Source organism: Salmo salar, chromosome 02 (assembly GCF_965601325.2).
Source record: "Salmo salar chromosome 02, fSalSal1, whole genome shotgun sequence".
NCBI lineage: Eukaryota > Metazoa > Chordata > Actinopteri > Salmoniformes > Salmonidae > Salmo > Salmo salar.
Genome location: NC_138292.1, coordinates 58,653,673 through 58,724,601, shown reverse-complemented (window position 1 = coordinate 58,724,601; position 70,929 = coordinate 58,653,673). Strand labels below are relative to the sequence as shown.

Sequence of the window (70,929 nt, the reverse complement as noted above, 5' to 3'; positions counted from 1 at the left end):
GAAAGTCAATCAGTGATTTATTGACTAGTACTGAAGTTGAACTGCTAAACCCCCACATTTGTGGTTGCATTCTATGACATTTGATGATAATTCTATATCTCTAAAGTGACTATGAAAGTTACCCTCATTAGACATAATTATATTGTGGTTACAATGAAGATTCAAAACACATTCAAATGAAATGCAATAAAAGTTTACTGAAAACCAAAATAGATTGGTTCGGGGTGGGGGGTTCAGGTTGGGATGGGGGGGGGGGGGGGGGGGGGGGGGTTGGAGTGTGAAGAAGGATGAAGAAAGGAGACGAGAAACAGAAGCATCGTTGTGGGTGACGTCAGCAGTGAGGCTCTCAACCACCTGGATGTCCTCCATAATTCATTTCATTTAACAATTATCAGATTTCAGAAAAAACAGGGAATATATTGAAAGTTTCAGGAATTTTACAACCCAAGTTGCACCATTGTTCTGCCCTTCTGGCAGCTTTATGGGCCTTGCACAGCTGGTGAGCAATCAAACCTTGATTACTCACCAACTCCCAATCAGCCCCAATTAGTCCTGGCCAGAGAACCCGTCGAGATCTGGCACGTCCAGCAGATGGAGCCATCGCCTCGGGATGTATACACCGTCTGTCACCAGGCTTCGACAAGTCTCCCCCTGGTGGCTGATCTTCTGTATGCCACACGACATAACCTGAAAGGCAGCTCGGCAAGGAAGAAGCCACTGCTCCGAAACCGCCATAAAACTGCACATGGGGACAAAGATCGTACTTTTTTGGAGAAATGTCCTATGGTCTGATGAAACAAAAATAGAACTGTTTGGCCATAATGACCATCGTTATGTTTGGAGGAAATAGGGGGAGGCTTGCAAGCCAAAGAAACACCATCCCAACCGTGAAGCACAGGGAGCATCATGTTGTGGGGGTCCTTTGCTGCAGGAGGGACTGGTGCACTTCACAAAATAGATGGCATCACAAGGAAGGAAAATGATGTGGATATACTGAAGCAACAATCTCAAGACATCAGTCAGGAAGTTAAAGCTTGGTCGCAAATGGGTCTTCCAAATGGACAATGACCCCAAGCAAAATGGCTTAAGCACAACAAAGTCAAGGTATTGGAGTGGCCATCACAAAGCCCTGACCTCAATCCCATAGAACATTTGTGGGCAGAACTGAAAAAGCGTGTGCGAGCAAAGAGGCCTACAAACCCGATTCAGTTACATTAGCTCTGTCAGGAGGAATGGGCCAAAATTCACCCAACTTATTGTGGGAAGCATATGGAAGGCTACCCGAAACGTTTGACCCAAGTTGAACAATTTAAAGGCAATGTTACCAAATACTAATTGAGTGTATGTCAACTTCTGACCCACTGGGAATGTGATGAAAGAAATAAAAGCTGAAATAAATCATTTTCTCTACTATTATTCTGACATTTCACATTCTTAAAATAAAGTGGTGATCCTAACTGACCTAAGACAGGGAATTTTTACTAGGATTAAATGTCAGGAATTGTTAAATACTGAGTTTAAATGTATTTGGCTAAGGTGTATGTAAACCTCCGACTTCAACTGTATCTTAGAGTGATGGACTGTCCCATCCTGTGGCCTCAGAAATTGATTAGTCCACTGAGACAGGCGCGAATCACATGGGTGTCTTGTGTACCATGAAAAGAAAAATACAGTACCAGTCAAATGTTTGGACACCTACTCATTCAAGGATTTTTCTTTATTTTTACTATTTTATACATTGTAGAATAATATTGAAGACATCAAAACTATAAAATAACACATACGGAATCATGTATTAACCAAAAAAGTGTTATAAAATATATTTTGATTTGTTTATGTGAGATTCTTCAAAGTAGCCAGCATTTGCCTTGATGACAGCTTTGCACAGTCTTGTTATTCTCTCAACCAGCTTACATATTACATTTACATTTAAGTCATTTAGCAGACGCTCTTATCCAGAGCGACTTACAAATTGGTGCATTCACCTTATGATATCCAGTGGAACAACCACTTTACAATAGTGCATCTAAATCTTTTAAGGGGGGGGGGGGTTAGAAGGATTACTTTATCCTATCCTAGGTATTCCTTAAAGAGGTGGGGTTTCAGGTGTCTCCGGAAGGTGGTGATTGACTCCGCTGTCCTGGCGTCGTGAGGGAGCTTGTTCCACCATTGGGGTGCCAGAGCAGCGAACAGTTTTGACTGGGCTGAGCGGGAACTGTGCTTCCTCAGAGGTAGGGGGGCCAGCAGGCCAGAGGTGGATGAACGCAGTGCCCTTGTTTGGGTGTAGGGCCTGATCAGAGCCTGAAGGTATGGAGGTGCCGTTCCCTTCACAGCTCCGTAGGCAATCACCATGGTCTTGTAGCGGATGCGAGCTTCAACTGGAAGCCAGTGGAGAGAGCGGAGGAGCGGGGTGACGTGAGAGAACTTGGGAAGGTTGAACACCAGACGGGCTGCGGCGTTCTGGATGAGTTGTAGGGGTTTAATGGCACAGGCAGGGAGCCCAGCCAATAGCGAGTTGCAGTAATCCAGACGGGAGAGGACAAGTGCCTGGATTAGGACCTGCGCCGCTTCCTGTGTGAGGCAGGGTCGTACTCTGCGAATGTTGTAGAGCACGAACCTACAGGATCGGGTCACCGCCTTGATGTTAGTGGAGAACGACAGGGTGTTGTCCAGGATCACGCCAAGGTTCTTAGCACTCTGGGAGGAGGACACAAGGGAGTTGTCAACCGTGATGGCGAGATCATGGAACGGGCAGTCCTTCCCGGGGAGGAAGAGCAGCTCCGTCTTGCCGAGGTTCAGCTTGAGCTGGTGATCCGTCATCCACACTGATATGTCTGACAGACATGCAGAGATGCGATTCACCGCCTGGTTATCCGAAGGGGGAAAGGAGAAGATTAATTGTGTGTCGTCTGCATAGCAATGATAGGAGAGACCATGTGAGGATATGACAGAGCCAAGTGACTTGGTGTATAGCGAGAATAGGAGAGGGCCTAGAACAGAGCCCTGGGGGACACCAGTGGTGAGAGCGCATGGTGCGGAGACAGATTCTCGCCACGCCACCTGGTAGGAGCGACCTGTCAGGTAGGACGCAATCCAAGCGTGGGCCGCGCCGGAGATGCCCAACTCGGAGAGGGTGGAGAGGAGGATCTGATGGTTCACAGTATCAAAGGCAGCAGATAGGTCTAGAAGGATGAGAGCAGATGAGAGAGAGTTAGCTTTAGCAGTGCGGAGAGCCTCCGTGACACAGAGAAGAGCAGTCTCAGTTGAATGCCCAGTCTTGAAACCTGACTGATTAGGATCAAGAAGGTCATTCTGAAAGAGATAGCAGGAGAGCTGGCCAAGGACGGCACGTTCAAGAGTTTTGGAGAGAAAAGAAAGAAGGGATACTGGTCTGTAGTTGTTGACATCGGAGGGATCGAGTGTAGGTTTTTTCAGAAGGGGTGCAACTCTCGCTCTCTTGAAGACGGAAGGGACGTAGCCAGCGGTCAAGGATGAGTTGATGAGCAAGGTGAGGAAGGGGAGAAGGTCTCCGGAAATGGTCTGGAGAAGAGAGGAGGGGATAGGGTCAAGTGGGCAGGTTGTTGGGCGGCCGGCCGTCACAAGACGCAAGATTTCATCTGGAGAGAGAGGGGAGAAAGAGGTCAAAGCACAGGGTAGGGCAGTGTGAGCAGGACCAGCGGTGTCGTTTGACTTAGCAAACGAGGATCGGATATCGTCAACCTTCTTTTCAAAATGGTTGACGAAGTCATCCGCAGAGAGGGAGGAGGGGGGGAGGGGGAGGAGGATTCAGGAGGGAGGAGAAGGTAGCAAAGAGCTTCCTAGGGTTAGAGGCAGATGCTTGGAATTTAGAGTGGTAGAAAGTGGCTTTAGCAGCAGAGACAGAAGAGGAGAATGTAGAGAGGAGGGAGTGAAAGGATGCCAGGTCCGCAGGGAGGCGAGTTTTCCTCCATTTCCGCTCGGCTGCCCGGAGCCCTGTTCTGTGAGCTCGTAGTGAGTCGTCGAGCCACGGAGCAGGAGGGGAGGACCGAGCCGGCCTGGAGGATAGGGGACAGAGAAAATCAAAGGATGCAGAAAGGGAGGAGAGGAGGGTTGAGGAGGCAGAATCAGGAGATAGGTTGGAGAAGGTTTGAGCAGAGGGAAGAGATGATAGGATGGAAGAGGAGAGAGTAGCGGGAGAGAGAGAGCGAAGGTTAGGACGGCGCAATACCATCCGAGTAGCTTCATGAGGTAGTCACCTGAAATGCATTTCAATTAACAGTTGTGCCTTGTTAAAAGTTCATTTGTGGAATTTCTTTCCTTCTCAATGCATTTGAGCCAATCAGTTGTGTTGTGACAAGGTAGGGAGTGGTATACACTTGATAGCCCTATTTGGCAAAAGACCAAGTCCATATTATGGCAAGAACAGCTCAAATAAGCAAAGAGAAACGACAGCATCATTACTTTAAGACAAGAAGGTCAGTCAATCTGGAAAATTTCAAGAACCTTGAACTGAGGCAGTCGCAAAAACCATCAAGCGCTTTGATGAAACTGGCTTTCATGAGGACTGCCACAGGAAAAGAAGACCCAGAGTTACCTCTGTGGGAGAGGATACGTTATTATAACTTCAAATCATTATAATAACTGCACCTCAGATTGCAGCCCAAATAAATGCTTCACAGAGTTCAAGTAACAGACACATCTCAACATCAACTGTTCAGAGGAGACTGAGTGAATCAGGCCTTTATGGTCGAAATGAGTGCTGCGTCAGATGACCTGGCCTCCACAATCACCCAACCTTTTTATTTCACCTTTATTTAACCAGGTAAGCTAGCAAAGCAGTGCGACACAAACAACAAAACAGACACATGGAATAAACAGCGTTGGTTTTACTAGCGTTTAAGAGCAGTTGGAGGCCACGGAAGGAGTGTTGTATGGCATTGAAGCTCGTTTGGAGGTTAGTTAACACAGTGTCCAAATAAGGGCCAGATGTATACAGAATGGTATCGTCTGCATAGAGGTGGATCAGGGAATCACCCGCAGCAAGAGCGACATCATTGATATATACAAAGAAAAGAGTCAGCCCGAGAATTGAACCCTGCGGTACCCCCATTGAGACTGCCAGAGGTCCGGACAACAGGCCCTCCAATTTGACACACTGAACTCTGTCTGCAAAGTAGTTGGTGACCCAGGCGAGACAGTCATTTGAGAAACCAAGGCTATTGAGTCTGCTGATAAGAATACGGTGATTGACAGAGTCAAAAGCCTTGGCCAGGTCGATGAAGACGGCTGCACAGTACTGTATTTTATCGATGGTGGTTATGATATCATTTAGGACCTTGAGCGTGGCCGAGGTGCACCCGTGACCAGCTCGAAAACCGGATTGCACAGCGGAGAAGGTACGATGGGATTGGAATGGTCAGTGATCTGTTTATTAACTTGGCTTTTGAAGACTTTAGAGAGGCAGGGCAGGATGGATATAGGTCTATAACAGTTTGGGATCTCTTTAGGGATCTCGGACGATACGAAAGAGAGGTTGAACAAACTGGTAATAGGGGTTGCAAAAATGGCAGCGGATAGTTTTAGAAAGAGAGGGTCCAGATTGTCTAGCCCAGCTGATTTGTACGGGTCCCGGTTTTGCAACTCTTTCAGAACATCTGCTATCTTGATTTGGGTGAAGGAGAAGCTGGGAGGGCTCGGGCAAGTAGCTGCGGGGGGGTGGAAAGCATGGCCAGCCGTAGAGAAATGCTTATTGAAATTTTCGATTATCAGTGCAGTGGGCAGCTGGGAGGAGGTGCTCTTGTTCTCCATGAACTTTACAGTGTCCCAAAACTTTTGGAGTTAGAGCTACAGGATGCAAATTTCTGTTAGAAAAAGCTACTCTTTGCTTTCCTGACTGACTGCGTGTATTGGTTCCTGACTTCCCTGAACAGTTGCATATCGCGGGGACTATTCAATGCTATTGCAGTCCGCCACAGGATGTTTTTGACCTCAACCCAATTGAGATGGTTTGGGATGAGTTGGACCGCAGCGTGAAGGAAAAGCAGCCAACAAGTGCTCAGCATATGTGGGAACTCCTTCAAGACTATTGGAAAAGCATTCACGGTGAAGCTGGTTGAGAGAATGCCAAGAATGTGCAAAGCTGTCATCAAGGCGAAGGGTGGCTACTTTGAAGAATCTAAATTCTAAAATATATTTAGATTTCTTTAACACTATTTTGGTTACTACATGATTCCATATGTGTTATTTCATAGTTTTGATGTCTTCACAATTATTCTACAATGTAAAAAAAATAAAAAAATTAAGAAAAACCCTTGAATGAGTAGGTGTGTCCAAACTTTTGACTGGTACTGTATATTTGAGACTTCTCAACTGCATGACATCAACTGTTCTACAAAAGTATTCTGAAGGGGCAAAGTCAATATCAACATTTATGAACACAGGGTCACTACAGTTATTGTTACTTGTGGTCATAAACATTCTTTTTAGTTCATACTATGATGGGGGAGGGTGTTAAATGTATTTTACAGTAGAAGGGGTGGGTCAAGTGAAGATATTTTTTATGTTGGGGAGGGGGGTACATTTTTTGTTATGACACCTTGAGTTAGATTTTACATATATGGCCACTCCTCCCCCTTCCTATAATCTGTCACATCTAAATACATTATAATAATTTACTTCAATGTCTTTATCAGAGACAGAACCATTTAACCATGTTTCCGAGAGAACCAGAATGTCAGGACACTAGTCTTGAACTCAAATGTCAATTGTGTCCATTTTTTAAATCATGCTTCGCACATTTAGGCCGCATTAGCCCAAGCCCCCTACGAGATTTAAAGTCAGAGGGCGTATTCAGCTTATTCCATAAGAGCTAACAGGCATAGGGTCATCTGCAGCTATTTGTTGAGTGAGCTGAGACTTTGCCAAGGCCCCTGGCAACCACGTGAGAGCAGAACAAACTGAGGATTTGGCAGTCGTCCCTCAAGTCACTACATGCAGCGGCTGGGCCGGGAACTGGGAGAGCAGTGTTGACAGAGCTCAGTCCACCCAGATGACGCTCCCACCAAAGGAGTGGAGCTGCTACAGAGGACTGGAGTGGCTGCCAGTGCTGCATTCTGGGTGTGCACACGAGGCCTTGGTGTGGCTCCTGTTGCAGGGTTGGGGCTTCCATGGGGGGCAGGAGTGTCTCAGGCCTGTCCTGAGGATGGGAGTAGGGAGGGTAACCAAAACTAGTCTGGGAGAGAAGTTGTAGTGGGAACAGATCAGGGTGTAACAGATGTGCTGTGGTGGGCCGGGTCTGGTTGAGCTGTGCTGAGGTGGGCCTGGTATGGTAGCATAGGAGGGGGGTTGTGTGGCTCCAAAATCTGCATTGGGCCTCTTTGACTGCGTACGGTTTGGGCATAGCTCAGTGTATCTGCATGCAGTTCCTGGGAGAGAAGTGATGGAGAGTGGTGTGGGGGGCAGTGTTGCTGGCTGTTCTCCAGTCTCTGTGAGGCACCACCGGATGCAGGTCTAAAGGAGCATTTGATTTGTCTCAGGGAGTTGGTGGCTGTTCTGTTGCTCTTGTGGACTGGCCATCCACAGCAACATCCTTAACATCCTGGCAAAGGTGGGGACTGGCTTTGTAATGGCAATTTTAATGTTAGTGCTTTTCTTATAACTCATTTCTGTGTTCTATTCATGTGCTGTTCTATAAACCAATTTCTGTGTTCATTCAAGTGACAGACTGAACGAATCCTCACTATCAGCAGCTGCAATTTGGCAGTACGCCCAGACCTTATTTTGAAAACAATACCTTGTGAGGTATTGGCCTGTCACATGAATGAAACGTTAATGATTAATGAATTATGTTATATGTGTATAGCCGTATATAAGATAACTGCTGGGACTGCCCCAGTAGAGCTCCTGATTGACATGTGTACTATGGTGCATTGAGTTGGTTGGAACCTCTCCAGCACGCTGACAATAAACAATGATTCATATTAAGACTGACTTTGAGTGTCCCTGTGTAAGAATTTCCACAACAGCCTCTTTGTACATCTATACATTGTCGTAAAGAAAGTAATGGCTACTGTAGTTATCACAGTGTCACAGGTATAATAACAACTTAAAGAATATTTTCCCTCTTGAGCCACAAGAGGTGCTCTATATGGACATAAATAATAACTCACTTTTCCTGGTATGTGCTATTGGCATATGTAACAATGACACAGAAAGGACATATAAAATAATTTAAATAACAGTAGGCTGCAATCAACACAAAGATAATAAATCACTGTATTATAAAATAACTGTGTTATACTTAAAACAAACTCTACTAGATACATTAAAGTATTGTATCGCACTCTCTCGCTTTCTATTTACAATGAGTGTACAAAATATTAGGAACACCCCTCAGAACAGCCTCAATTCATCGGGTCTTGGCCTCTACAAGGTATCAGGGATGCAGGCCCAACATGGCCCATGTTGACTTCCCACAGTTGTGTCAAGTTGGCTGGATGTCCTTTGGGTGGTGGACCATTCTTGATACACACGTAAAACTATTGAGCATGAAAAACCCAGCAGCGTTGCAGTTCTTGACACAAACTGGTGTGCCTGGCACCTACTACCATATCCTGTTCAAAGGCACTTCAATATTCTGTCTTACCCATTCACCCTCTGAATGGCACACATACACAATCCATGTCTCCATTGGCTTACAAATCCTTGTTTAACTTGTCTCCTCCCCTTCATCGACACTGATTGAAGTGGATTTAACAAGTGACATCAATGAGGGATCATAGCTTTCACCTGGTCAGTCTATGTCAAGGAAAGAGCAGGTGTCCTTAACGTTTTATACACAGTGTTTATACACATTAGTTAATAGAAAGTATATATTACATTCCCAATGTCCCCGACAATGCCATCAGTTCCCATCTCATAATAGGCAGTCCTGTCACTGGTTTGCAAGGTGCCCTGGATAATGGTGATTTGCAATGATTACCAGTGCTGGTCCACATTGGCAGCTCTTCAGTTCGTTTAGCCTCTTTAGCCTGAGTTCATTTAGCCTCTCCTCATTTTCCGATAAACATGACTCCATTGAAGAGTTCATTGATCACCTGTTGTGAGAAGCCTCCACCCTGCCACTGGTAGGCTCTCTGAAACAGGCAGCCAGCCCCACACATTGCCATTTCTTCCTGTAAATCGTGTTTTCCTTTCCTCAGGTTTTTACACCATTCATTTTTTCATCCTTCTCATGTTTGCCTCAGCTGAAATAACAAATAAAGACACATTTTCAATAATAAAAAAGAAACTTATTTCAGCTACTCAAAAGTATAATTTTCTGTCATTGACCACTTTAACAATAATCGTAAGTCTCATGCTGCTGGTATATTGTAAACATGGTGAACAGTGAATGGTCTTCTTACTGTTGTAGTGCTGTGGTAGCATAGGCTGGGAGATTACTAGTTTGAAGGCTTCTATCCACTCCCTCTGGTCCTGCTCCTGGTCACACAGGAAGACAAACTGCCTGTCTGGCGTCTCCAAGGTGACCGCGAACCTCCACCTGCCACTGCGGCTCCCCTTAGACTGGCCCTCCCTCACAGAGTAGCCATGGCCCTCTGTGCCGATGAAGACAGCTCCCAGTTCCAAGGCATCCTATGGACGGATACACAGCAATAGACACACACACACACACCGCAACATTCTTCTCCACAAATACAAATGTCTTATGCATATTCTCTGTTGTCATTACCAGTGAAGTTTTGAAGTAGGACAGCTTTCTGTCCGTTAAGTTTAAGATGAACCATCTCTTCTTGAATGGCTCCCATTGCTAAGAACAGACACAGAAGGCACAGAATCAGCCCTGGCTGAGCATCATACAGGTTGAGTTTCTGATGCTCTCGGTGTATATCACTTTAAAACTTCACTATGTTCAATGAATTTGCTGGATTACTAACCGTTGGGCCGGTTTTCTCCATGTAGCCTTCTTTAATGCTACTTCTGGTTATCAAAGGTACAAGCTGCACAAACAAAAACATAGAAAGGAGACAGATCTGTACAGAGGGAGTCCTTGAAAGGATGACGTCACCTGTGACATATCATGTCAATTACGGCGATACAAGACTTCTACTTTGAACTCACGTCACTGTCCTTGGCATTAGGGTCGACTTTCTTGAGGTAAGCAAACCGGGTGGCCCGTATCGCATTGAAACAGGACACAATTTCCTAGAAGTAGGAGAGAGAAATTTGACCCCAAGTCTTCAAATCTCTAGACGTCTTCATGACAACATTTCAATTGAGTTTTGTCATAGGTTATTACCTGGCTGTTGTCATGGTAAACAAACAGGTTTCTGGTCCGTTCTTCCTCCAGGTAGGAGATTTGCAGCCCGTGGGCGTGGCCTATCTTTTCCGGCTGGAACACGGCATTGAGGTCCTTCATAGAGATGACTGCTTTGGGCTTCTTGGACTAGGGTCAATAATACACAACAGGCAGCATTATAATGATCCCTTCTCAGGTATTTTATATTTAACATTTATTTAACCAGGTAAGTCAATTAACAGCATTCTTATTTACAATGACGGCCTAGCAAGAGGAAAAGGCCTCTTGCGGCGATGGGGGCTAGGATAAAAATTTTAAAAAGGACAAAACGAATCACGACAAATGAGACACCACAACACTACATAAAGAGACCTAAAACAACAACACAACATGGCAGCAACGCAGCATGACAACAACACGACATGGCAGCAACACAGCATGACAAAAACATAGCATGACAACAACATGGTAGCAACACAGCATGGCAGAAGCACAACAAGGTAGCAGCACAAATCATGACAACAACACAACATGGTAGAAACACAACATGGCAGCAGCATAACATGGTAACAGCACAAAACATGGCACAAACATTGTTAGGCACAGGCAACAGCACAAAGGGCGAAATGGTAGAGACTTCTTTTAAACACAAGAAGCAGCCACCAGTGTCAGTAAGACATTCTTCCTACCGAACCACATAACCTTTGTTTTGGAGGTGTTGAGAACAAGTTTAAGGGCAGAGAAAGATTGCTGGACACTAAGCTTTGTTGTAGAGCACGACACACAAAATCTGGGGAAGAGCCAGCTGAGTATTATAGGCTGACCACACCGCTCGCGTCGTGTGCGCAAGTGTTGCAAAATAAATTTAGAATCTATGTTATTCAATTATTGCACCCACACTGCTCGCACGCATCAACGAGCATCTGCGATGCCAAGGGCTAAAATAGAACTCCTTTCTTTTTCTGATGCAGATCGCGCTGCAAGTCCTGCCTCTCCCATCTCCTCATTGGTTTATAGAACAGGTACCCACGTGCCATCTCCTCATTGGTTATACCCACGTGGGTGATTGAAAGACGAACTGTGTTGCCGGTCGGTGTAGTAGTACTATGAAAGTTTAGATGCCAATCACCATATAAGTTCAAAGATGAAAAAGCCTGGAAGGAGGAGAGATGACTAGAAACGATTTGGTTGACTGTTTTATGTGTGGATTAATTGCAGGAGTAGAGGACCTTGTGCATTTCAGGTAAAATAACAACTCAATGTTTATGTCCCAGGACAATTTAGCTAGAAACAGCAAGCTAGCTAAATAGGACAAATTAGCTAGCAAGTGCAAGCTAACTAACTAAATTTCCATAAATGTTTAATGCTTTTCGACCTGTTCCCAAATTAATGTAATTGGTTCAGAGTTTGTTTTGATATTTTAATCTGCGTGTCGTGATCGCGTTTGTTGTAGGGGGACAAAATACATTATTGCACGATGGCGCACGCGCGCAGCCTGTTTGGGTTCCATGTAAGACTGTATCATCTGCATATAAGTGGATGCAGTGCATTCGGAAAGTATTCAGACCACTTCCCTTTTTCCACAATTTGTTACATGACAGCCTTATTCTAAAATTGATTAAATCCATTTTTTTTCATTATCAATCTACACACAATACCCCATAATGACAAAGCAAAAACAGGTTTTTAGACATTTTTGAAAATCTATAACTAAGACTCTTCCTAGAGCTGGCCGCCCAGCCAAACTGAGCAATCGGGGAGAAGGGCCTTGGTCAGGGAGGTGACCAAGAGCCCGATGGTCATTCTGACAGAGCTCCAGAGTTCATCTGTGGATATGGAAGAAACATCCAGAAGGACAACCATCTCTGCAGCACTCCACCAATCAGGCCTTTGTGGTAGAGTGGCCAGACAGAAGCCACTCCTCAGTAAAAGGCACATGACAGCCCACTTGGAGTTTGCCAAAAGGCACCTAAAGGACTCTCAGACCATGACAAACAAGATTCTCTGGTCTGATGAAACCAATCTGACAGAGTTTGAATGGCTCTGCAGAGAAGAATGGGAGAAACTCCCGAAATACAGGTGTGCCAAGTTTGTAACATCATACCCAAGAAGACTTGAGGCTGTAATCGCTGCCAAAGGTGCTTCAACAAAGTACTGAGTAAAGGGTCTGATTACTTATGTAAATGTGATATTCCATTTTTTATTTTATTTTTTTATAAATTTGAGCAAAAAAATATATATATATTTATTGCTTTGTCATTATGGGGTGTTGTGTGTAGATTGGTGGGGGGGGAATAATTGAATCCATTTTGGGATATGGCTGTAACGTAACAAAATGTTGAAAAAGTAAAGGGGTCTGAATACTTTCCGAATGCACTGTAAGTGGATAAGAGCCTATTGCCTGAGGTATGTTGTTGATGTAAATTGAGAAAAAGAGTGAGGCTTGGGATCGAGCATTGGGGTGACAGGTTTGCTGCAACAGCAGATGTTCTGACTTTACATATTGCACTCTTTGAAAGAGGTAGTTAGCAAACCAGACCAAATACCCCTCAGAGACACCAATACACCTTTGCCGACCCACAAGAATGGAATGGTCTACCGTATCGAAAGCTTTGGCCAAGTCAATAAAGATAGCAGTTTAACACTGCTTAGAGTTAAGAGCTGTGATGACATAATTTGGGACCTTTATGGTTGCAGTGACACATCCATAACCTGAGCGGAAAGCAGATTGCGTACCAGAGAGAATACTATAGCCATCCTGAAAGCCAGTCAGTTGATTAATGACAAGTTTTTCCAAAACTTTTGATAAACAGGGCAAGATACTGTAGAAATTGGCCTATAAGAGTTAGCATCAGCTTGATCTCCCCCTTTTAAATAAAGGTTTCAGCGTGGCTACCTTCCAAGCTCTGGGAACCTCCCCAGAGAGGAGAGACAGGCTAGGCAACGATAGGGTCTGCAACCTTAAAGAGAGAAAGGATGTAAACCATCTGACCAAGAAGTTTTTTTGGGGGTCAAGTTTAAGGAGCTCCTTTAGCACGTCAGACTTAGTGACCGCCTGCAGGGAGAAGCTGTGTAGCGAGGAAGGGGAAAAACAGGGAGGAGCATCAGGGCTAGTCACATTAGAAGGGCTGGGAGATGAGGAAGTGTTGGACGGGAAAGGAGGCGTGGCTGAGTCAAATAGGAATCCTGACTTAATTAAGTGATGATTAAAGATCTCAGCCATTCGCTCCTTGTCAGTAATAACCACATCATCCACATTAAGGGACATGGGCAGCTGTAAGGGGGAAGGTTTATTCTCCAGGTCTTTCACCATTTCCCAGAACTTCTTGGGGTTAGACCCACAGAGCGAGAACTGCTCCATAAAGTAACTGACTTTGGCCTTCCGTATAGCCTGAGTGCACTATTTCTCATTTGCCTGAACAACAGCCAGTCAGCCTGAGTATTTGTGTGCCGATCCTTTCGTCAAATAGTGTTCTTCAGGTGAAGTAACTCTGCCAGATCACAGTCGAACCAGGGGCTGAACCTGTTTTTTATTATTATTTTATTTATGGGGGCAGGCTTGTTAACAATACCACTGAAAATATTTTTTAAAAAGGTCCAAGCATCTTCGACAGAGGGGATGAAGCAGATTCTATGCTAATTTACAGAGGCCCGACCATTTTGTAAATGTTTTTATTTCACCTTTATTTAACCAGGTAGGCCAGTTGAGAACATGTTCTTATTTACAACTGTGACCTGGCCAAGATAAAGCAAAGCAGTGAGACAAAAACAACACAGAGTTACACATAAACAAACGTACAGTCAATAACACAATAGAAAAATCTATGTACAGTGTGTACAAATGTAGAAGAGCAGGGAGGTAAGGCAATAAATAGGCCATAGAGGCAAAATAATTACAAATTAGCATTAACACGAGTGATAGATGTGCAGATGATGATGTGCAAGTAGAGATACTGGGGTGCAAAAGAGCAAGAAGGTAAGTAATAATATGGGGATGAGGTAGTTGGGTGTGCTATTTACAGATTGGCTGTGTACAGGTACAGTGATTGGTAAACTGCTCTGACAGCTGATGCTTAAAGTTAGAGAGGGAGATTAGAGAGGGAGCTGATGCTTAAAGTTAGAGAGGGAGACTCCAGCTTCAGTGATTTTTGCAATTTGTTCTAGTCATTAGCAGCAGAGAACTGGAAGGAAAGGCGGCCAAAGGAAGTGTTGGCTTTGGGGATGACCAGTGAAATATACCTGGTGGAGAGCGTGATACGGGTGGGTGTTGCTATGGTGACCAGTGAGCTGAGATAAGGCGGGGCTTTACCTAGCAAAGACTTATAGATGACCTGGAGCCAGTGGGTTTGGCGACGAATATGTAGTTAGGGCCAGCCAACGAGAGCATACAGGTCGCAGTGGTGGGTAGTATATGGGGCTTTGGTGACAAAACGGATGGCACTGTGACAGACTACATCCAGTTTGCTGAGTAGAGTGTTGGAGGCTATTTTGTAAATGACATCGCCGAAGTCAAGGATCGGTAGGATAGTCAGTTTTACCAGGGTATGTTTGGCAGCATGAGTGAAGGAGGCTTTGTTGTGAAATAGGAAGCCAATTCTAGATTTAATTTTGGATTGGAGATGCTTAATGTGAGTCTGAAAGAAGAGTTTACAGTCTAACCAGACACCTAGGTATTTGTAGTTGTCCACATATTCTAAGTCAGAACCGTCCAGAGTAGTGATGCTAGTCGGGCGGGAGGGTGCGGGCAGCAATCGGTTGAAGAGCATGCACTTAGTTTTACTAGCATTTAAAAGCAGATGGAGGCCACGGAAGGAGTAGTGTATGGCGTTGAAGCTCGTTTGGAGGTTTGTTAGCACAGTGTCCAAAAAAGGGCCAGATGTATACAGAATGGTGTCGTCTGCGTAGAGGTGGATCAGAGAATCACCAGCAGCAAGAGCGACATCATTGATATATACAGAGAAAGGAGTCGGCCCGAGAATTGAACCCTGTGGCACCCCCATAGAGACTGCCAGAGGTCCGGACAACAGGCCCTCCGATTTGACACACTGAACTCTATCTGAGAAGTAGTTGGTGAACCAGGCGAGGCAGTCATTTAAGAAGCCAAGGCTATTGAGTCTGCCGATAAGAATGCAGTGATTGACAGTGTCGAAAGCCTTGGCCAGGTCGATGAAGATGGCTGCACAGTACTGTCTTTTATCGATGGCGGTTATGATATCATTTAGGACCTTGAGCGTGGCCGAGGTGCATCCATGACCAGCTCGGAAACCAGATTGCATAGTGGAGAAGGTACGGTGGGATTCGAAATGGTCGGTGATCTGTTTGTTAACTTGGCTTTCGAAGATTTTAGAAAGGCAGGGCGGGATGTATATAGGTCTATAACAGTTTGGGTCTAGAGTGTCTCCCCCTTTGAAGAGGGGGATGACTGCGGCAGCTTTCCAATCTTTGGGGATGTCAGACGATACGAAAGAGAGGTTGAATAGGCTAGCAATAGGGGTTGCAACAAAGAGAGGGTCCAGATTGTCTAGCCCAGTTGATTTGTAGGGAATCAGATTTTGCAGCTCTTTCAGAACATCAGCTGTATTTGGGTGAAGGAGAAGCGGGGGGGGGGGGGGCCTTGGGCAAGTTGCTTCAGGGGGTGCTGAGATGTTGGCCGGAGTAGGGGTAGCCAGGTGGAAAGCATGGCCAGCCATAGAAAAATGCTTACAGAAATTGTCGATTATCGTAGATTTATCAGTGGTGACAGTGTTTCCTATCCTCAGTGCAGTGGGCAGCTGGGAGGAGGTGCTCTTATTCTCCATGGACTTTACAGTGTCCCAAAACTTGTTGGAATTAGAGCTACAGGATGCAAATCTCTGTTTGAAAAAGCTAGCCTTAGCTTTTCTAACTGACTGAGTATATTGGTTCCTGACTCCCTGAAAAGTTGCATATTGCGGGGGCTATTCAATGCTAATGCAGAATGCCACAGGATGTTTTTGTGCTGGTCAAGGGCAGTCAAGTCTGGGGTGAACAGGGGGCTATATCTGTTCTTAGTTCTACATTTTTTGAATGGGGCATGCTTATTTAAGATGTTGAGGAAAGCACTTTTGAAGAGCAACCAGGCATTCTCTACTGACGGGATGAGGTCAATATCCTTCCAGTATACCCGGGCCAGGTCGATTAGAAAGGCCTGCTCGCTGAAGTGTTTTTGGGAGCGTTTGACAGTGATGAGGGGTGGTCGTTTGACTGCGGACCCATTACGCATGCAGGCAAGGAGGCAGTGATCGCTGAGATCCTGGTTGAAGACAGTAGAGGTGTATTTAGAGGGCAAGTTGGTCAGGATGATGTCTAAGAGGGTGCCCATGGTTACAGATTCAGGGTTGTACCTGGTAGGTTCCTTGATAATTTGTGTGAGATTGAGGGCATCTAGCTTAGATTGTAGGACGGCCTGGGTGTTAAGCATGTCCCAGTTTAGGTCACCTAACAGTACGAACTCTGAAGATAGATGGGGGGGCGATGAATTCACATATGGTGTCCAGGGCACAGCTGGGGGTTGAAGAGGGTCTATAACAAGCGGCAACGGTGAGAGACTTGTTTCTGGAAAGGTAGATTTTTAAAAGTAGAAGCTCGAATTGTTTGGGCACAGACCTGGATAGTATGACAGAACTCTGCAGGCTATCTCTGCAGTAGATTGCAACTCCGCCCCCTTTGGCAGTTCTATCTTGTCGGAAAATGTTATAGTTAGGGATGGAAATTTCAGGCTTTTTGGTGGCCTTCCTAAGCCAGGATTCAGACACGGCTAGGACATCTGGGTTGGCGGAGTGTGCTGAAGCAGTGAATAAAACAAACTTAGGGAGGAGGCTTCTAATGTTAACATGCATGAAACCAAGGCTTTTACAATTACAGAAGTCAACAAATGAGAGCGCCTGGGGAATGGGAGTGATGCTGGGGGCTGCAGGGCCTGGGTTAACCTCTACATCACCAGAGGAACAGAGGAGGAGTAGGAAAAGGCTATAAGAACTGGTCGTCTAGTGCGTTCAGAACAGAGAGTAAAAGGAGCAGATTTCTGGGCGGGGAATAATAGATTCAAGGCATAATGTACAGACAAGGGTATGGTAGGATGTGAGTACAGTGGAGGTAAACCTAGGTATTGAGTGACGATGAGAGAGGTTTTGTCTCTAGAGGCAACATTTAAGCCAGGTGAGGTCACCGCATGTGTGGAGGGGTGGAACAAAATGGCTAGCTAAGGCATATTGAGCAGGGCTGGAGGCTCTACAGTGAAATAAGACAATAATCACTAACCAAAACAGCAATAGACAAGGCATATTGACATTAGGGAGAGGCATGTGTAGCTGAGTAATCATAGTTATGAAGGAAGGTTTCTCATTAAAGTTTTTCAGCAAGCGTCTATGACAAATCAGTACAGGTCATTTAACTGAGCAGCCAGTCAGGATTATTTGTGAGGATAACATCAAGGAGAGTAGCCTTTTCTGGGTGTTTGGGATCATACCTCATGGGATTGGTAATGATCTGAGAAAGTTTTAGGGAGTCCCATTGTTTTAAGTAACAGGGGATGTTCCCTGTGACTTTTCCAAAGCCTTCTGGGCACGTCCCCAGGACGACATTTTGTTAGCTGGGTTATCTGATCCAAGAGGATGGAGAGAAGCTACTTAAAGGGAATGGGGGATACCTAGTCAGTTGTACAACTGAATGCATTCAACTGAAATGTATTCTGCATTTCAACCAACTTACATCCTCCTTGGTGAAGTATCTCAAGGTGAAGTCCGTTTCAGAGAGCAGGAATCTCCTTTTCAGGAACTGCTTGTTGTCCTTGCCTTTCTTCCATAGAATTCCTTCGTAAAGTCCTGAATGGGATCCAACCAATACAAAACATTGATTTAGTTAGTATCCCTTGTCTCTTCATACACAGTATTTTGGTACGTTTGTTTCTATGCCTTGCTCTGTAGACAGAGATGTATGGAAATGTTTTGTGTTCCTTGACAATTTGAATAAAATAAATGGACTTATCCATGGCTTGTCAACATTTAGCACTTACCTGAACTATAAGGGAGGGAGTTATTCTCTCCTGTGAATTCTCTCCTCTCATACTTAGCACGTATCCACTGATCTTTAAGAACACTGTCAGGAAACCAAAAGGTTAAAGATTTAAATTAAAAAACAAATATTTTAAAAATACAAACTTTTTGTGTTCAATATATGACTCAACTTCGACCACAAACCATGCAGTATTTGCCAACTCAATCAATTGTAGGCTAATGGACACCAATATATTTCTTCCTCTTCTCTTGAAATAATACTACATCCTTCCAGTGAATGAACAACTGTCAAGTCATCACAATTTACACTTCCTTAAATTGAGTGAGTGAATGAAGACATTGATATAGTCCCACTCACACACAGTCCTTCTCCTGTGGCCGGTAGTAGAAGGGCGGAACACACTTCTCATAGAACGCATTGGCTGCAGCGTTACCCCTTGTCTTCATAAACTACAATTAGAAACATAATAGGAACGTTATAACAGAATCATAACATAATAAGCATGTTATAACATGACAACGTCAAAGGGATTGTGACTATTATTGTGTGTTCTTGAGAGTACATCCTTCAAGGTGTAAAGGTTCTTGGTACACTACTGGGCTATTGTGACATGTTAAACTGTACCTCTACTAAGGAATCATCCCAGAAATCCAAACGTATGGACTTTATCCGGCTGATGGCAGGCAAGTCCCGATGTGTCCCCGAACAGTTCACACATACAAACACACCAAGTTTGTATGAGGCCCAGTCTGGCTCTGTGAATAGCAGTAATATGATACTGTATCAATCAATCAGCCACTTGAAATGTGCAGCCTGTTTACCTTTGAACCACATTACTATAGTTTGGATACTGGACTTTGTAGTATGTCATGCCTTGAATGGTTGTTTTTTCTAGGTTGGTTGATGAGTTGTAGAGATTTACTGGAAAGGAGGAACCATTGTAATCATTGTCTGAATTAACTATAACTTCCCCCAAAATAAGTTCTTTAAAACATGCCATGGTTGTAATCATTTTACCTTTTTAGTCATTTAGAGTGACTTACAGTTAGTGCATTAATCTTAAGATAGCTAGGTGGGACAACCACATCACAGTCATAGTAAGTACATAATCAGCAGTGAAATCCAGTGAAATAAAAGCAAATGCAAATATAACTCACATGTCTTACATGGCTTAGGTTTTTGCTCATGCTCCACATTCTATGAACAATAGACAACCACACTGAAATAGTCGATCATTAATATGAAATAGTCACATAGAAGACATAGCGTCTGTTTGGGGGTCCGTCAATATTTTACTACTTTAAACCTTTGTTTTACAGTTCCTATCTGTACCATATCCTAGCCACAATGGTAACCTAAACATGGCAAATGTTAGAGGCTATCAATCGTGGTTTAACATGTATTTTATTAAATATAACTCACCAGGGGCCCCACAGTCGGCACAATAGTCGTTGCTGGGCTGTTTCACCATATCAAGCAGAATCTTCTTATTTCTCTCCGGACTTGCCATAATTAAATCGGCTATTCTTCTGCGTCAATCAAGTCCCAACAAACGAATTGTTTATTTTACTTAAGTCCATGCCTTTTCATTCACTTCAAATGTATTACTTCTATAACAGCTGTCAGGACATTTTTCTCTTAGTTGTTGCACTTGACCGCGCTCACAGGCCGACGTTTCCCTTTCTCACTGGCATAGCAACATGACATTTATTGTTCTCCACACAAACACTCACTATTCAAATAACAATGAGCAGGGGAAGTGAAAAAAGCATTGCCATATATTACGCATAATTTATAAACGGACAAGTAGGCCTGAAAGAATAGTAATATCTAAGAAAAACAACTGTAATTGATTGTATGGTATATATTCCCACAAGATATATCGAGATAATATATAATGTCTTGACAATGTCACCAAAGTTAATTCATATTCATATTGAAATATAAATAAATAAAATATCTTAATAAAAACGAAGACAGTTTGCACTTGAGATGAACGTCAGATTTCAAATGCAGCTTAAAGAACCTAGAGAGGGGGACATAAAGTGCCTCGGAACCAAGTATGCATGATCCTTGTTTCTGCATCGGCGTGAGTTCGGCGAACAACTAAAGGGCAAAAGTTTGAATGCATTACCTGTAAAACCACGATTACATTGTGGGTTGCAATGCGATTTGGGTCTTTAATCGCCCGGAGAGGTATGCACAAATGTTTTATTCAAGCCGTTTATTTTCTCGTAACTTCTTAATTATATTTTTTTCAGGTGCTATTTGTTAGCGGGTGGGTGTAATTTGTGGAACGTTCCAACATGAAACTGTTCCAAAAACAAAGTTGGCGACAAAACAACGCAAACAAAGTTGATACCAGGTAGGGAGTGGCTATTTAATTATTAATTCATGTGAGTTGATGCCCATTCGGCAGCTAGTTAGCGAGGTGAATTGATCATGCTACTTTGTATGCGTTGTTTGTTGGAAACCTTGTACTTTACGAAGTTTTTGGAACAGATTCCTGTTGGAACGTATCACAAATTATACCCGCCACCTATTGTGTGTTTCGCCTCTATTCTTGCAGGGCAGTATGGCTTATTCTACCAACCCCAGAGCTCACTCCCCAAACTACAATTCCGATATCTCAACTGCACGTGCTGCTGGAGGAGTCGGATCCCAGTCGCAGGCTTTGAAACCCTTAATGACACCCTCTCTTCATCTACTACTCTTTGCGATGATGACAAGTCGCTGGACGCATACTACACGTCAGAGCAGCGAGATGTCATTCTGCAGCTCCTCAACAATGCGGCAGAGTCGGAGCTCGCCGCTGTCAAACTCCTTTGTGGACGCAAGTCTGTCAACATTGTGGAATACAGGACTAGAAATTGACTTTTTAAAAATCTCGAAAGCGTCATAAATGTGCTGCTTCTGAAACACAAAAGTGCTGTCATTGTCTTCAACTCCATCCTCAACCCTCCGGAGAAGGAGAAAAGTAAAGATCCAGCTAGCCAAGTTCATCAGACCAGAGGTGGAAAGGACCTGGCTAGAGGTAAGATGATTTAGCTAGACTGATGGCCTTGAGGTCTGGATGTTGATGGCACAGTTGGGCAGCCCACAGGGTCAGTCCCCGCTGTCACGTCACCACATAAATACTACGTCAGTGTTATTACATGTGTATTAATCCACTTTTGTCTTTCTTCCAGGAAGCACATTCCATAGTGTCCATTGTGTGTGGAGTGAATAAAATAGCCTGGGCGCACGTGGATCGTGGCATGAACGTGTTGGAGTGGAAACATGAGGATTGCCACAACTTCCTGAAGGGAACCTACATGGCTTCTGCCTACTTGGATGACGTAAGTTGAATGTTTCCGACGAGGTATTCTTGCATTTGGGTAAGTAGGTTAGCCCTGAGACATGACTGTGCAGTCTCCTATAGTGTCAGTCTACATCTATGTCTCAGGGTTAGGTTTCAGTTTAACGCATAATCATTGACTCTGTAATATCCAAATAGTGTAACTCCTGTACTGAATCACATCTCATTATGTGCCATAACATCACCAGATTTCCAGTGTGGTATCCCACCTCCCCACTGCTGACTTCTTCGTTGTGGAAAAGCTGTCCATCTCCCTTCAGAACACTGCCCTGAACCCAGTAATGGCTCACATGCGTACAGTGGAGGCGATGCTGTTCGCCCTGCTACACCCAGCCTGTCATTACTGCTCCACCCAAGGTGCTCAACATGATGCGCACTGCCGTCGGCCGCCGTTTTGGCCTCATGGTGGGCGAGTCGCTCACCAGCGGGGCCCAGGCGGTGCAACAGATGATGACGGACGGAGTCAGTGACCCAGAAGATTCCGAGGGTGACATTCCCTCACAACCTGTTGGTGAAATACAGGAACTCCTTCCAGATGGGGGGGAGGAGCTGTGTGACGCCATGTTGCAGGCTGTGGCGTTTTACGAGCTGCTTAGTGAATCGAGTTAATGTTACAGCGGCAATTTCCACGCTCCATTTTCACCAGGGACTGAAACTGGTTGACTGTGTACACAGTATGTGTGACCTGGTGGGGTCGACGGTCACAAAGAGCTAACCTGAGAGAGAGACCTGCATATTGGAGTCTTGATGGAAATTGACACTAGCTTATATTTAAATGTATACTACAACACTTCCCACCTGTGGCCTCAGATGGTATTGCACTTGAGGTGTCAGTTCAGGCCCCAGCAGCTGAACTCAAGCCTCTCCTCATAGACACCACATGTCATGTTCTTCACTTTCCCATGAATAGAAATGTTCTGTCAGGGCCAATAGTAAAGCAGAACAGGCTTGAATGTGTACAGTGACATGATTTGTCACATGTGACCACCTGCATCTGTACCTTTATGGACAAATGTTTATAATGCCTTCAAAGCCTGAAATACCACTGGTTTTAAACACCAACTCACTGAACCAGATTGTAACAAATGCATGTTATTTGTATGCATAAATATAAAAATAGGATTTCATATTTCAGTTATACATTTTGAATGCATACATTAGAAACTTCTCACTCAATGTAATAAGCATGAATGAATGTACAGCAAACTTTATCATGAACACCCATATGGGCTACATTCACTAAATCACAAGCCATTAACATAGGGAGATGATAGCATTAACCTCCCTGTAATGCAGTGTAGAGCCAGAACTGTTGCAGATCTTGCTGACTTAAATGGTCATGGGAAATCATCTGCAAGGAGTCTGTGGCCTTAGGGAGGCCCAGGTGAATACTGCTGAGGTAATGCAGAAACCTAGGAGAAAGAGCATTCATACAACAAATCGGTCTTTAAGTCATCTGAGCAATCTCTTAAATTATAACTGTTTTCTCTTAGTAGAAATGAATAAGGTGCTCTCATGCAGTGTATTGACTCACCTGCCTTGGCCCTGCTCCTGAGTTCTCTCTGATTGGCACATGCTGCGGAGGACAGGCAGGTAGTCCACGGCAACAGCTTGCTTGTTTCCCAAGGTGCAGAAGGCTCGGCTTGAGAGGACGGTTCTGATGACGTCATATCTCCTGTCGACCATGCTGGAAGACGAACTGCTGTTCAGATACCACCAGAAGGTTTTGTTTGCAATAATGCTCATTTCTGACTAACCGTTTGAACCAAATTCTAACAGCATTACAAACGTGAGTGCTAACTTCACATAAGCATGTATGGTAATTTAGAGGACTGAGCCACCAATGCATTTCTTACAGTGAAAAAAAATAACAGAACACTCAGGAAACTGCACTCACCTAGGATCACAGGAAGTGGTCTGACTGACGTTGAAACCCCGTCTGGGTGGGGCAACAGGGAGGGTGAGTTTCTCCATCACCCTCCCCATCCAGCCTCTGGGATCCAGCCCATCCCTGACACCCTGGCCAGCCACCTCTGGAAGCCCAGGCCCTCTACTGCAGCCTGGATCTCAAATGTCCTCTCACACCACCACCTACAGCCCCCATCCTCCTCTCTCATCTCATCTAGCAGTCCATCTTTAACCTCCGCCCCTGTCCAGAGAAAAGCCCCTGGTCTGCATGGGCCAGCCTTATGTGGAGACTCACTCGGTAGAGAGGTATCAAGAGGTCATGAGGTCCATAAAGTCCGTTATTGCATCTAAGCAGTGGCACACCAAGCCATCTGCCGCCTTCTCAGTTTGAAGTTTGTCATTAACAGTCTCAGTAATATTTGATACACTTGGATGAGCCCTCCTCAGAGACGGTGAGGCTCTGTAAGGCTTTACTAACATTCTGTGAGCTGATCTGGAATCAGATGTTGCCAGACATTTCTTTCTCCTCAGCCTGGACCCGGAGGACACCTTAACTGGACTGGTCTGATCCAGGATCAGTGGGATCTGAGGGTGGTGGATGTCAGGGGGTGTTGGCTCACTCTGAAGCCTAGGGCGAGTCACTTTCTTTGGGGTGAGGAGAGGACTGGGCTGGGTCCTGACTGGTAGGGGAAGGAGGAGCTCCAGGTTCGAGTAGAGCAAAGCTACACGCTACACCTCTCCTCCAGCTCTCAGTAAGGATCTCCATCAGCTTGATGATGTCTGGTTTAGCCCAGGACTGGCACTGAGGAATCAAAGAGAAAGGCAAGTCATACAGTCAGACAGTCATTCAATGTTATTACCCGAATAAAAGCAATGGATGTTCATCTAGTTCAAGTTCACAGGGCCTCTGAGGTGACGTGCCTTTAGACTGGTCTGCAGGTCATGGCTGGGGCCAGAGTTCAGGAGCCCCAGCATGCTCGGAGTGCAGCCCATGTCACAGGGAGGATGGCGGGGAGAAGTATTTTCACCCACTGCAATATCTTCCACTGCAGCAACATCCAGAGCTAGGGTTCACCAAAACAATCAAGTGATTCAAATGTAAGACTTGACAAACTCTTTTAGACAGGGACCAAGAAAGCTAAGGGGTCACAATACATGTGATATACTAACACACCTAGCCATTGAAGTTAGTCAGTTAATAGTTTGTCATCACTCACTTCCATACACACCAACTGCAGGGTCCTTCAGTGGCCTTGCCCTCTGAGATGCTTGTCCTCCTCCACTGCAGATCCAGAGCTGCAGTAGGGTACGTCTGATGTGTAGCTGGTTCAGGCTCACCAGAGAGGTGATGTCCCCAGCATCCATCCTGACGTTCTCAGCCAGGCACAGCAGCTGCAGATAACTGCAAACATTCACCTGGGAGGGTGCACGACACAGACAGAAACAAAATGGAGTAGCAGCTTCATATCATATCATGCACATTAGCTGAGGGGATGCAATGGTGCCAAGATGATTGACTTACTACTGAAGGGGTTTTTAAAAAGGATCGCTTCAAAGTCGCCGTCAAACTTTGCCTTGAAGGAGGGATCTGAAGACAGTTTTCGTGTTATGACTTCCACATAATTTTTCAATACAGATTGAATTCCTATTTTTCAGTATACAGTATATACACACACACCACTAGTGGTCAGTATCACTGGTCTCTTGGTTGTCGTCATGAAGGTCTTGATTGCTGTGAGGAATCCCACATCATCATCATCCCACATCAACCTGCCAGAGAGCAGGTGCAGCTTGGTCACTTCATTAAAATGTCTAGTCTGCAACCTGGAACTGCTATACAACCAAAATAAAACGACTGACTGCTGTGTGGTTTACCTCTTCAAATAGAATGAGTGATGTGGACATCCTTTTACTCCGGCTACCTTGTTGGTGGCTCTTCAATGTCTGGTGACAGTTGACTGACCAACATAGGGTTAATAATATCTGCCCTCTTCACAGTCACGGTCTTGAGACAAAAACTGTAGGAAATAATATCAACGATTAAACAAAAAGACTAACCGTAGCCACACCAGAGGAGGCTGGTGGGATGAGCTATAGGAGGACAGGCTCATTGTAATTGATGGAATAAATGGAACGGTATCAAGCACATCAAACATATGGAAACCACACGTTCGGCTCCGTTGCATTAATTCCATTCCAGCTGTTACAATGAGCCCGTACTCCTATGGCTCCTCCCACCAGCCTCCTAAGATCCACACATGCCTATGTGTGGTTAACTAAACTTGCAAGGTGTTTCCTGTGTTTCTTAACTGTTTGGTAGGTGCTCATCCTATTTTGTAGATAACAAAGGGCCGTTTAAGTTTGTGATCTCTGGTTTACTCTTCTTCTTGAAGAAGTTAGCCAGCATCATGGAGGCTGCACTGCCACCTCTCTTATGATGGGAGCTATGAGGGAGCTGAGGCCCCTTCCTAGAGGATGAGAAAACCTTTCTGGGAGAGGCCACTTTATCTGTGTGACGAGAGCATAAAATAGATTTAACCCACATTCTCCATTGGACAAACAATATACAAAATAGTTCCCGTCACTTTAAATAAGTGATTTTCAGTAGATGGTTATGTTTAGACTGCATAAAGTACTTTTCGGTAGCGGGGTGTGCTTACCAGCTACTGTGTCAGATTTAGTTGAGGTGTTGTTGTAGCTACTGAGATGAGATGGTTTGATCTCCACCAGGTGAGATTGGGTGGCCTCTTTCAGTTGAGTCAGGACGTGGCGACCGCTGCGCTGCGAGGAGGCGTTCACTTCGAACACCTGGAGAGGCCAAGGAAATGAGCAGTCAAGACAGCCATCTTACATATATTAACACTGACTAGTCATACTGCACCCGAAGGTTAGAAGATGATTGCATACACCCGTATGAAAGCTAACCTATTTTGGTGAATCATATGACTGAATGAACATGAGCCAGCCTCTCCTGGTTCTCTGCTTTACCCATCTTATCCAATTACCCACAAACTGTCATTTAAAAGTTAAAAATAGAGGAATGTCTTTGTTCCATATTCTAACACCAATCAGCAGGTCATATTTGGGCTCCCGAGTGGCGCAGCGGTCTAAGGCACTGTATCTCAGTGTTAGACATGTCACTACAGACACCCTGGTTCAAATCCAGCTGTATCACAACCGCCTGTGATTGGGAATCCCATAGGGCGGTGCACAATTGGCCGGTGTAGGCCGTCATTGTAAATAACAATTTGTTCTTAACTGACTTGCCTAGTTAAATAAAGGTTACACGTGAACGGGACTGCACATCTTCTAAGTAGTCTCACACTGACCTTGAAGCCCAGCTCCTGAGCGCAGGCGTATACTAAGGCAGTCTTGCCCATCCCTGGAGGTCCTGTGATCAGCATGGTGCTACACAGATCTTCCTCCTCCACTCTAGCCTTTCCCCGGAAATCGCCACAGTTCCACGAGTCTGCACAGCCAAACCGGAGGTCAACACTACAATCAATGTTATTCATGGGAGATTCATCGTCAGTGATGTTTTTTTGATTTTTATAATACAGTAGGTGGTTTTATTTTACACATTTTCCCCCATCAATTCATAACATCTAAAAGTTGTTATTTTTACCATTGCTGTTGGCATTTTCCTCTAGTTTCCTTTTTCACTCTTTTCTTACCTCACTGGAGTGCTGAGGGCGGTACTTCTCTGTCCACAGCAAATCCTCAATGTTGTGAACTTCACAACAGAAAAATAAAGGTACATATCTTAAAGACCAATGGCAGATCCCAATCAATGACAGAGCTAAAACACCTCTGTATTCTAGTGGTCTGGGGCATACATAGTTAGGACATACAAAATTGGACAAAGAAAAGTAAATACATTGTAGTTTCAACAACAATCTGTATTAGGAATCATCACCTCTCCTAAGACATCGCTGTGGTTGGGCAGGATAGAACTTCTGAGGAGATTCTGGTTGGTTTGGTGGGTTAGGGGTCAGTTCATGACCTATCCCCAGACCTTGACTGTCCCGCTGTTGCTGCCTGAGTCTTTGTGTTCGGCTCAGCCTGCTTCTTCTAGGCTGACCCCTGGAAGAGGGGATAAGAGACCCCTGACTTAGTGTTCTAAAGAGGGACTATACCCAGTAAAGCGGGTCTCCTCTAACCCCGGGCTAGACATTTGGTGCTTGCGTACTGTTTTAGGGTCCTCCCTCTCATTCTGACGTTTCCTCTTCTCCTACAGAGCAAGGAGATGTAGCGCCTATCTCTGTCTCTGAAAGAAAAGGCGACCAATAAGACTGAATCTGATACTAGAATATGGCACCACAGACTGTATACATGACAATAAAAACATGACACAGATAGAATAGAGTTAACTATAGTCTCTCAATCTTACCTGGACTTTCCAACTCCAGAATTTTACCTTTGTATTTCTTCAGCAGCATAGTGAAGACTGGGAACAGTGGGTTAGACACTTTGACCTCTTCAAGAGACCCCTTGCGGACAGACCCTGACAACTTATCTCTCCAGCCAGAGGTAATTGACCCCTTCCTCTCAGTCTGGTTGTGTTTAAGTGTTGAGCTGGACCACCAATTCAAAATCCGTCTCTGTGAGTGTTGGGGACTACGGGCCTTATTAGTGTCCCGTTTCCTGGTGAAAATGGATGCCACTTTCTCATCCGAGACCCTGGTTGTCCCAGAGGCAGACTGCACTGCTGCTCGAATTGTGAGGGTACTTACTATTTCATTCTGGCCAGACGTGATTCCAACTCCTGCTCTATGACATTGGCCAGTGACTTGAGCCAGGTCCACAGACCCCATCACTGCCCTGCTCCTGAATGCTGTGTCAGCACTGGAGCAGCTTGACTCTGAAATCACTATAACATTATTAGGAGGTTTCTGAGCAGGGGCTATCCTTGATGAGGCTTGTTCTTGCTTTGGGGTATCTGTTCTGCTTGAGTCTGTGCAGCCTACTGGTTGACCATGACACAGAGAGGCACCTCATCATAAGACCCCCCCCCCCCAATATGACAAGGCACCATCTTAGGTTTCTTTCACCTGCTCAGAAATTAGGCTCTTCCTCCCAAGAGGTTGTGGGGTTATACTGAAGTACTTTATGTCAATGGATTTTGGGCACCCAGTCTTCTTCTCCATGGCCAAGTAGGGGCGATAACCACATCTTTCTTACCTAGTTAACTAAAGGTTAAATAAAAATAATAATACAAATATTTCTGTATCAAATTCCTTTCTGAAGACGTCACCATTATGGTCATCACATCAATAGGGCATTCATATCATTCAATATAATGGGAATACAAAATTAAAGTTACTTTCACTTCTGTCTTCGTAGTGCCAGATTGTAGCAGGTACTGCAATATAGTTACCTATAAAGTAGTACTTTCACAACCGTTGACACATTGTAACAATGTAGACTTAGCTAGTTAGCAAACTTTACTTTCTGATATGATCTTCTGAACAAGTCAATGATAGCCTACCCAGAAAGTTACTTTAAACACGCAAAACACGTTTACGTTCAAGCTAATTTCATAATTTAGCTTTTCCCTAAACAAAACTCAGCACACGCAGCCAACTGTTTAGATGTTGTGTAACTTACCGCTTCCGTATGTTCAAATAGACGCGCCAAACCCAGATCAACCAATCAGACAGTAATTTGAGTACCACGTTACGAATATTTGGTCCCACCCCTATGCACTGTAGTTGCACAAATTCTATAAAAAGGTTTTTATGCTAATTACAAAATCTTTGGTAGTAGGCTAACCTACATTTTCTGAACATATTCAAATATTCAATATTTTTCATGAATGTTGATATCAGTTGAATAAAGAAAACTGACAAGGTCAAATGTATTTTATTTTAAATATAAAATCCCCATTTCCAAAGTTTATAACATAGTTCACGACTTCCAACGGTGGTTTGACAATATGGTGAATTGATTGTTTTCTACCCTTATATCCAGCCGATCAAAAACGTGCATAAAGGTACAAGGAAGTAAAAGACTGGTCCATGGAGTTGAGGGAAAAGGTGTTCAATGAAGCACCAAAACTACTGCTTTTGTTCAATTTGTGCACTCACACAACACAAAAACACAGCTAAGGCTTATACACCGCTTGTCATTTAAAGTTTTGAAATGATGCAGCAAAAAAAATGTACACAGAACTGAGAAACTTACTGAAAATCACCCCCCTTTGGCATTTAAACAGAGCCTAATAGTAGGATAGACATGTATCAACTAGGACCCATTTCCAATGAACAAACAGCATATTGCCTTTGAAGAAAAATCCTACATGTCCATAATCAGTGATAATCAAGTTCACAATGGGATATAGCTAGATATTGACATTATTACAATGTATACAAAGTGTCTGTAAGGAGTGTTGTCCAACACTTCCCATCTCACCCGTTTATGAACATAAATGGACATCAAAAACAGCTTGAGTTCCCAATATCCCTCAAGCCTAGTTAACCATAATACAGGTTCCAGCATGTCATAAAACGTCCATAGGTTGTAGTTCTGTTATCTGGGGTGTATTCATTAGTGCACATAGTAGCAAACCGTGGCAAAACATTTCACAACAGAAAACTTTTTTGCAACAAAAACAAGATTTTCCTATTGGACAAATGCAGGTAGGTCCCTCCCCGTTTTGTCCTGTTTGCTTCCGCTGGGTTCCTAGTGAACACACTCCTGTAGAAGAGCTAAGCAGTCTACATAAAAGGATGAGTGTGCTGGCAGTTTGTGGTTCATCTTGGCTTAATATCCTCAAGCTATGGATGCAGAGAGTAGCATCCGGTCGTGTGGAAAATATCAGAGTCCACTGATCCTCCATTACTCAAGATAGTATCAACAGAAACATGAGAAACAACATACATCAAAACAAATAAAATCCTGATAAGGTTTCAGGGGATTCAAGACAGACGGGGTGAATCTGACAATTGATGCAGTTGCGCAGAATAAAATAAAAATGGTAATTCAACTCAAGTTTAAAACAATTCACTAATACAAATTATTACCAAGTGCTAAAACAATAGTCAACTAAAAGGACCATTAGAGCCAAACAGACAGGGTTATGGGGTACAGATCATCAGGAGTGACAATGTTACCAATATGCATGACTTACTGTATATCCACTCAATACAGTTTCTGATTACAATGTGATAACAAAGGCAGTCAAACCATGATTACAATACCTTTCAAGTGATTCCCCCAGTTTCTTCACACCCCCGAAACCACCAAGAATCACTAACCTGGCTACGGTGCATAATGACTTGGTAAAACCTCACATTATAGTGAGTCTTCATATGCCTGTGTTGTGTTGTGTGTGTAGCTATATTTGTATGTCTTGAGTCAATTCAAGACAATCCGCCATTGACGTCTTCGTCCCACCTAGCTAAGCACCAAGGGTGACAGTTATAAAAATGAAAATGAATGGGTCGGATCGACTGCTGCCACCAAATGCCATCAGTTCATCAGTCAGTCACAGAGCTTTTTGTCCTCTTGCCGTGCTTGGTCCCACCACCCCCGCCAGAGCTGCAGGCGATTGCGGTGCCATTGCAGGCGCCCTCCATGAGGGCCCGGTCAGCCTGGTCGTCCGCCCCGGCGTCGGGCAGCTCCTCCTGGATGTGGCGGAGGCGGGACATGGCGCGGTCGATGGTGGCCACGGAGACCAGGTTGAAGTCGTGCATGCTGACCAGGTGCAGCAGAAAGTTGCGGCAGAGGTTGCGGCGGGCGATGTAGGCGCCGCACTTCTCCACGAACTGCATGCTGGCCTGGTTCATCTGGTTGTCGGCTATGAAGCTAGATACGGACAGGAAACAGAACACAACGGGAGGAAATGAGGTTAGAATACTGATTTACTAGAGAGAATGAGTCAGATTAAGGACAACTTTTTAAATACATTATCCTACTTTATTTGTATCACATGTTAGATGTAAACTCTCAAAGTGTCATGGCTTTATGTGGATTTCTAAATTACAGTAACATAAGGATGACTGTTTTTATCCTTACTTAGACATCATCTATAGCACATGTTAAGAGGTAAGCTCTTCAAGGTGATGTGGCTGTATGTGTATTTCTAAGATATCTACTATAGTGCCGTAAGAGGCTAGTGATTAGAGATACATACCCACAGCTTTTAGGTACATACCCATGCTTCATGACGTGCAGGTTCCACAGCTTCATCACCTCCTTCTCGCCCTCGTTGACGTCTGTGAACTCCTCCAGTTGCTGTGGGTGGAAAACTCATGAATTAGTCAACGCGAAGACCAAAATCTACCAACACAACCAGAAGGTACATTTTAGTATAAGGGAAGCAAAGCCCAGCTGTAGTTCAAGCCGACACTCATTTCTGTTGGATTCATATAGGGTGTAATCCTATCTTGAGATGCTCGAATTTCATACATTGACATCAATGGGATACTCTTTTGACATGTATCTATCTCAAGTTAAGATATGGGCCATTCTGTATAAACATCAGGCAGTCATTGTTATGTTTTTTTTTTAAATATTCTCTTGTGTTCTACTCCATTGTACATAATCTCGGTCTGAGTAACAGTGTGAGCAGAGGGACTGACCGTGGCGGTCTTCTCTCTCAGCCACTCAGGGTCTCTCTCGTCCTCGCTGTCCACGTCCATCTCCTGGGGTCTGAGGGGCATGCAGCTGTCACTGTGGAAGTACAGGCGGTTGTGTCCGCTCACGTAGGTCCTCTGCTGCTCCAGCTCCCCATCCTCAGACTCCAGGAACTCTGACAGGCTGGGCTTCGTCCGCTTGGGCCTACAAGACAGGAGCAATGCATTAGGGGTCAGAGGCTGTTGTTAGGTACACACACGCAGGCAAGCTAGTGGACAAATAGTACACGTGTACACATTTTCAGCTAGCCCTACGGCTGTGATGGTACCATCCAAGTGAGGATATATGAAATACGTTAGCCAATCAAAACAGCAGTTTTACTTTTTAAGCATACAGCAAATACAAAACTAAAATCCTTTCACATGATTACCCAGGAGGCTGACCATAGCCAAGTTCATCTTTTTATTTCAGTGCTTTGACTCTGACATGCAATCCTTGCTACGGGTTGACTGAGGGTGAGAGCCAGTGAGATGAAAGTGGAGACAGGAGACGCCTTCTTTACCTGCACACCAGTACGTGTGTCACAGCAGTCCTCTTGACGGGGCCGTTGCGGCTGAAAGCGAAGCCGGGCTGGCTGTGGATGTCCTGGGGGTTGCCCACGTAGGAGCCGTCGTAGCACTCATTGATGGACACGTCTATCCGAGCACCTTTAGGGTGAGGCTGGAGACACAGAGGGACATCAATTCAATTAAATATTTATCAAACTCAAATAATCAACATATAGCATGCCAGGTACTTGGTAGTAGATGGCTTTAAAATCTCTTGTTCTTAACTGTTTATTTTTATTTTTTTACCTGTATAGGGTTAATCAAAAGACCAAATTAGCATAGGTTAATAGTATTTGTATTTATTATGGATCCCCATTAGCTGCTGGGGTCCAGCAAAATTAAGGCAGTTATACTATTGTAAAAACATTACAACACATTTATTACAGAATTGCTCTATGTAGTACTGTGCACCTCCCATAGTCTGTTCTGGTCTTGGGGACCGTGAAGAGACCTCTTGTGGCATGTCTTGTGGGGTATGCATGGGTGTCTGAGCTGTGTGCCAGTAGTTAAGACCGACAGCTCGGTGTGTTCAACATGTCAATACCTCTCATAAATACAAGTAGTGATGAAGTCAATCTCTCCTCCACTTTGAGCCAGGAGAGATTGACATGCATATTATTACGATTTGCTCTCTGTGTACATCCAAGGACCAGCTGTGCTGCCCTGTTCTGAGCCAAATGCAATTTTCCCTCTTTGTGATAATGCTGTTAAGAAGGTAGAGCAGCGCTTTATCATGGACAGACTTCTCCCCATTTTAGCTACTGTTGTATCAATATGTTTTGACCATGACAATCCAGGGTTACTCCAAGCAGTTTAGTCACCTCAATTATCCAGATTACAAGATTTAGTTGAGGTTTAGTGAATGATGTCCCAAATACAATGCTTTTAGTTTTTGAAATATTTAGGACAAGCTTAATCCTTGCCACCCATTCTGAATCTAACTGCAGCTCTTTGTTAAGTGTTATAGTCATTTCAGTTGCTGTAGTAGCTGACGTGTATAGTGTTGAGTTATCCGCATACATAGATACACTGGCTTTACTCAAAGATTGAAAAAGGTAAGGGGCTAGACAGCTGCCCTGGGGAATTCCTGATTCTACCTGGATTATGTTGGAGAGGCTTCCATTAAAGAACACCTCTGTGTTCTTTCTGTTAGACAGGTAACTCTTTATCCACAGTATAGCAGGAGGTGTAAAGCCATAACACGTTTTTCCAGCAGCCAACTATGATCGATAATGTCAAAAGCCACACTGAAGTCTAACAAAACAGCCCCCACAATTTTTTTTATCATCAAATTCACTCAGCTAATCATCAGTCATTTGTGTAAGTGCTGCACTTGTTGAATGTCCTTCCCTATAAGCGTGCTGAAATAGGAAAACGTTCAAACATAGGAATCCTGTATACACACAAAGCCCTAGTCTCTCACCACGTAATTGAAAATGAAGCGGCTGTGGGACTGTTTGAGGTGTTTCAGCAGGCTGTAAAGCTTCCTACAGTTCAGAGTGCACCAGGGACAGTGGAGGTCGTCTCTAGCCTCTGTCTGCTGCCGCGTGTTGTTGTTGTACAGGAACTGCCATGGGACAAAAAGATGGAAGTCCATTACTGGTTTATTAATAAGTGAACCATTCTGAGTGATGTTCAAACAAGATTTTGTTTTACATTTAAGTATATTACGCTACTCTTCCCCTGTACCTAGAGATGTATCATGATAATCATAACCAGGCGTGTGCTACACATTAGTGATGGATGAGGCGAGTTTCCCCCTTACTATGTAAAGCGCTGTGAAACATTTCATATTGGTGCACAAACAGACCTGGTAAAATATACGCAGTTTCTGCCTGGGTTCACACAGGATCTGTTCTTTTTTCATCTGGATGTCTGTGCTGACAGAGGCCTTCACAGCTACAACAGGGAGGGGAAGGACAGATGAAGGAGACAGATTATTACATAGCACAAACCATTTTTAGGGACACCGTGGTGCTAGTGATGCAGCTGCATGTCGGTCTGGTCAATTTTATTATACAGTTAAAGTCATAGTATATTTTTGGCTCTAGTATTGGTTAGATGGTGACCAAGGCTGTGTTTACACAGGCAGCCCAATTCAGATTTTTTCCCTTCACTAATTGGCCATTTGACCAATCACATCAGATCTTTTTTCGTCAGATATTTTTCAGAGCTGATCTGATTGGTCAAAACCCCAAAGAATGAAAAAACGATCAGAATTGGGCTGCTTGTGTAAACCCAGCCTTAGCTACACACATTTAGAGTCACGTCAAGGCAAGAGAACAGTATACTGAAATTGTTGTAAGTGTATCTAAATGGGAGGTTAAAATGTGTTGTTCCTTTTGGGTAAAAGCCAAGCAAGTTGCTATTGAGTGTGTTGTGTCTCTTACCCAGGGGGGCAGATTTGAGTGTGCTGGGCCTGCTCTCCATGGGGCTGGAGCCGTCAGAGTTGCGTGTGGCAAGGGGCTTGGCCACGGGGGCTGTGGACTTGTCGCTGGCGTCGCCTGTCCAGCGCAGAGTGAACTGCAGCGTGGGTCCCTGAGAGAACGTCTCGAACGGTGGCAGCCTCTGTGGGAGCAGAGCCGGAAACATTGTCTCAGTACCATCATACACACATTTCGATGTGGAGTGTCCTACTGATAGTTTAGTTGTCATCCCCAACCCTGGTGCTGGAGAGCTACTGATTGGGCAAGCTGTTGTTTCAGCTCAGCACAACACCTGGTTCAGCTCTGCACAGCAACACCTGATTCAATTAATCAACTGCTTGTCAAGACTGATTAGTGTAATTAAACCAGGCATTTTTAGTGCTGGTCTGAAACCAAAGCCTGCTAGGTTGGCACACACACATGCCTTTGGCACACTCACCTTCCCATCCAGAATGGTTTCCCATGTGGCTCGTTTCTTGCTGACGGGGCAGTCCTCCATCCCTTGCATGGACACTTCATATTCCCCATCCAGCAGCTGTAATCTCCTGCACGTGACAGAGGTCCCTTATTAACTAGACGCTCTGAGTAATGCATTTAACATTGAGTGTGAACAGTTATAGAATATATGTGGTTGTGGTTTCAATTCAGAAATAGGGCTCAGATATTATAGCACCTTAAAAAGCCACTGACAGGTGGCTAAATATCCTTGAGGTCAAAGTGCAGCAGCAACTTGGTAATGACAGTTGCCACCTGGGGATAAATGACTACCATTTTGCCATATATGGTATGCTGTTTACCTGTTCTTGTCAAAGACGGTCATCTGTGCAACAAAGGTCTCTGTGGTCTCTCCGTCTTCTCTGTGGGCGGAGCTTCTCTTCTTTCTGCTGGGCACCTCTGTTACATCTAAACATGCAAAGACACCAAACAAACAAAAATTAGACATTTGCCTCATGAATATAATGCCACGTCATCAAAACAAAATGGTTGCCATATTATATATACAGTACCAGTTAAAAGTTTGGACACCTACTCATTCAAGGGTTTTTCATCATTTTTACTAATTTCTACATTGTAGAATAATAGTGAAGACATCAAAACTATGAAATAACACATGTAATCATATAGTAACCAGAAAAGTGTTAAACAAATCAAGATATATTTTATATTCTTAAAAGTAGCCACCCGTTGCCTTGATGACAGCTTTGCACACTCTTGGCATTCTCTCAACTACCTTCATGAGGTAGTCTCCCTACAACTAATCTGTTCTCTCTCCAAACAAACACAGACATTCAATTTTAGTGAGTCATCCAACATCCCTGAGGGTGTTTTTGCAACTACTTGCCTATGTTCTCGTTGGCCTCGCCGTTCACAAGGCCGTTCATGTCCCTCCTCCCGGTGCGTAAGACCCTGAACAGGAGCGAGTAGGACTTGACCATGTGGCTGTTGCTGGGCTCAAACTCGTTACTGGACACCAGCAGGGAGGGCAGGGAACCGGGCTTGGTTTGTTTGCTGCAGTCAGGATTTAAAGGCACTTGCTTTTTACCTGTAGGCACTTGCTTCACCGGGCAGCTGACATCCTATGGAAAACGATGTTAAAAGGACAAAAGTTAGGATTTTAGCTAGGAGGTGAGTTAGGAGTTTGGTTCATAAACAATTTCACTTGATTGAGACAATGTGAGAGAGAAACAAAGCCTTGTTTTTACCTTTCGTTTTTTATGGCAGACTTTGACAAGTAGCACCTCTAGAGAAACCGAGCTTTGTTCGTTTTCTGAATTCTGAGATGGCTTTTCTGTGAGAGGGAGAAAGTGAGAAAAAAAAGTGTCTTATGTTTCATCCTTTGTCTTTCGTTTTTGTACAAATATCACCCTAACACATTGGTATAAGGCATACAAATACATTGCATTTGAACATGGTGCAAAACAGGAGAGTATTGATGGGCATACCATCCTTATGGAAGAATCCAGTGAAGGTAAGCTGCAGGTGCGAGGACAAGCTAGAAGAAACAGCAGTAATACAGTCAGAAAAGATGCAGAGCTGTGGTAACACTCCCAGGCACAAGTCACATAAGGCTCCCCACCCTTCCCACTGTTTCTCTCCTACTAGCCAGTCTCCACCTCTGATTACTTTACTGTCTAAATAAAGTGAAAACACCTCAAATAAAAGACATTTAAAAGAAAAAGTATTGAGTCATATAGTTATAGTTTATAACTTATTATAAGCATGTACGAACCATTAAAACTTATAATACGTCTTATAATATGTTACGTCTCCTAACTCTTACCTGTGAGATTCCTGCTCTCCCTTCATCTTCTCAACTCTGAGCAGCATGTCATCCACCTTGAACGTTTTCCTGAGCACACAAGTTCAAGCACAGCACAACTTAAGACCTTAGAAGTGGCTTTAACTTTGATGAGATAAAAAAAAAAAAAATGTACAGTAGGACCTCAAAGATATGAACACGTCGGGAATGGAGGTCCATAAAATGGCCGTCCGTAACTTTGAAATCATCTTGATAACCGCGTCTACCTTTATAGAAAATATAGATAGCGTATTTACACGTGTAAGCAAGGTTTACGCTTGTGTGTAGCCTACATAAGTTGGTTTTTGCATTTAATACATGCCCCGGTTTGATATTAACCGTTTGGTTACCGTCCAGTCTGTTAGTTTGAGGTTCTTATCTTTGAGGTTCTACTTTATACCATCTCTGATTAATGTCTTAATGTCTACCACATAAAAATAATCTGATCCCTTTCAGATCAATCAGAGAACAATATGTTACCTTTTGGCATTTGTTCGAGTGTTTCTGTGGGTCATGAAGGTAAGAGTCCTGTGCAAGAATATAGGCTAAAATGGAAGCATTTGGAGGTAAATCATTAATATACCAGACATTGTGAAAATGAGAAAGAAAAGAAAATTACATGTATATATCTATTGTTATATATACACAGTGCCTTCAGAAAGTATTCACACCCCTTGACTTTTTCCACATTTTGTTGTGTTACAAAATGGGTTTGAAATGGATTTAATTTTTTGTCAACGATCTAAACAAAATACTATAATGTCAGAGTGGAAGAAAAATTCATAAAAAATTATCACATTTATGGAAAATAAAACACTAATATATTTGGAATAGATAAGTATTCAACCCCTTGAGTCAATACAAGTTACAATCACAGCAATTACAACTATGAGTCTCTCTGGGTAAGTATATTAGATTTGTTTTATTCAATTCAGTCTGGTATGAGAACGGTAGCCCCTATCTGCAAAAGCTGGGTGTCTGCGGAAAGCCGAGTATCTTGGCTATTGACCTGTGCCTTAAAATCGTTGGTATTGCTTATTACCATATATGGGCATACGAATGTATAAGGGCAGGCCAAGCCAATGACCTCATTTCAAGATGGCTGCTACCTCCATTCCAGTTAGCGTTGTGAAGCATAAACATAATAAACACGGAATACGTCTATACACACCTGGAAGCCGTTTTTTTTTTATTTAACCTTTATTTAACTAGACAAGTCAGATAAGAACAAATTCTTATTTACAATGACGGCCTAGGAACAGTGGGTTAACTGCCTTGTTCAGGAGCAGAACGACAGATTTTTACCTTGTCAGCTTGGGGATTCAATCTAGCAACCTTTTGGTTACTGGCCCAACGCTCTAACCACTAGGCTACCTGCCGCCCCTGTGACCTACCATTATTGATCACTAGCCCCGAGAGTCAAAATGTTTCATTTTGTTATGGTCTGTTTCATATTAGTTCACTGTTTGCTGTTCTAAGTTTCATCCTTGTAACTTTGGAAAGGCCACTAAACTCTCATGGCCATTGCTTATTTGTGGTTCTCACCTCTGCCTTTGTCTCCAAAGTGTTACTGATTTATAAATATATCTCTTTATTTTATTTACCACAGAGTGGAAGATACAGATGATTTAGATGATGACGTTTGGGAGCCACCCCTGCCCAGCAAGCACCCTCCCACTGCTATGTCAATCACCCCGTCTGATGGGTCTACATCCACTTTTCATAGACCTCTTGAAAAAGAAAATAGGGGCTTGTGGCAGTATTCGTCCTAACAGAATCGATTTCCCCAAGACCAAGGTAAACGACATGACAAAGACAGCGGAGAGGGGGACCATACGTTGGATCAGAAATAACAAGCTGCTTTTTGTGAAATGGAAGGACACTAGGGAAGTAACCATGTTCACCACACAGCATAAGGCATTCAATAACAACCATGTCTCAAGGAGGGTGAAAAAGGAAGAATGTTCCCATTCCTGTTTCTGTGAAGGATTACAGTGCCAGCATGAGGGGTGTCGACCTATCTGATGCTCTGATAGGCTAGTACCAGGCTAATACCAGGCTCCTACCAGGTCCTCCACAAGACCAGGAAGTGGTATAAAACTTTTTTTTATTGCTACAGTAAATGCTTTCATTCTCCACAAGCAGATGTCTAAAGCAAAAAAGGTCAAACCCCTCTCTCCCAGTTGGCCTTCAGAGAGCAGCTGGTGTAGGAAATGGCTGAATTGGGGGCCCAAAGCAACCTCACAACCGTCACAAGACCCCCCACTCAAGGTGAGCGCCACTATCCAACACACATGCCAAAAGACAAAAGGAAGAACTGCAAGTATTGCACAAAACACCTTGGGAGGAAAAAGGGTGAAATGCCAGATCTTCTGTCTGAAATGCCAGTTCGCTTTTTGTTTCCTGGCAGAGAGGGACTGCTTCAAAGACTATCACGACATGCACAAGCTATGCTGAAAGTGAAATCTAAATCATCTAGACCTGGGATGTAAAACGAAAACTAATGTAATTTGTAAATAGTTCAGCTTGTTTCTATTTTTGCACCGTTTTTAGTGAAGGACACGTGTGTAACCAACTTTGTGTGTAACCAACTTTATGTGTGATAAGACATTTTTATGTATTTTTGAATGTATATCTGTTGCTTTTATATTGTTTTTGTAAACAGTTCACTTGTATGTGGGTCCAATACATTGGACATGCCTAGGCTAAACGTTCAGGCACTTGGGAGGTCGAAAAAAACACTTGGATATCCCCTGTATGTCCCCCAACACCACCACAATGTTTGAGAGAGGTTGGTGTTGTAGAAATTTCGTTTTTAGAGTGAAAAATAACTTTTAGGCACACCCAGTGTGCAAAAACAGTGCAATTACCACATTCTGACAATTTGGAGAGGTTGAAAGGACACTTGAATGTATCCTGGATACCACATAACACCACCACAATGTTTGAGTGAGGTTGATATGGTATAAATTGTTTTTATATTGAACGAATAGCATTAAGGGATTGCAAATATGTAATAGCACTGGAATTATCTAATTTACAGACATTTGCCACTTTGAAGAAGTTTAGGGAAATGTTCTGTGACCACACTTGGAAATGTCCTGTGACCACACCTAACACCACTTACTAAAACATCTGCCCATTTCAAGTTGTTAGGTCTATCAATCTCATTTTTTTCTGATACTGTTCCAGCTCTGGGCCTCAATAATTCACTTATAGCTTGTCAATGAAAGATTACTTTCAAAATAATGTAATTTTTATTTTGTGTGTGCTTGATCTTGTGTATTCTAACTATGTAACTCCTATCTATCTTCTGATCATTTCCTCAATCTCCCAGATGTCTTCCAAATATAGCATGTTTTGGCATGTCAGAATCATGTAATTACACATGAATAGCAGTTCCTTTTGTCTATTTAGGTGGAAATAAAAGTTTTGCCATTACATCTAAGAGGTTAAACTCTGGAACTGTTTTAAAGTCCCCATTGGCCTCATGGTGAAATCCCTGAGCGGTTTCCTTACTCTCCGGAGTTGGAAAGGATGTCTGTATCTTTGTAGTGACTGAATGTATTGATACACCATCCAAAGTGTAATTATTAACTTCACTATGCCCAAAGGGATATTCAATGTCAGATTTTTTATTCGTTTTTCATTCATCTACCAATAGGTGCCGTTCGTTGCGAGGCATTGAAAAACCTTCCTGGTCTTTGTGGTTGAATATGTGCTTGAAATCCATTACTCGACCGAGGGACGTTACAGAAAATTGTATGTGTGGGGTAGTCATTCAAAAATCACATTATACACCACTATTGCACACAGAGTTATTCCATGCAATTTATTATCTGACCTGTTAAGCAAAGTTTTACTCCTGAAGTTTTTTTAGGCTTGCCACAACAATGGGGTTAAATACTTATTGACTCAAGAGATTTCAGCTTTTTGTTTGAATTTTTTTGTTAACATTTCTAAAAACATAATTCCACTTTGACATTATGGGTTATTTTATGTAGACCAGTGACACACAATCGAAATGTAATCCAATTCAGGCTGTAACACAATAAAATATGGAAAAAGTCAAGGGGTTTGAATACTTTCTGAAGGACCTGTACATTTTGTATATATGTATATTATGGATGTAATATTTGCTTACTGCAATCAGGTTCCTTGTGCGGAGAAATCTGTAGATTTGAGTTGGTTCTGCAAATACATCATAACAATTATCATAGCCTGCTCAACAATTTGTTTTGATTTTAGTAAGAATGTAATAGAATTGTGGTATGAATGTATTTACAGAGCTGTAACGTATTACAGAGCTGCACAGATATATAGCCTATGCATGTTATGGTTCCAGGCCCACTTTGTAATCATATTTAGTCAGAGATAGGCCTCATATTAGTCAGTGTCATTGATATTAGTTGTGAGAAAAGTAGACAACAGTAACAAAATCCAAATTATACTCAATTGGTCATTTTCAAAGATTTCCACCTGGCTTAAAATCGTTACTTCCTGTTATAAGTAAAAAGTCATGAAACTCACTTTCAAAGGCCTGTAGAAACAACTCATGGTCGGCTTGAATCTGCTCCATCTTCGGCTTCTTCACCGTGGTCATTACAGTTGTCGAGGCCGGATAGACGGCGCCGTTCGCTTTACAACTGGTCCCACTCATGACTTCACCTGAATGCTGTAGATGGTGCATCCATGCAGATGAAACAAACATTATTATGGTCCTTTTCAAAACAAAGGAAGCATAATCATATCGGCTAACGTTAGTTGGGTTAGCAAGCTAGCTAACCTACTTCAGTATTGGCTTTGTATAACATTATATTTTTCCACTTCAACATCCTATAAGAATATGAAAGATCATAGCTAACTACACATATACATTTTTTTGTAAGAAATATAGAGATAAACATATATTAGCAAGCTACCGTAATTTGTCTCAAATTCCAGCATCTGGATTTTTGTTAGCTAGTTAGCCAGCAAGGCTAACTAGCTAGCATAAACAAATGGTCAAAATAGCTAGCTAGTAAACGTGTGGGAGTGATATTCGAAACGGGTCTAACACAAAATTATTCTTTGCTATCTGACTGTACAACATTGAAGCTAACCTTGCTAGCATTAGCTAAGATTAGCTAGCCAGCTAGAGACTCACCAACACAGGCAACCCATGAAATTAGCAAGGAAGCAAGCTGCTGCTAGCTAAACTAGCATAGTGGGTTAACGAGAAGAAATCCCAAATGTTGCGGTCCAGTATTCCTTCCAACGATTCACACAAAGTCGACTAGTAAAGTACATCCATCATATGTACATAAAAAATAATAGATTATGTTATTGATTATATGAAAACCATTAAAACTTCAGATGAGCTACACGTTATTCTAAAATCGTGTGGTCTTTACTGGACATCTAGAAATACCTCTCATCCAATAGAAATTCGAATATGTAATTTGAGACTTGTGATTGGGCAGACACAACTGTAAGTGACACCATCATGTTCGGTGGAAGAGGCAAATTGCCGCTCGCTTTCTCTTGCTTTTCAACGATTATGCGGGAAATCTTTCCACCCACCGGGCATGATTCATGAAGCTTGTTTACTTTTCAGCCTAGCCGTTTGCATATTTCTGGTGCCAATTATAAATCAATACACTTGTTGCAGAAACAGTTGTTGCCAAATATGCTCAGTTCTGCACTTGTGCAAACTAGACAACTGATGATAGGAAATGTACAGTCTATGTTATGTATTTTTATGGTGAATGTAAATGCCGACCATTATAAGTTACACATGTTTATAATGCATGGTCTAATAATAAAAACCAAAGCTACGTTTTTCGCTTGTCAAGCGGATTTTATTTGTAAATTCACAAGTTTTTGCACGGACTCAGTTGAAGCACGGAACCGGAAATACAGCAATCACAACTTCCACACGTGTGAAAGATGCTTTTGGGCTAATTTAGTTCACTATTATTGTTTTTAAGGAATATTTTTAATAACATTCACAACAGAAGTCGGTCAAATTGTAAGCACCAAGTAAGTGACGATGGCTGAGATAGTCCAACAGCGGATCGAGAATCGAATCCCAGAGTTGGAACAGTTGGAGAGAGTGGGTCTGTTCAGCAAAAAAGAAGTCAAGTAAGATTAAAAACACTCTTTAGCTTAGCTATAACTTGCAATGTTTGTAAAAATCTATGAAGTTGTATTAAAGCCGATTCATCTCCCAATTACAGATCCTTGCTAAAAAGGGCGACAGCTTTAGAATACAAACTGCATCGATTGATCATAACCAAAGTTGACTTCATTGCATACATTCAGGTGAGTACCGAATACCAGTGAATAATGCAAGAAAATGTGAGTATAGGCAATCAAAAACAAGTACTATACAATGTATTAATCTGTGTTATTTCTTATTTCAGTATGAAATCAATGTCTTAGAGCTGATAAAGAAGAGAAGATCAGTAAGTTTTGAATCTCATATGTAATAATATATATATAAATGGATTTGGTTCATTTCATTTTGTAGGCTACACATTCGCAGCTAAAAGTTGAATTGCGGTATAGGCCTACAAATAAAGAGATAAACAATTAGGTAGCTTAACAAAACAACGAAAGTGATGTTGATGAAGCCAGCTTTGTAGAGTTCCTTCACATCTGCGTGTGCCAGCTCATGGTGGAGACTGGTGCTTCTTGCAACTCACTGGAGTGAGGGTGATGCCTGATGATGCATTTCATTTGGCTTACTGGCCATGATGCCGTCCTCAGCCTCTCTGTAGCCTTCCTGTGATGCCAGGTGATGGAGTTGGCTTGGTGGCCCTGATGTCGTCAGCTCAACTTCTCTGTAGCCTGGACTTGTGCACCCACTTGGGTGATATCTCTGCAGTTACTATGGCACAAAAAAGCTCACCACACATCAATCCAGAGCAGTAGACATCCTCATTACGAACACTGCCATTTCCACAATGCAGTCAGGTCTTATAAGGTTGGGCTTAATATAAGCCTAGCTGTCTGCCTGTCCGACCTCGGAAACAATGTTCCACTTTTTAATTTCAATAGAAGCCGGTGATGAGTCTGATGCATCTTTTAAATGCAAACGTTAGCAGGCAGCTAGCTGTCTAGCTAGCCAAACAAACATCACTCCATGGGTAAAAACAACCAGATATACAGTTGAAGTCGGAAGTTTACATACACTTAAGTTGGAGTTATAAAAACTAGTTTTTCAACCATTCCACAAATGTCTTGTTAACAAACTATAGTTTTGGCAAGTCGGTTAGGACATCTACTTTGTGCATGACACAAGTAATTTTTCCAACAATTGTTTATAGACAGATTATTTCACTTATAATCCACTGTATCACAATTCCAGTGGGTCAGAAGTTTACGTACACTAAGTTGACTGTGCAGCCGTCATACCACTCATGAAGGAGACGAGTTCTGTCTCCTAGAGATGAACATACTTTGGTGCAAAAAGTGCAAATCAATCCCAGAACAACAGCAAAGGACCTTGTGAAGATGCTGGAGGAAACAGGTACAAAAGTATCTATATCCACAGTAAAACAAGTCCTATATCGACATAACCTGAAAGGCTGCTCAGCAAGGAAGAAGCCACTGCTCCAAAACCGCTATTTAAAAGACAGACTACGGTTTGCAACTGCACATGGGGACAAAGATCGTACTTTCTGTAGAAATGTCCTCTGGTCTGATGAAACAAAAAGAGAACTTTATGGCTGTAATGACCATCGTTATGTTTGGAGGAAAGGGGGGGGGGCTTGTAAGCCGAAGAACACCATCCCAACTGTGAAGCACAGGAGTGGCAGCATCATGTTGTGGGGGTGCTTTGCTGCAGGAGGGACTGGTGCACTTCACAAAATAGATGGCATCATGAGGAGGGAAATTACAGTTGAAGTCAGAAGTTTACATACACCTTAGCCAAATACATTTAAAACTTCGCTTTTCACAATTCCTGACATTTAATCCTAGTAAAAATTCCTGGTCTTAGGTCAGTTAGGATCACCACTTGATTTTAAGAATGTGAAATGTCAGAATGATAGTAGAGTGATTTATTTCAGCTTTTATTTCTTTCATCACATTCCCAGTGGGTCAGATGTTAACATACACTCAATTAGTATTTGGTAGCATTGCCTTTAAATTGACTTGGGTCAAACGTTTCGGGTAGCCTTCCACAAGCTTCCCACAATAAGTTGGATGAATTTTGGCCCATTCCTCCTGACAGAGCTGGTGTAACTGAGTCAGGTTTGTAGGCCTCCTTGCTCGCACACACTTTTTCAGTTCTGCCCACAAATTTTCTATAGGCTTGAGGCTTTGTGTTGGCCACTCCAATACCTTGACTTTGTTGTCCTTAAGCCATTTTGCCACAACTTTGGAAGTCTGCTTGACGTCATTGTCCATTTGGAAGACCCATTTGCGACCGAGCTTTAACTTTCTGACTGTCTTGTGATGTTGCTTTGCTTTGACGTTTGACCCAAGTTAAACAATTTAAAGGCAATGCTACCAAGTACTAATTGAGTGTATGTAAACTTCTGACCCACTGGGAATGTGATGAAAGAAATAATTCTCTCTACTATTATTCTGACATTTCACATTCTTAAAATAAAGTGGTGATCCTAACTGACCTAAGACAGGGAATTTTTACTAGGATTAAATGTCAGGAATTGTGAAACACCTTAGCCAAACACATTTAAACTCGGCTTATGTAAACTTCCGACATCAACTGTATATCCAATCAACACTCAATGACTTAACAAAAAACCCAATTTAAAAACAAATTCTAATCTAAAATATGTACAACATATACAGAGCTCTCTGTTTAGGCTGCCTTACAGCGCCATGGCAACAACACAATCCACTAATAATAATAATATCCACTTTCATTATCATGCTAGAGTTTACAACCAATGAATGCCTGCAAGTCCATTTGAAGTTTGATGAAATATGGAAATATTGAATATCTGTATCAGGAGTTCATATTTGTTCCTCATCATGTTTTTCATTTTTAGCGCATCGGCTATCAGTTCAAAAGAGAGGAGATTGAGTTTTCCATCATCTCGAGGATCAACAACATTTTCAGAAGGGCCACAACTAAATGGAAGGTACTATACAAGCCCTACATGACATAGCTATTAGCTACGGGATGTTGAATATTTCAAACAGCGCTATGCAGAAGGCACCAAGGAAGTCAATGGACAGGCCAATAATACGATATCTCTTTGCAGGATGATGTTCAGTTGTGGCTCTCTCACATTGCTTTCTGTAAGAAATGGGTAAGTTTAAGTCATCTTGGGTTCTTAACTGATAAACGTTGAATAAAGGTTGTGTTCTGGTGCTGAAAGGGTTATTTTTGTTATCTCCTCAAATAGAACACACAGGGTGAACTCAGCAAGGTGTTCTCCTCCATGCTTGCCATTCATCCTGAGAAACCAGGTAGATTTATCATCATTATACTATGGTGACATACCACATCAATGGAATATGTCCTTGTAATATACACTGATTGTACAAAACATTAGGAACGCATTGTTGCACCCCCTTTTGCCCTCACAACAGCCTCAATTCGTCGGGGCATGGACTCTACAAAGTGTTGAAAGCGTTCCACAGGGATTCTGGCCCATGTTGACTCCAATGCTTCCCACAGTTGTGTCAAGTTGGCTGGATGTCCTTTGGGTGGTGGACCATTCTTGATACACACAGGAAACTGTTGAGCGTGAAAAACCCAGCAGCATTGCAGTTCTTGACACAAATTGGTGCACCTGGCACCTACCACCATATCCTGTTCAAAGACGCTTAAATATTTTGTCTTGCCCATTCCCCCTCTGAATGGCACACATAGCTTTCACATGGCCAGTCTATGTCATGGAAAGAGCAGGTGTTCCTAATGTTTTGTTCACTCAGTGTATAATAGTATGCCATTTAGCATATGCATTTATCCAAAGTGACTTAGTCATGTGTGCATACATTTTACGTGTGGGTGGTCCTGTGAATCAAACCCACTACCCTGGCGTTACAAGCGCCGTGCTCTACCAACTGAGCTGCAAAGGACCACTATATACACTACACAGGGTCCTATCATTGCTCCAGTTGTTTGTGTGGATGACGGAGCCTCGTCAGCAGAATCATTGATTGCCTCTCCTTTCTCCAGCCCTCTGGATCATGGCTGCAAAGAGCGAGCTGGAGGACAGAAACTCGTCAGAGAGCGCCAGACACCTGTTCCTGCGTGCCCTGCGCTTCCACCCGGAAAGCAAAAAGGTCTACCAGGAGGTACGGAGTGGCATTTGATTTTCAATGAATTGAAGAATTACCATATTAGGCTCGACGCTAAGATGCTATGGAAATGTAAGTGCTGTGGTAGCAAACACTGAATGCACACAAGGCCTAAATGTAGCAGGACCACTTAAAACCCCCAGGATGATTGATACCCGTGTCTCTACCTGAACAGTACTTCCGTATGGAGTTGTTGCACACTGAGAAATTGAGGAAGCAACAGAAGAAGCTGGAGCAGGCTGAGATGGATGTGGTGAGTACACACACACACACCTTTTTTGAGTTTCTTCTTTTTTGTACTGGGTCACTGATTGTCCTCTTCACTCTACAGGGAGGGTACGAGTTCTCCCCTGAGATCATGACTGGCAAACTGGCCGAGGTGGTGTACAGAGATGCTACTGTGAAAATCCAAGGTGAGCTGTTTTCCGTTGCGTTGTATTTATTCTATGCCATTTGTATTGCCTAACAGTCTACTTTGATTATTAAGAGAGTAGAGACAGTGTTTTGGAGATGTTCATGGATTTCTCTGTGCTGTCCACAGGAGCTGATTTCATCCTGTCTCTTTTGACCATCGCCGCCATCTTTGACTTCACTAAAGACCTACAGGACACCATTATACAAGAGTAAGGCTCCATTTTGGGTTGCTGATCTCTGTATTCATTTTTCAACGTGACACAACACACACTGACCATGCTGAATGTCCTGTCCCCAGCCTGCAGAGCAAACACACAGACGACTCACTGACGTGGGACTTCATGGCCAAGCGGGAGCTGGGGGCGACGGTGGGGGAGGAGCTTCAGTCAGCCAAGGGGCGGGCCTCTGACATCGCCAGGAGAGAGGAGCGCTGCTGCCAGGTGTACGAGGAGGGCCTCAACAGCCTCAACACAGGTACGTACACGCAACAGACAGAAATGCACACATCAACACAGGTTAGACAGAAACACAACACAACGCATTACAAACGCACAGGTAAGACACAACACGAAACTTAACGTAGGTAGACACAACATAATGCAAGTAAAGACCTCAACACAGATAGACACGATACAATAAGTACACAACTCAACACAAGTGACGTGTTGGATGAAGTGTAACAGAGGAGGTTCGAGGACCACGCTCGTGATGGGTAACCTTGTCTGAGACCTGAAAAGTTGCATTTGCTTCCCAAACCTAGGCGGTCTAATGCTGTCATATGGGTCCAGGAGACACTGCTTTGAATCATGTTGGTCACAAACAACTATGGATGGGCATTTGACTTTTTTTGTTGTTGTTACTGTTCGAGTACTCGCACTAGTTTTTTTTCTGGTACTCGAGTGTTCAAATAAAAATATATATTTTTAGAACACAAGGTCCGCACTGGAAATGTTTTTTTGCATTTGTCCGAATGCCAACAGTGCACACTGCCTAATTTATCATACAGATAAATCCTAATTGCCTCATATATATCCAGTCAATAAAAAAAACACGTGCCATTTAAGATGCTGAAACCGTAATATCAACTGGTTATATTATATTGTGGAACACGGTGTTTAAAAAGGCAGTAACCTCAGTGGTGGCGCTTGCTTGTAGAATCAAAAGGACTACGTAAAGATGGGTTGAGTAAATAAATATGAAATTGAAATTGCCCCATATCTATTCAGTCAATAAAAAAACAAGCCGTTTGAGAATCATTCATTGAAACAGTAATGAGCTGTGTTAACTGCTTTGGCAGGATCTCACCGGTGCTTTTCAGTGACAATAGATTGCTGCTGCTTTTGCGAGATTGCTGCTGCTGCTTGTCCCCCTCCGAGAATGTTTCTTTGCGCTTGATAAGCATCTGATTTCTCATGGCGATAGTTGTGCTATGGTGGGAGAGCTTGATATTTGCATTGCAAACTATGCAATATACTTCCAACCCTTACTGCTTTTGGTCGCCATGCTGATAGTGCCCAAAACTCTGCTTTCGCACTGAATTGCATGTAGAAATATCTGGGCTTTTAAGAGCACTTACTTCACTCCATGCATCAATCACTGTTTGAGGAGCATCCTCTCGCTGCGTGACGGGTCATATTCCGCTCAAACTGTATGCCGTGGTGTCTCCAAACCTGTTTCCTGCCGCTACCCAGTGCTTAATTTGGGAAACCAAGTGAAATCTGTTCAGGAACATCAATAATCACGTTTTTCACAACAAAACACATTTCATTTAAACTGCTGACAGCGCTGCTCGCTGGAGAAAGGAATGAAGGACAGAGGAGGAAATGGAAACGCACGGTGGTGAAATATTCTGTAGCGAAAGGTAATGTGTCAGCCTATTAATTATGAAAATATAAAAAAAATGCCATATTATTAGGTTATTCAAAATCCTTATATCAAATACAGATTCACTATAATTGTAGGCTAACTATAACTCTGTAAGCCGCTCTGCACAATCAACGAACCAACACATGGCCTGGGTCAGTGTTTCCCATGGTCCTCCAATACCCACAACAGTACACATTTGTATTGTAACCCTGGACAAGCACACCTGATTCAGCTTGTCAGCTAACCATCGAGCCCTCAATGGGTTGTATATGGTGTGTTTGTCCATGTGTACTGTTGGGGTTACACAAGGACCAGGCTTGGGGAAACACTGGCCTCGGCCTATACGGTCTGGAGACTTTGGAGTGTAGCGTAAGGTAACCAGTCCATCCAGTATGCATAATACTGCAGTCCGCACTCAAAGGTGATTACTAGAGTTTGTAGCCTACACCAATTATGTACCAAGTACAGTTGAGGTCGGAGGTTTACATACACTTAGGTTGTAGTCGTTTTTCAACCATTCCACAAATGTCTTGTTAACAAACTATAGTTTTGGCAAATCGGGTTAGGACATCTACTTTGTGCATGACGCAAGTAACTTTTCCAACAATTGTTTACAGACAGATAATTTCACTTATAATTGACTGTGTCACAATTCCAGTGGGTCAGAAGTTTACATATACTAAGTTGGCTGTGCCTTCAAACAGCTTGGAAAATTCCAGAACATGATGTCATGGCTTTAGAAGCTTCTGATAGGCTAATTTACATAATTTGAGTCAATTTGAGGTGTACCTGTGAATGTATTTCAAGGCCTACCTTCAAACTCCGTGCCTCTTTGCTTGACATCATGGGGAAAATCAAAAGAAATCAGCCAAGACCTCAGAAATAAAATTGTAGACCTCCACAAGTCTGGTTCATCCTTGGGAGCAATTTCCAAATGCCTGAAGGTACCACATTCATCTGTACAGACAATAGTACGCAAGTATAAACACCATGGGACCACGCAGCCGTCTTACCGCTCAGGAAGGAGACGCGTTCTGTCTCCTAGAGATAAACATACTTTGGTGCGAAAAGTGCAAATCAATCCCAGAACAACAGCAAAGGACTTTGTGAAGATGCTGGAGGAAACAAGTACAAAAGTATCTATATCCACAGTAAAACGAGTCCTATATCGACATAACCTGAAAGGCCGCTCAGCAAGGAAGAAGACACTGCTCCAAAACCGCCATAAAAAAGCCAGACTACGGTTTGCAACTGCACATGGTGACAAAGATCGTACTTTTTGGAGAAATGTCCTCTGGTCTGATGAAACAAAAATGGAACTGTTTGGCCATAATGACCATTGTTATGTTTGGAAGAAAAAGGGGGACGCTTGCAAGCCGAAGAACACCACCCCAACCGTGAAGCACGGGGGTGGCAGCATCATGTTGTGGGGGTGCTTTGCTGCAGGAGGGACTGGTGCACTTCATAAAATAGATGGCATCATGACGTAGGAAAATTATGTGGATATGTTGAAGCAACATCTCAAGACATCAGTCAGGAATTTAAAGCTTGGTCGCAAATGGGTCTTCCAAATGGACAATGACCCCCAAGCATACTTCCAAAGTTGTTGCAAAATGGCTTAAGGACAACAAAGTCAAGGTATTGGAGTGGCCATCACAAAGCCCTGACCTCAATCCTATAGAAAATGTGTGGGCAGAACAGAAAATGCATGTGTGAGCTAGGAGGCCTAGAAACCTGACTCAGTTACACCAGCTCTGTCAGGATGAATGGGCCAAAATTCACCCAACTTATTGTGGGAAGCTTGTGGAAGGCTACCCAAAACATTTGACCCAAGTTAAACAATTTAAAGGCGATGCTACCAAATACTAATTGAGTGCATGTAAACTTCTGACCGACTGGGAATGTGATGAAAGAAATAAAAGCTGAAATAAATAATTCTCTCTACTATTATTCTTAAAATAATGTGGTGATCCTAGCTGACCAAAGAGAGGGAATTTTACTAGGATTAAATTAAGAACTGAGTTTAAATGTATTTGGCTAAGGTGTATGTAAACTTCCGACTTCAACTGTACATCTTAAATCAGTTTTTTTCCCCTTTTTTCTGCTGTGCTTAATATGCAGTAGGCTATGTATTATATAACTGCACAATTTATTTTATTTCAGGCTTTTTTCCGGGCTTGGGCTCATATGGGTCTATGCATACGACGTTCTACATACGACGTCTTAAGGGCTTTGAATTCATCATCACCTTAGAATGTGCTGTCCCCTTTCGTTGTTTAGCTTTGCAACAAGATCCACAACGACCATGTTTTCCACTCCGTTTCAATCTGTTGTTGAACTTCTTCAAATTGATCCATCATCGCAAGGTACAACAATGTAGCCTACATTTTGCATTCATGTCAGAGTGATTAGAGGGACAATGGAGTGCTGAGTACCAGGCCATTAGCGTTCTGACATCGTTAACGAGTTGAGTACTACCAACACATCGGCGCCTTTCATGCACAGAGAGCATAGGAGGAGAGTACCGTGACTCAGCGTTCACGTGGAATTTGACTGTGGTCATGACTCATGACTGCCCGTCGCCGCAACAACCCTAGTGATGGGTGGTCTCTCTGCTGTGTTCCAGAGGCCATGTGGGCGTGCTACGTGTCCTTCTGCCTGGAGAGGTTCAAGAGGAAAACCAACGTCCAGCAGCTGAAGGAGAAGGTTAACATTTCAAACCATGACTATCATTGCTGATGAGCACTTTTTTTAGTGAAGAATATTGATAGATTATTGATGATCTGGTGTTAATGTGAGTAATATATTAGTGAAATGAGTGTATGGTTTTCTAAGACTGAATTCTGACCTGTGTGTGTGTTGGCATCCCTCAGAGGCAGGAGAGGCTGCTTGCAGTGCTTCAGCGTGCCCACGACTCCTCACTGCTGAAGGAGGACTTCTACAAGAACTGGGTAAGAAGATTTCTTATGGCAAGTGTAAATCTAGGACAGTAAGTGTATAAACATACAGCATAGAAACCAATAGGATACATGAGGTTCACAACATGTAACGGTTTCCTGTGCGTGTGTCCCTCCTTCGGTCTGTTCAGCTGCAGGTCTTACTATCATCGGGAGACTCGGAGCAGACCGCTGCGGTTGCCATGGCAGCCACCCAGCGCTACAGACAATCTGTGGACGTGTGGTGCCTGGCCCTGCAGACGATGGTGCGTCTGGGGAGTGGCGCCACAGGCAAGCTATTCCAGGACGCCCTGACACACGTGAATCCCAAGGTACACACCCACACACACACACACGTCACTAAGGGCTGCTGTGAAAGTGGGGCAGCTCCAACTCTGTCCCAGATAATTTCCTACAGCATATTAACTTCCTCAAATGACTGCTATTCCCTGCTAGAAACCAGTTCCAATATGACTGGAAGGGCTCAATTCAATCAAACCCACAGTGCTGTATTTACGTGGTAGTTCCTTTTCCTGTGGTCAATAGAATGGCTTCAGGTACTGTTAAACCCCATTACTAATACCAGGGAGACTTTCCTTACAGGTAAATTCTTCAGGTACTGTAAAAACCTATAGTTAATACCAGGTAGACTCAAATGACTTTTAGTTGATTTCACGTTCGTAGACGTTGAATTGACGTCTTTGCCCAGTGGGTAGTATGTAGTAGAGCTGGGATGATAAACCGATCAATTATCGACACCAACCATACCGATCCCTTATCGCAGGCATTTTGCTGATATCCTTATCGCAGGCATTTTGCTGATATCGTCACGAAAAGTAGCCTATACTAGAGAAATGTGATAAGATAGTTTGCTAATATGGGTGATTGTAGCCATCAATTGTCCCATAAACAATCAAGCTAGTAGTAGTTTAAAGGAAGAAAAAAACAGATGGTACACCTCGTTATAAACGTATCCTATTTATTGTTATTGTATCAATTCAGGCAATTTATTGCAATATGGATCTTGTAGCTAGTCTTTAATTGTTATGACGAGTGTTGCGCAATATAAGGGGCAGCTCACGAGAAGGGGCTGACTGTGTGAGAGGGCGTATGGTCACCCTCCACTTTGTTATGTAATTATGTAGTCACAAACACATTGTTGATCTGGGGTGTGAGTTGGGAAATAATATGGAATGTAAAAAAAAACTTAAAAAAAAAAACATTTTGACTAAGATTTATGGGGTGGGGGAAGTATCTTACAAAACATTTTGGAGCGTCAGAGTGTGTGCAAGCCGAACTTACCGTTAACACATTTTCCGGCCCAGCAACCCATGAATATATTTTATTTGTTAAAAGAGCATTTTACCTGATGTTAACCACCCTGGTCTTGTCTGTTGACAGTCGAGCTTGCCCCTGTGGCAGCTGCAGGTGGAGTGGAGCAGTACATCACAGAGCCCAGAGGCAACTGAAGCCCTGTTTCAGGTACAGAACCAAGCCCAACCTCTCAAAAATTACATTAGTTTATGACATTTTAATACAATACCAGTTTACATTTGTCATAATTCAAAGCTCTGTCCAGACAGTGCTTTGACCAAGCTTTTTCTGGTTCTATGTCATTCTTAGCCTCCATTGTGTCAGTGCAAAAGCAGTAGTGCCTCATAGGCTGCGTTTACATAGGCAGCCCAATTCTGATCTTTTGACCAATCACATCAGATCTTTTTCAGAGCTGTTCTGATTGGTCAAAATACCAATTTATGTAAACGCAGCCATATTTCCCTACATACAATGTTGTCTGGTTGGATGAGAATTAGTTGTAACAGTTTGTTTTTTCCTCTGCTCTCAGAGAGGTCTGCTGTCCGCGGTGCCTGCCGTTTCCATGGAGATAAAGGAGAAGTACCTTGACTGGTCCTACGGGGCCGGAGGCTACAAGAAAGCCAGGAAGACCTTCACAAGGTACTGAATATTAATATTATATTATTCATTTCTCACCAGTTCTGCATTGTGAAGGCCAAATCAGTACAATGATTGTAATTCACAGTAGTTATTTTGTACGACAACGTATCCTCGTTTAGATAACGACTTATTAATATGCATTTAAGTTCAGCATTTTGAAGAAGAAAAACAAAGTTGGACCTCCTCTTATTTTCCAGTTTGCATGAGAACCGGCCCTTCTCCAAGGCCTTTTTCACCAGAATGATCCAGATGGAGAAAGATCAAGTGAGTCGAGTCAATGTATGGGGAAACAAGAACAAATCAAATCAAATTTATTTATAAAGCCCTTCTTACATCAACTGATATCGCAAAGTGCTGTACAGAAACCCAGCCTAAAACCCCAAACAGCAAGCAATGCAGGAGTAGAAGCACGGTGGCTAGGAAAAACCTAGAGAGGAACCAGGCTATGAGGGGTGGCCAGACCTCTTCTGGCTGTGCCGGGTGGAGATTATAACAGAACATGGCCAAGATGTTCAAATGTTCATAGGTGACCAGCAGGGTCAAATAATAATAATCACAGTGGTTGTAGAGGGTGCAACAGGTCAGCACCTCAGGAATAAATGTCAGTTGGCTTTTCGTAGCCAATCATTCAGAGTATCTCTACCGCTGCTGCTGTCTCTAGAGAGTTGAAAACAGCAGGTCTGGGACAGGTAGCACGTCCGGTGAACAGTTCAGGATTCCATAGCCGCAGGCAGAACAGTTGAAACTGGAGCAGCAGCACGGCCAGGTGGACTGGGGACAGCAAGGAGTCATCAGGCCAGGTAGTCCTGAGGCATGGTCCTAGGGCTCAGGTCCTCAGAGAGAGAGAGAGTTAGAGAGAGCATACTTAAATTTACACAGGACACCGGATAAGACAGGAGAAATACTCCAGATATAACAGACTGGCCCTAGCCCCCCAACACATAAACTACTGCAGCATAAATACTGGAGGCTGAGACAGGAGTGGTCGGGAGACACTGTGGCCCCATCCGACGATACCCCCGGACAGGGCCAAACAGGCAGGATATAACCCCACCCACTTTGCCAAAGCACAGCCCCCACACCACTAGAGGGATATCTTCAACCACCAAGGCCGAGTATAGCCCACAAAAATCTCTGCCATGGCACAACCCAAGGGGGGGGGGGGGGGGGCGCCAACCCAGACAGGAAGATCACGTCAATGACTCAAGTGACGCACCCCTTCCAAGGACGGCATGGAAAAGCACCAGTAAGCCAGTGACTCAGCCCCTGTAATAGGGTTAGAGGCAGAGAATCCCAGTGGAGAGAGGGGAACCGGCCAGGCAGAGACAGCAAGGGCGGTTCGTTGCTCCAGTGCCTTTCCGTTCACCTTCACACTCCTGGGCCAGACTACACTCAATCATAGGACCTACTGAAGAGATGAGTCTTCAATAAAGACTTAAAGGTTGAGACCGAGTCTGCATCTCTCACCTGGACAGGCAGACCATTCCGTAAAAATGGAGCTCTATAGGAGAAAGCCCTGCCTCCAGTTGTTTGTTTATAAATTCTAGGGACCATAAGGAGGCCTGTGTCTTGTGACTGTAGCGTTTGTGTAGGTATGTACGGCAGGACCAAATCAGAAATATAGTCCATACTCAGACAAATATACATTGCAAACAACCAAGACATAGTCTCAAACTAGCCTGTTGTTCCAATATTGCCACACATTGTTGTGGCTTTATGTACAAAATGTTGTATCAAAGGTTTAACTTTTCACACTAATGTTAGGATTTTGTAAGTCTGTTCCCAGATCTGTTTGTGCTGCATAGCCAACGGGCTATGGTCATTGGCAAGGCTGGTGTACTGACTGGAATGATGTGACTGTTCTTTTAGGAGACTCCCAAGATGAGCAACCTGAGGGACTTCTATGAGAGAGCCCTGAGGGAATTCGGCTCCACAGATGATGGTGAGATTCTGAAGACACATTCAAAGTAGCCCATTTCAAATAAGTCCCACAGGGATTTTTGCATGTCAGTTGCTACACTAACAACTAAAAGACTTCCAATAGGCCAGTAGAATAATGAACAAGACATACAATGGTTGGAACTACAGGGTTTGCAGGCTTTTATTCCAGCCCAACATTAACACACCTGATTCAACAGCAACTTTGATTAGCTGATTGATGTAAGTTGAGATGGTCACTCGGGACTGCCTGTATGGCTTTTTCCCTCCAGATCTGTGGCTGGAGTATATCAGAGAGGAGCTTGGGCCCAGCGGCCAGCCAGAAAACTGTGGGAAGATCCACTGGAGAGCCATGAAGCTGCTGGAGGGGGAGAGTGTGGAGAGATTCACTGCCCAGTACACCGTGCTGCAGACTGGACACATCTAGAACACACTTTATATGATGAGTTAAATTTGTACTTTACATTTCCTTGCATTTTTGTATTCACTGTGGTGTTTCATGCAAGTTTAAAACTTGAATAATTTTATTTTTTGAAGAGTTATGTTAATGTACACATCAGTAAAAATAACATTTATTATGTATTTACAAAACATTAACTTTGTCGCTGTTAACTTGAAATAAAACCATCCCTACAGTCTCCTTGGTCAGGGTGTTTCTACAGTGTTCCGTCTGTAGGTCAATATCACACATTGTAGCACATGGGATTATTGTTCTTCTGTTTCAATAACCAGTGCGTCACATGACTACTTAAATACATGAGTATTATGAGCATAAAGACCCCTGACTTGCTTCCTCACATTGGAGCCTAGGGATAGTAGTAGGTCCACTGACCAACCAGTGGTTTGCGAAACCTTCTCTTGATTAGTGTTAACAGATTCAGCTCTATACAATACATTTATCTGCAGTCAGAACATTGCACTCTTCTGTACCTTAGTACCATTACGGTGCCTTCGGCAAGTATTCAGACCCCTTGACTTTTTCCACATTTTTGTTAGGTTACAGCCTTATTCAAAAATGTAAATAGTTTTTTTCCTCATCAATCTACACACAATACCCCATAATGACAAATCAAAAACCGGTTTTTGGAAATTGTTGCTAATTTATACAAAATAAAAGTCATATCACATTTACATAAGTATTCAGACCCTTTACTCAGTACTTTGTTGAAGCACCTTTGGCAGCGATTACAGCCTTGAGTCTTCTTGGGTATGTTATTTGTCACATGGGCCGAATACAACAGGTGTAGGTAGACCTTACAGTGAAATGCTTACTTACAAGCCCCTAACCAACAATGCAGTTTAAAAAATACGAATAAGAAAAAGAACAAGTAATTAAAGAGCAGCAGTAAAATATGGGTAGTTTCTCCCATTCTTTTCTGCAGATCCTCTCAAGCTCTGTCATGTTGGGTGGGGAACGTTGCTGCACAGCTATTTTCAGGTCTCCAGAGATGCTCGATCGGGTTTAAGTCTGGGTTCGGCTGGGACACTAAAGGACATTCAGAGACTTGACCTGAAGACACTCCTGCGTTGTCTTGGCTGTGTGCTTAGGGTCGTTGTCTTGTTGGAAGGTGAACTTTTGCCACAGCCTGAGGTCCTGAGTACTCTGGAGCAGGTTTTCATCAAGGATCTCCGTACTTTTGCTCTGTTCATCTTTGCCTCGATCCTGACTAGTCTCCCAGTCCCTGCCGCTGAAAAACATCCCCACAGCATGATGCTGCCACTACCATGCTTCACTGTAGGGATGGTGCCAGGTTTCCTCCAGATGTGACGCTTGGCATTCAGGCCAAAGAGTTCAATCTTGGTTTCATCTGACCAGAAAATTTTGTTTCTCATGGTCAGCGTTTTTGGGTGCCTTTTGGCAAACTCCAAGCAGGCTGTCATGTGCCTTTTACTGAAGAGTGGCTTCCGTCTGGCCACTCTACCATAAAGGCCTGATTGGTGGAGTGCTACAGAGATGGTTGTCCTTCTGGAAGGTTCTCCCATCTTCACAGAGGAACTCTAGAGCTCTGTCAGAGTAACCATCGGGTTCTTGGTCACCTCCCTCACCAAGGCCCTTCTCCCCCGATTGCTCAGTTTAGCTGGGCGGCCAGCTCTAGGAAGAGTCTTGGTGGTTCCAAACTTCTTCCATTTAAGAATGATGGAGGCCAGTGTGTTCTTGGGATTTTCAATGCTGTAGCAATATTTTTGGTACCCTTCCAAAGATCTGGTACCCTTCCCCAGCCTCGACACAATCCTGTCTCTGAGCTCTACGGACAATTCCTTTGACCTCATGGCTTGGTTTTTGCTCTGACATGCACTGTCAACTGTGGAACCTTATATAGACCAGTGTGTGCCTTTCCAAAACATGTCTAATAAATTGAATTTACCAAAGGTGGACATCAAGGATTATCAATGGAAACAGGATGCACCTGAGCTCAATTTCGAGTGTCATAGCAAATGGATTGAATACGTATGTAAATAAGGTATGTTTTTCATTTATTTTCTTATTAGCAAAAAATACTAAAAACTTGTATTTGCTTTGTCATTATGGGGTATTGTGAGTAGATTGCTGAGGAAATGTTTTTTTTAAATCCATTTTAGAATAAGGCTGAAGGCACTGTACATTCACACACAGATCCAGGAGGTGATTAAATGTTTTATTTCCATGGAGGCTGTTGTCACATTTGATTTACCTGAAACATTTCACTGAGGCCCATTTTAGCAATCTGAACAAGATGATAGGGCAAACATTGTGTATTCGTCATATATTGTAGCAAGTGTACAATTTAAATGGATTATACAACATAACATTGCACATAAAAATAAAAAAATACATGAATATTGTATTAAGGCCTACGATGTGTTTAATAGCCTTTTAATGAGAAGAGCGAGCATTACTGAAGCATTTATAAACAATGTACCAAAACATTCAGGTTGATTCACATTTTGCTTCTAAACACTCTTTCCAGTGACGTAACCTTCACAGCTGTAGCCATGTTCAACTAACGCCACGAAATGCCACTACTAAGTCTTGCATTACAAGACTATCTACAATTATTTATTTTAGTAATCAAATAAACATGCTTTAAAGTTGTTTTATCAAAGAACATTTACTGTACTAAATGGCATTCATGACGACCAGTGTATTGACCTTTGAATGCTTCACAGAAACTCTCCTTCTCCTACAGAGGAATTCATAGGAGAACCATGAGGCCAGTTTTCTACAACAAATAAGGCCTCTTGACAATACGTTCAGTCCGTCCCATGATATTCCACTCTCCCTCACTGGGTGATATAATAGTTAACCTCTAAGTGAACACTTTCATCTTCATGACCAAGACTTCCAATTATAGTCTGTTGGGCTGGCACCTAGTACAATCATGGTATTGAAGAGGGAATCCCCAGTTTACAGTTTTCGCATGCATCATACAGGTGGGATAAGCAATTAGTGCCAACATGAGAACCTATCTAACTAATACTGTTATTCCATCCTGGGAGTGAAACCACTTGAGGCATATTAAGGCAGGCAAACCATTGATGTGCAGTCTAATGATAGTTGGCATCCCTTTAGTGCGTTATTAGATTACAGTCTGCAGGTTGAGGTATCTCTGTGGTTTTAGCATCCCCACATCCAGAGATGGGCAGTATTCCTGTTACATGTATTTGAAATGTAAATTACTTTTGAGTATTTTGTCATTTGCATTTCACCGGCCTGAACTACAATCCAATGTAGTTTGTAACAAGATACTTTCAAGACCTGTAATTTATATTTTCAAAATACAAAATAATTTTCTATACCATTTTTATTTTATAGTGGTTCAACATTTGGTGGCCCCCTTTCACCCCGCATTGGTATCAGAAGTCACAGCACTATGGTGTCATGAGTGTCTGCTGAGTGAACAACATGTAAATGTAAAAAAATGTCCACAGCTCCACCCACAAAATAAGTCAAATAATAATACCCAGTGTGCTTTGCAATTGTTCATTTTTACATTTAGGTCATTTAGCAGACATTTATCCATAGCGACTTAGTCAGTCAACCAAGGTAGATAAACAACCACATATTACAGTCATAGCAAGTTAAATGTTTTTTTGTTGTTTGTTTCCGTTACTAAGAATATTGTTGTAGTGAAGGCGTGTACTTTCAAATGTTTTTGTATTAAAAAATAAATAATTCTAAATACAATACTTTGCAAAACTATTTTGTATTTTAGTTTGATACATTGGTCTTTAGAGTAGAGGCCCACCGATTTAATTAGGGCCGATTTCAAGTCTTCATAACAATCGTTAATCAGCATTTATGGACGCCGATTACATTGCATTCCACGAGGAAACTGCGTGGCAGGCTGACCACCTGTTACGCGAGTGCAGCAAGGAGCCAAGGTAAGTTGCTAGCTAGCATTAAACTTATCTCATAAAAAACTATCAATCTTCAAATAATCACTAGTTTACTACACATGGTTGATGATATTACTAGGTTAACGAGCTTGTTCTGTGTTGCATATAATCAATGCGGTGGCTCTTAATTTATCATCGAATCACACCCTACTTCAACTTCGCCAAACGGGTGATGATTTGACAAAAACGCATTGCTGAAAAAAGCACAATCTTTGCACAAATGTACCTAACCATAAACATCAATGCCTTTTTAAAATCAATACACAGAAGTATATATTTTTAAACCTACATATTTAGTTAAAAGAAATTCATGTTAGCAGGCAATATTAACTAGGGAAATTGTGTCACTTCTCTTGCGTTCAGTGCAAGCAGAGTCAGGGTATATGCAACAGTTTGGGCCACCTGGCTCGTTGCGAACTAATTTGCCAGAATTTTACATAATTATGATGTAATATTTAGACTTAGGGTTCCCACCGGTTCGATAAAATACGTAACAGTTCCGTATTTCACTGAAAGAATAAACATTTTGTTTTCGATATGATAGTTTCCGGATTTGACCATATTAATGACCAAAGGCTCGTACTACTGTGTTTATTATATTATAATTAAGTGAAACTATTGACTCACTGAGACAGTGTCCAGCAACACCTCCGCAATAGAATGGTACAATTGGCAGTCGAGATAAAGGCCAAATAGCCAAAAACTTTGCAAGTAGCCAAAATCCCTTATTAATCATGTCCTGCTCCATCTCATCCATGTAGGCCGGTAAGCCTCTCCAGGGCTCTGGATGACTTTCCAGACCCACACTCTCAATGCTTCTGATCACTATGGTAATCCAGTGTTGTCCTCACAACTTGCCTCCTGTACCCTGCGTGGCTTCTCCTTCCTCACTCCCCCTCAGTGCTTCCTCAACAGTATGTAGGTGAAGAGCACCACCACTCCAGCGGTCAGCGCTGCGATGACACACTGGTGAATGGTGGTGACGGTCTCCAGCGTGTGGATGCGCTCCTCCATGGCGCTGGTGTGGATGTAGTCATAGACGGAGGCACCGATGCTCCACACCGCCCACACGGCATCCACCAGTGCCTTCACAGTGGGGGAGACCATTGGGGTGCTGGAGGGCGCCGCTGGAGCTGGACCCCAGCCTCATCTGCCGCTCACGGGCCCCACTACACGGCCCTCACTGGGGGGGAAGGAGAGATAGGTACACACAGGGCACACTATGGTGACCTCTGACCCCTTAAATGGAGGTAATATGGCTAGTTGGAAAGGGGAAACTGAAGTAGCACTACATACAGGCTCATTGAGCTAGTTTTCCTGACAGGTGATATATCTGTGATTGTTCAGGCAACTTGTCAATAGGATATTCATTCAGCATCCACAACATGTTATGATTGATGTTTTTTTTTTAGAATAGGTATCATTCTCATCTTTGTCAGAATGACCAGCTGTAATGTAGCCTCCCAGACTAACACCAGCTGACTGACATCAGCCACAGAGATAGGCTGTTGGTCCCTCCTGACAATCTTCATCTTAGTAAATATGGAACTTTGCGATGGAATAAAACGATGCATGTAAAAATCTCATTTGATTAGTGATGAGTTCCCCACGAGAAAACAATTCGAAGTGGCATTTAGCAAATATTTAACAGGACAGGACACAGGAAGGAGATAAAATAATATTCATTGCGATAATTTACTTGGCCAAAACAAGAGCTTTAAAAAAAATTAAAATAAACGTAAAAAAAACCCAAAACGCATCAACATCATCCTTCGGTCGAAACTCGAGGCAAAGTTCGCCAGCGCGACATCATGCGACTATTACACACGAACGAATAATACTCACCAAGGGATTGGCAATGTTATGCAAATCGTTGTTGGAATAAGGATGAACATCCGTATCTGTGGTTTATGAAAATGATTATACAGTTTAGAATAAATCGGTGTTGCAACTGTGACATTGCTCCTGCGCAAGGGCGTCATTACGCACAGAAAGTAGGGCGTGCTCTATAGTCCTATTCATTCTTGTTACTACAATAATTCTCTATTAGTTGCCACGTGGAGTCGCACCACACCACCAAAAGAAGTAGGAGAGCAAGGGAAATTATGGGCCAATATAATAATCATATAAAATCGTACTATTGGCTAGTGCCATGCTTACATAAAATCTAAAATGTTTCTTAATAACGGTCACTATTCCTATTAGGCTATTATATGCCAATTTGATGACATTATTATGTGGGCCAAATACATGTATAATTCGTATAAGAAAGAAACCATAGGAATGTGTCCACTTTTCTTTCGTTGTGTTGTCAATAGTGTGCCGATTTCTATGAATGTCTACTCCATCAATAAGTAGCCTATAACAATATCAGTCAAGTGCTGCGCCCAACCTTGGCAATGGAAACCTATAACTTAGAGACAAGTCGAAGTGACGCGCTCAAAATAACCAGGTTACCGCTTAGCAGAAGCCCATTTTGGGGAGGTCCCAGCACGAGGGCGCAACACCATATATCAAATCCTTTCAGCTCTTGGCGATGTCGTGGTCATATAGCCTACAACTGGGCAATAACATCAGCAAGTCCGTTTACAGAGAATGGATATTTTGAGGACCGTCGGCGGTGCGTAGCGCACGGGGGTCGCTCAGACTGGAAAACATCGCATTTATCAATTTAAAAAAGCTTAGGAGAATCACTGGCACCGCAGCACGAGTGCTACACTGTTGCGTTTTTCTTATTTAGGAAAAACAACATTTCAAGTTATTTTGAAAGAAAGTGGTGCAATTCGTCCCCAAGGATATTCTTTCTAAATTTGGGGATTGTGCAATACCAGCGCCACTGATCAAAAAGAGGGGCGGTGGTGGTGTGATGAGCAGCAGCGAACTTCAACTTCGCACGCATCTCCAATCTCTCCCATACACTCCTCATCAAGCGAGGGTTTTGCGCGAAGTCATCTTGCTGTCCAAGGGATGCGGACGACACATCACGGATCCTACCGCGTTGCGTGTTTATGCTGAACATGTTTGTGACATTGGAGAATATCAGGTAAAGACAACGTTAGCTCAGTCAAACAGTGAATATGAATAGCCTATTATGGTTCTGTAGACTTCCTTGAATTGATTGTTGCGCCTTCTTGTCTGGGTAGGAAGTAGTCGACAATATTGGGACAATTAATTTGTGCCAACTGCGTTTTTGAATAGGATATACTGAATGAATGCTAAACTACCAATATTTAGGCTATTTTGTTCGTCATTATTCATCATAATACACTTATAAATCAAGGACAAGACACAATTCCTCACACAATTATAGAGTGCTCTGAAATCAGTGTGTGCCAGAGTCTGGGTCTTTGCGGGCAAGGTGAGTCCTCATTCATTCAACTGGCCTACAAAGTCCCAGTTTCTGACTCATGTGACCAACACGTTCAGAATATATTGCAAGTGAACTGACAAAATATAGGTTCTGTACTTGTGAACAATTTCACACTAATGCAATTTGGGGAGACGACATGCGCTGCACATTTCCCTGAATATGGACTACCTAACTAAGTGTATAACTTTTGCGCAAAACGCACAGGCCTTGTTTATGGCTCTCACAGGGATTGATATCAAAATGTCAATTATAACACACAATATATAGCCTATATTGTTCCTTATTCTAGAAGTGAAGGGGTCAAATTGAGATTGTTTGTTCATTGTTGTAATAAGATTGTCCTAAGAAATGATGACAAGTCAGCAAAACAATTATTTAATACCCTTTTACAACACCGATCTATAACTTCTTTTAGATGACATCACATCAAGTCCATATCTTTTCTACATGTGACACGTGGGCTTAAATCTCTATGACAGGCCTTCGTGTGCTCTTCTCAACATTTATCAGACCTACATCTTGGAAATAGTCTTAGAATGGCCCATAAAAAACGTCTTCATGCAAAGATGCAATAACTTTTATTACATCTCTTAACAGTCTACTTGGGAATACTTTGTACGTCTAAGATAAGAGTTGAATTCAACTGAGGCGGATAAAAAAAAGTCCATCTTCTAATACGCTTAAAGTGTGTTAGTCATAAAAGTAGCAGTGAAGTCAGGTACCAAAATTAGTGTCAGACATATTTTCACCAGCGAATGCCATAGTCTCCATACCCCACTAGTGAATTTAGCATCTATACTCTAAATGCTTGACGTAATTAATATTAGGAATGCTGATGGTGACATCTACATACTCAAATGACACATAGGTAAGACATATGCTGAAGCATGTGTTTTATTTAAAGATGGATGCAATACTATCTAATTATTATATATCTAAGTATAATGATCTTTGCCGTAGTACTGTATTACAACCTCTACTATCTCACCATCTGGCTAAAATGCATGGCATCAATACATTTCTTTACAGTGCTGTTTTATATAGTTTAAGTAGGCGGTGTTCTTCTCAGTCCTTTAACACAGACTGTTTATACAAGCCTGCCATTTTAAGCTACAGTTGTGATAAAGCTGCGGCTGTCAGATGGCAGCTCCATTGAACTATTTTACACATCAGTGTACTTATTTAAACACTTCATTTGTTTGTTATCATCAGTATAAGGACAAAATACAATAAACCTTGACGATTAGCATTTGTGAAACATTATCTTCTAACTGGAGAAATGATATAAAAATTCACCTCAAGAGTGAACTGAGTTTCGAGTTTAGATCGATTAAAAAACGGAATTAAATAGATTACACCTTCAAACTAAGTGAGAAGTTATTAACTTTCCTATTGCTCTGTTTCAGGTCATTTTAAGATAAATGTAGGCCTATGCTGATTTATATCCTACTACCATAAAGATGAAATGACTCACTACAAAAACTAAACCAAAAACTCTGCATGACACAACTCCTCCTCAATACCAACCAGGAAAACAGCCAGTATGAGTATGCGAGCATTGGGAGGCTGGAAACACGGTCCTGGGCCTGGATTGAATAAGCACCATGGCTATGCTAGATATCTGGGATATCCACCAAGAGCGCTGATTAAAGTTAGGATAGAAACAGTGCTTGTTGCTACCGCCTACCAAGCCTTTCTCAATGGAATTTTACATTGTTCCAGGTCCAGTCACTCATATCGCGACTTGTAATAGTCTTTGTAATCACTTTAACTAGACCATATCAGTCTCTAACACAGGCTGCAGCTGTAACTAGGCCCGGGCCTACATTACATGTGTGAGCATATGCCAGGGAATGCTTGTTCAAGATATGTCAGGTCATTGGATTCGTTCGTTGCGTTTCCAACTTAAACACAGCAATTCCTAAAGCCATAACATATGTAAAATATTGTCATTATGTAGTAATTGTGAATACAGCAAACTCCTCTAATTCAACTGGCCTAGGTTGTGTTTACCTTGTCTGCTACAGTTAAGCTGAAGAGCTAATGAACTAGACTAGGGACCCTCCTGAGAAAGACTGAAGCTCTGAACTCATTCAACCCCCTTTAAAACGCCTACGCTAATCCCAATAAAACATAGCCATTATAAATATACAATTCATAAATTGCTTTGTGTGAAATATGCAACCCTCTAGCCCCATCCATTTAAACTCAAAAGTCTAATGTGTTGGCCTATCGACAAGCTGGCTGGTTCTTCTTTCGCCTCTGTTTGTTGTTCCGAATGATCCAGCCACAGTTCTGCTGGTACCCAACTAATCCAAGCTGTGAACCCACTCCTCAGCCGGTCCACAAGCCAGTAAACGCTACGGTTCAATCTCAAAAAAGTTGGAACAGACATAAGAGAGAGGGAGAAAAAGAGAGAGAGATAGGGAGGGAGGGAGAACGAGAAAAAGGCAGCAAGAAAAGTGAGGGACTTTTAGGGGCAGCTGTGTTTTATTAACCCAGTCATAATGCCCCTAAAAATCCTTATTGCTCTTGCAATGGTCAACAGAATCTCCTATAAGAACAAGTCTCTATGTTATGAGCGACGCACTCATACGGACATATTACAAGCTCTATGATGGCTCCCTGTGGCTCAGTTGGTAGAGCATGGTGTTTGCAATGCCAGGGTTGTGGGTTCGATTCCCACGGGGGGCCAGTACAGAGAAAAAAACGAAAAATGTATGAGATGAAATGTATGTATGCATTCACTACTGTAAGTTGCTCTGGGTAAGAGCATCTGCTAAATGACTAAAATGTAAAAAAAAATGTAAATGTAAATCCATTGGTCACATTGTCAAGTCCCTCAAAGATGTTCAGACAGTCTTGGAACAAGTTGGAGGGCATTGAAAATTGAATAGAAAATGCTTATTTGTTATTCCCAACTGATGCATTTCGACATTACGGCCGTCGTCAATGAATTAGTCAAACAAATCTCGGTAGATGCAACAGACATTCTTATCCAAAGTTCGCAGCTCGTTCAAGGTGCTACGTACAGCATCACGATACTTTAGATGAGTGGGATGATTCAAGATCACAGCACACCTTGCCCAGACAGAACTATAGACATCTTCATCCTCACTAATGATAGCTAAGTACCCTGCAGGCTGGCCTTAGGATGACATTATCTCCCCAGTCTCCATTGTTTAACATGCAGACAAGTGAGCTATATGTCCTTCAGTTTCTTGACATTGCGCCAAGGGCCAGACAGAGAGACGGGCGGAGGATTCTGATCTGATCCGGGTTGGGGTGTGGTGGATTTGGAGAACTGTCTGAGAGGGGGAGGCTGGCTGGAGGAGACGGAGAGGAGTACTCTTCCGTGGGGGTGAGTCATCGCCTTCGGAGGCTATTCGGTGAGTTTCATCTGGGAGGATCGTGAATCTTCGGTTGGTCGGTGAATCCGCTGTCCTCCTCGCCACAGCCAGAGAGGGGCTGGGAAGGAAAGTGTGGGGGCCTGGCTGGGCTGATGACTCAGGGCCACGCACCGCACAAGGAGTGAGGGAGGAGGGGGGAGGGAGGGAGGAATTACTCAGAGCATGTGGAATCTCATACAGCTATCACAGGACAGACACTGTGCTTCTACTAGGCTCCGAGGCACTGTAGAAGTCTGTCCTTAGACACAGCAGTAATGGCAGTGGTAAGACGGCTAAGGGCCATTGGTTTCCATTGAAGAGGAACAGAACAGAGAAGTATATTCTTGTCCTCGCACTTTGAAGCAAAGTCATGCCCCCCTTCTTATTGAATGAATTACGTCTTTCTATCACAGCAAGTCGGTGCAGGTTTGACACTCTGCAACTCCAGCAAAGTAATTAAGCATTGCATGCTGTCAAAATATTCCATTACAAAAGTCTTGAAGATTTGGGAAGTGTCTCCGGTGACTATCTAGATGGGAGGGGGAGGTGAGTTGGGCCGTTTATTGTCCAGTGATGATGCTCCTCCTCCATCTCTGTCATTGGAGAAATCCTTTCGAATAGCCAAGCTTCATTGAGTGATGATGACAAACATTTCCGGAAAGAGAAAGTGAGTGGTGTGAGAACTACCTGTATGACATGCACCATGGACTCTCTAGCGTGAGTCATCAGGCCTAAAGACGCCGAACTGTGAGTGGGGATTCAGGTGTTGATAAATGGCCAACGGTGGAGGGCTGGTCGGGAGATAGGTGGGGGCTGGTGTGTGTTGGATATGTGTATTGTGTGCATATATTGTCGTGTGCATGTATTGTGTGATGTGAGTGTGGAGGGGGGTTATGGTGTGTGTGTGTGTGTGTGTGTGTGTGTGTGTGTGTGGGGGGGCTCCATGAAGGGGGGTTGATGTTGTGTGATGCATGACTCAACAGGAGAGAAGGCCACACCCATGGGACGAGCCCAGGCTCCCTTCAGCGGCGGGATGGGCCTAGATCTCACTGACTATGGGTGCCATGATTAAGGTGTCTTGGCCTAACGGATGGAGCTCAAACACTTGGCCTCATGGTGAACAAACACACCGACACAAAGGCAGAGAGGCCGGGCAAGAAAGTGGAGCACACCTTCACCTTCCGCCGTATCCCCATGTATAATCAAACTCTTCCAACCTGACTTCAGCCAACCGGCTACTGAGAGTCTGAGACCTGGCCCCGTATTCACAAAGCATCTCAGAGTAGCAGTGCTGATCTTGGATCAGGTCCCGCCCTGTCCATACAATCATATTCATTATGATCTAAAAGGCAAAAAACTGAACCTAGATCTGCACTCCTACTCTGAGACACTTTATGATAGGGACAACCCAGAGTAAACAGAACAACTTAGCCATGGCTTAACCATGTGTTGCATCTCCATTATGGTAATTTCCTCCAGTAATTACTAATCATTAAATGTGTCACTCCCAATCACCTGGATAGTGTTTATAATACGGCCTGCCTTGGTAAATTCCCATCATTCTGAAATAGCCTGATTGTGTTTAATTGGAGTGTTCACTAAACAGTCCACCCACCAGCATCAACAAATCCAATGTATTTTAACAGCAGGCAACAATTTAATCCACCTCAATATATCGCCATTGTAAATAACCAAGACGCAGAGCACAATGTTGCACAATCAGCCTGAGTTTAGGAGGAGTTGAAAGGTCAGGTAAACAGTTGTCCCAGGCTTTCCCTGCCTTTTAATCAGGACTCCTGTCCATTTTTATCTTGGTTAGATCTCTTGACTTATGGCTGTGTACACTAATGCTGCACTTCATGGCTTCTTAACCCACTGTTTGGTTTGCTTCATATGGACTGGAATGTCAAGTTGCTATTTGGCATGGAGGTTTGTGCGCTGAGTCGCCGACAAAGCATGGAATGAATCCTTTGTAGGCTAATGGGCGGGCCAACCTTTTCCAGTGTTTGTCATGGTGAGTTTGTTTGCGTATATGCGTACCTCATATTCATATTCAGTGCTAACTTCAGTGCTTGTGTGTTTCCATTCTGTGAATATAGATCCTCAAAGCTCAAAGTGGTCCTGTCTCAGAGAAAACTGCCTCATTCAGCACAAATATTATGGAAGACCATTTAGATACTTCTCCACCCTCCTTGTCCTCGCCAACCAGCCATGGCGGAGGTGCTGACAGATTTGTAGTTGTTTTCTGGCAATTTGGGGTCAACGATGCATGTTAGCAAACCTTTTGCATTGGAAAACCAGGAGGCCCCCAACGTGCATTCTGCAATGTACACAGCACTCCGTTGGGTGATTGGCATGTGTCTGATGATGCTTTAGATATGGTGGTGGCCGTCGAATGAAGCGTTCACAGTAAACTAATGTTGGCAGGGGTCTGTATTGGCAAGAATGCACAAAATCCCTGTCATTCGGTAACTAATAGACCACTTTAACGCTAAAACAGACTTCGCAGAGTAAGCCACAGATGCTCAAACGTTCAAATCTCTGCACAGCACGTTGGAAAGGACTAAGGGGAGACAACCTTGCTACCTCAAATGGCCTCCTGCAGTCTTCAAGGACTGAGTGGGGCCGGTGAACTTAAGGAGATTTTCATGGTTTCTGAAGTATCTTTGGGTTTTCTCAGGCGGTCTCAACAGCACAGCATGAAGGTTACAGCTTGAAGACCCACAGTCTAGTCCTCCTTGTTCAGGCTGGCTCAGTTGATAGGACGACATGACCATAAGGGGAAATCCATCTTCCTCAAAACCCCTCTAAAATTAGTCTTCCGCCCCTATCAAAACTGTCAATGGAGCTCCTTCAAATCACAGAGAAAACATGATTGTTACTCTTTGGTCTTTATGTTGGCAAACCCCCTTCATCTGGAAGGAGAAGCAAAATACA

The 70,929-nt window shown here is 43.1% G+C and overlaps 3 protein-coding genes, 1 long non-coding RNA gene and 1 pseudogene across 6 annotated transcripts; 2 read left to right on the top strand and 3 right to left on the bottom strand.

Moving 5' to 3' along the window:
* Nucleotides 1–8,193: 8,193 nt before the first annotated feature.
* LOC106587261 (arf-GAP with dual PH domain-containing protein 2) lies at nt 8,194–20,436 on the bottom strand. Its single transcript, XM_014175501.3, has 11 exons — nt 19,733–20,436; nt 18,935–19,065; nt 18,668–18,759; nt 18,309–18,391; nt 18,005–18,117; nt 10,277–10,423; nt 10,099–10,182; nt 9,915–9,977; nt 9,710–9,787; nt 9,384–9,612; nt 8,194–9,224 (listed from the first exon to the last, which is right to left on the bottom strand). The coding sequence occupies exons 1-11, from the start codon at nt 19,818–19,820 to the stop codon at nt 9,193–9,195; spliced, it is 1,140 nt and encodes a 379-aa protein (XP_014030976.1). The 5' UTR covers nt 19,821–20,436; the 3' UTR covers nt 8,194–9,192.
* On the top strand, nt 20,413–22,795 carry LOC106587269 (transcription elongation factor, mitochondrial-like; annotated as a pseudogene). The gene is made up of 4 exons (XR_014381560.1): nt 20,413–20,506; nt 20,880–21,344; nt 21,499–21,648; nt 21,857–22,795. The product of XR_014381560.1 is annotated as a transcription elongation factor, mitochondrial-like (transcript).
* A 6,627-nt stretch (nt 22,796–29,422) lies between these two features.
* Nucleotides 29,423–42,911, bottom strand: LOC106587302 (polycomb protein suz12-B). 2 transcript variants are annotated; one of them, XM_014175573.3, is made up of 17 exons: nt 42,633–42,911; nt 42,017–42,161; nt 41,631–41,677; nt 37,967–38,031; nt 37,469–37,537; nt 37,131–37,180; nt 36,891–36,976; nt 36,530–36,764; nt 35,985–36,090; nt 35,627–35,732; nt 35,152–35,329; nt 34,572–34,660; nt 34,185–34,328; nt 32,716–32,873; nt 32,159–32,357; nt 31,711–31,811; nt 29,423–31,382 (listed from the first exon to the last, which is right to left on the bottom strand). In XM_014175573.3, exons 2-17 carry the CDS (start codon nt 42,144–42,146, stop codon nt 31,055–31,057), a joined length of 2,091 nt encoding a protein of 696 aa, XP_014031048.1. In that variant the 5' UTR covers nt 42,147–42,161; nt 42,633–42,911; the 3' UTR covers nt 29,423–31,054. The 2 variants fall into 2 exon arrangements, with proteins under 2 accessions (XP_014031048.1, XP_014031039.1); XM_014175564.1 differs by lacking the exon at nt 42,633–42,911 and having other exon boundaries at nt 31,732–31,811; nt 42,017–42,176.
* Nucleotides 42,912–42,987: 76 nt separating this feature from the next.
* Nucleotides 42,988–57,494, top strand: LOC100196059 (U3 small nucleolar RNA-associated protein 6 homolog). The gene is made up of 19 exons (XM_014175585.3): nt 42,988–43,609; nt 43,705–43,789; nt 43,891–43,932; nt 46,489–46,581; nt 46,705–46,752; nt 46,849–46,912; nt 47,628–47,746; nt 47,925–48,002; nt 48,081–48,162; nt 48,291–48,372; nt 48,462–48,637; nt 52,656–52,735; nt 52,903–52,980; nt 53,118–53,297; nt 54,367–54,447; nt 54,809–54,918; nt 55,116–55,182; nt 56,788–56,860; nt 57,129–57,494. The coding sequence occupies exons 1-19, from the start codon at nt 43,518–43,520 to the stop codon at nt 57,281–57,283; spliced, it is 1,785 nt and encodes a 594-aa protein (XP_014031060.1). The 5' UTR covers nt 42,988–43,517; the 3' UTR covers nt 57,284–57,494.
* Nucleotides 57,495–59,473: 1,979 nt separating this feature from the next.
* Nucleotides 59,474–63,208, bottom strand: LOC145862229 (uncharacterized). The gene is made up of 2 exons (XR_014381559.1): nt 63,079–63,208; nt 59,474–62,416 (listed from the first exon to the last, which is right to left on the bottom strand). It is a non-coding gene; the product is annotated as an uncharacterized LOC145862229 (long non-coding RNA).
* Nucleotides 63,209–70,929: the final 7,721 nt, after the last annotated feature.

Excerpts from the sequence above, each read along its gene's own strand:
- LOC106587302 (XM_014175564.1), bottom strand. The coding sequence starts at position 42,176 with ATGCACCATCTACAGCATTCAGGTGAAGTCATGAGTGGGACCAGTTGT. Across the intron at positions 34,661-35,151 it reads ACTCAAATCTGCCCCCCTGG|CTGTGAAGGCCTCTGTCAGC; the intron begins GTAAGAGACACA and ends TCCCTGTTGTAG. Across the intron at positions 32,358-32,715 it reads ACACACGTACTGGTGTGCAG|GCCCAAGCGGACGAAGCCCA; the intron begins GTAAAGAAGGCG and ends CCTGTCTTGTAG.
- LOC100196059 (XM_014175585.3), top strand. The coding sequence starts at position 43,518 with ATGGCTGAGATAGTCCAACAGCGGATCGAGAATCGAATCCCAGAGTTG. Across the intron at positions 46,913-47,627 it reads CATTCATCCTGAGAAACCAG|CCCTCTGGATCATGGCTGCA; the intron begins GTAGATTTATCA and ends TCCTTTCTCCAG. Across the intron at positions 54,448-54,808 it reads CAACTGAAGCCCTGTTTCAG|AGAGGTCTGCTGTCCGCGGT; the intron begins GTACAGAACCAA and ends CTCTGCTCTCAG.
- LOC106587261 (XM_014175501.3), bottom strand. The coding sequence starts at position 19,820 with ATGGCAAGTCCGGAGAGAAATAAGAAGATTCTGCTTGATATGGTGAAA. Across the intron at positions 18,392-18,667 it reads CCACAGGAGAAGGACTGTGT|TGTTCTTAAAGATCAGTGGA; the intron begins GTGAGTGGGACT and ends GTTTCCTGACAG. Across the intron at positions 9,613-9,709 it reads CCTACTTCAAAACTTCACTG|GATGCCTTGGAACTGGGAGC; the intron begins GTAATGACAACA and ends ATCCGTCCATAG.